Source organism: Hibiscus syriacus, unplaced genomic scaffold, assembly GCF_006381635.1.
Source record: "Hibiscus syriacus cultivar Baekdansim isolate YM2019G1 unplaced genomic scaffold, ASM638163v2 tig00117011_pilon, whole genome shotgun sequence".
Taxonomy (NCBI): domain Eukaryota; kingdom Viridiplantae; phylum Streptophyta; class Magnoliopsida; order Malvales; family Malvaceae; genus Hibiscus; species Hibiscus syriacus.
This window is the reverse complement of record NW_024063523.1, coordinates 366,617-438,705: the sequence shown is the minus strand read 5'-3', so window position 1 is coordinate 438,705 and position 72,089 is coordinate 366,617. Positions and strand designations below refer to the sequence as shown.

Here is a 72,089-nt window from a genome sequence, read left to right as displayed (position 1 = left end):
TAACATTGATGCATCGATGCACTATGAATGTGCATCGATGCACTCTGCCCAGAACCTCTTTTGAACCCGAAAATCATCAACTCTTCACTCAAATGATTCATATTTCATCCTCTTTCATATTCCTAACTTTCATATACATGTTTAAACTCGTTTATAATCAATTATCTCTTATTTAACCTTAATATCCTCTCATCTTTATTAACTTCAAGAATCATACCAGATTTTTAACATGTTTTAAATCTAATTCTAACACTCCATATTTCTTAATTAGATTGATGACAAGTCAAATTCCTTTTCAAAATTCACTTACTAACTCTTTTTCCAGAATTTCCTTTAGAAACTCATTTTCTTTAATCTTTCATAACTTCTTTATCTTTTGATTTTAGGACAACTTAAGCTTTCCATAAGCTTAAGTATTACCTAATGATCAAAACCCACTCTTAAAATTAACAAATAATCAGCTAACAAGGAATCTTACCTTTGCAAGCTTGGCTCTTTCTTTCTCTCGTACATGAAGAAGAAGAAGAAGAAGATGAAGAGAATATCTCTTCATCCTTATCCCCTCTAACATATATATCCTTATCATATCTATTTTTAATTCATTTATTAGTCAAATGACCATTTTGTCCTCTACTTCATTTGATAATTACTAACAACTTTTAGGATTTATTTCCAGATAAATCATTGAACTAATCCATTCTTCTACTTTAATCACCAAATTCTGAAACTTTACAATTTGGTCACTAACCCATAGTTTGGGATGTTACAAATCTCCCCTCCTTTTAAGAAAATTCGTCCTCGAATTTTCACTACATATCTTGATAAGAACATATCTTCTAATGTTCTTATGTTACTTCCCTGACTTATTCTTTCTTGTCATCATCGAACACTTACTTTTCAATCCTTTAGTTTTCCAACTATCTTTTTCGTTTATACGTTTATCTTTTGTTGCTTATCATATAAACAATAACCAATAATATCACTCAATTGTTGTCTTTTCTCTCATTCGATTATGCATTTTTTCCTTTGACATTTCTAAAATTCATATAATATTACTTATCCTGTAGACAGTAACATCAATTCTTATCACTCAAAATCAAAAATCAATCAATTGATTTCTTTCCTCATTTTCTAATTAATTCACCACAATCCAAACTTTTACTCATTCTTTCATCCTTGTCTGTATTACGATACACATAATCTCTTCATATAACCTTACATAATTTTCTTACTTCTAATCAAACTTATAATCTGTACATCCTTATAATCCTTTATCATATTTAATCCTTTCATTATCAAAATTTTCTTATAACATAACTAAACTATATCTTTTCATAACTTTGATAATCAACTTTACTTGTACAGAACCTCATTCTTATCATCTATTGTACTTGTATTTCCTTCAAACATACAAATCTTTATCTTCTTCACCACAACACCTTACTATGATCAAACTATAAAACTGTATCCAAATCCTCTTCATATTTGGTTATCATAACCTGTCAATATATTATAATTCCATTACATTTTCATCACATACTCTTGTTAGCCAATGCTAACTCTTTCCATCTAGAATACAAACTCTTATCATATCCACACTCTTGCTTATACACAGTACTATCCCTTGGTTTCGAATTCATAATTATGATTTCATTCATCTTATAAACGTATCACTAATGCACTTATTCTTAAACTCTTTTACAAACAATAACCACGTCACTTGATCTTTTAACGTTCTTATAGTGACATTGTGCACCATACTCTAGTTTACCCGCATAGTAATGAAACTACTCAATTTAACTTCTCCACTTTGGCGAGATGAAAACCGTTTAACATTTTCTTCATATCCTTTGACCAAATGTCTGTAACAACAGAACATTCCTCAAATTCACCTTTGAACTTAGGTGCTTCTAAATCTTTTAACTATCTCAATATATTCATTCTATGAGTTAACAAAATATAACATTGTAAACACATCAAAATATCATTCAACATCATGAATCATTCTCTAATCTTATACATGCATTCCCTGAGGTTTTCACTCTTCTCCCTGCCTGGCCAGGGCAGGTGAATGCTATTACCTTCAGGTCTATAGCCTTGTGTTTCACTTTGGAAACTCTCATATTTTCATGTGCTCATATCATTTCTTCTATCACATATCACATGTGCATATGCTCATCCAATTCATATTGTATAACATATGTCAATTGCATATGTTCACATATCATCCATCATATCATATAAACATATATATAAATTTCATAAATCATTCTCTGGTATTCACATATCTTATTTAACATAATAATTTAACTATATTAACAAGACAGTACACTTCTTACCCTATCAGATCAGAAAATTTTCTACTTTATGTCGGCATGTATACTTTTTAAAATAATTTTGACTTTGTTTTTAGCCTAGAATCGGCTAAACCGTAGCTCTGATACCATTAAATGTAACACCCCAACCCGTATCCGACCCGGATACGAGTCCGAAGTGTCACATTGACTTTTCAAACATTTATTTGTATAAAATAGTGAGTAATTTTAAAACTTTTATAACATTTAACTTATTCAAAACATTTACAAAACTATTCAGAGCTTATACAATATATTCTTTTGATTACATGCCAACTAGAACTTTATATACAAAAATACATATTATTCACCTCTCTTCTGATCTGACATTCGGTAAGGAGAACTGATATGTCTTGTTCCTCTTTACTTCTCTTTTCGCTTTCCAAACCTACGTGTGAAACAATCACACGCTAAGTCGATGACTTAGTGAGGCATATAAAACATATAATATTTCATATAACATAAAGCATACATAAACATATACCATCATTATCATATTCTCTATCATTATCATTAAGAAATACACATAACATCATATGGTTCATGAAACACATTTCAAACCACTTATAAACCCATCGTATACATATCACGTTCAATATGTTTGTTTAAATCTCTTTATTAGCCCATGTACACTAGTGAGAACTTAAGGTATGTGAGTACATTGAGGTTGTGCACCAATGCTATCACCACAGCTCGTATCAATTCCCTCATGGGCACCGAACCTTAGTTCAGTATTCTTCCCGAAGGACCAGTCCATAGATTCCGAAGAACCTAGGTAAACAGTCCATATGTCCCGAAGGACCTATCCAGAGGTCATAAAGATCCTTGGAAACTGTCCATAGGTTCCGAAGAACCTAGGTAAACTGTCCATATGTCCCGAATGACCTATCCAGAGGTCATAAAGATCCTTGGCAACTGTCCATAGGTTCCGAAGAACCTAGGTAAACTGTCCATATGTTCCTTAGAACATAGGTATACTGTCCATATGTCTCGAAAGACATAGGTAATTATGTCCATATGTTCCGTAGAACATAGGTATACCCTCGACTCTTAGCATGCCAACTATACCACTAGCTCTCATATTACATCACATGGGCATTATCATTATGAATACATTTCTCATCACTTGTTCTTTATCTTCTGTCACATACCACATGTATGTGTAACCATGTATTTCATATCATATATCTTATAATAGATTCTTATATCATCATTTGTTCCCTTCCTACCTATTCACAATCACACTAACATGTAATGCAAGCAAGATGTATTAATACATACATGTAATCACATAACTTATATCATATCATTTCTCTTATAAACACATATATCTTATTTTCTGTCACGTATCACATATACGTGTAATCATTGATCTTATAATCCCATGTTCCTTCTCTTCTATCACATACCCTATGTATGTATAAACATATATCTCATAAACATATATTTATGAATCTCATATCGTATCACATATTCATATAAACATGTAATCATGTACTCATACACACATAAGCATCATATCATTCACAAATCAAATAACATTTTAGGAGTCACTTCTTACCATAGTAACTCCATCACTGGCTCATCACAAGCCAATATTTATTCGATAACATAAGTACAATTAAATTGCACTCACCTTAGCTTTTCTTTGATTCGATTCTAATCCTTCAATTGATTCAGAACGGGATCACGTTCTATAACTACATAATCATATATTGATCTATATTAGTATTATAACTAATATACTCTAATGGTTCACTCTTTAGATTAAGATAAATGTCAATTTCTTCTTTCAATAAGGGTATGCATCGATGCACTACTGATGCATCGGTGCATAAAATACATTCGATGTTGTATTATTATTGGGATGCATCGATGCATGCCTTATGCATCGATGCACTAATTGCATTCGATGTTTCTATTTTAAAAGAGTGCATCGATGCACTACATGTGCATCGATACACCTTCAAACAAATTTCTGGGTTTTAACATTGATGTATCGATGCACTATGAATGTGCATCGATGCACTCTGCCCAGAACCTCTTTTAAACCCGAAAATCATCAACTCTTCACTCAAATGATTCATATTTCATCCCCTTTCATATTCCTAACTTTCATATACATCTTTAAACTCGTTTATAATCAATTATCTCTTATTTAACCTTAATATCCTCTCATCTTTATTAACTTCAAGAATCATACCAGATTTTTAACATGTTTTAAATCTAATTCTAACACTCCATATTTCTTAATTAGATTGATGACAAGTCAAATTCCTTCTCAAAATTCACTTACTAACTCTTTTTCCAGAATTTCCTTTAGAAACTCATTTTCTTTAATCTTTCATAACTTCTTTATCTTTTGATTTTAGGACAACTTAAGCTTTCCATAAGCTTAAGTATTACCTAATGATCAAAACCCACTCTTAAAATTAACAAATAATCAGCTAACAAGGAATCTTACCTTTGCAAGCTTGGCTCTTTCTTTCTCTCGTACATGAAGAAGAAGAAGAAGAAGATGAAGAGAATATCTCTTCATCCTTATCCCCTCTAACATATATATCCTTATCATATCTATTTTTAATTCATTTATTAGTCAAATGACCATTTTGTCCTCTACTTCATTTGATAATTACTAACAACTTTTAGGATTTATTTCCAGATAAATCATTGAACTAATCCATTCTTCTACTTTAATCACCAAATTCTGAAACTTTACAATTTGGTCACTAACCCATAGTTTGGGATGTTACAATAGCTAAGGTAGTGGACGTAGACTTTGATTGAGAAAGTCGAACCACTCTAAATCGCTATGCAATTACTTTCAATTTTCTGCAAAAAGCTTCCACCAAAATTTTAATTGTCAATTCACCCCCCTCTTGGCCGATTCCGTCGATCGATTAACTCAAAAATTGTAGAAATCAACACGGGGAAGACTGTTGTAAGAAGATGGGTACATGTTATTGTTGTGGATTCAGCGAGCACTTTCTAAGGAATTGTCCGCATCCAACCTCTGTCGATCGAACCCCAACTCAGACTCTTACACATTCACAAGCTTTTGTTCAAACTCCCACTAGGAGTCATAGTCAGGATAGGACTTCCAGGTCTATTTCTAGGGTTGACAGTAAAGCTCGATCGTAAAGTAGGGGACCAACTATTTCTGAGGCTCGACAGTCTACTCTTGTCTGCTACTCTACATTCTGGTGATCGAGTTGAGCCTGAGACTTCTGCAGGTATAGTTATTGTTATTTATGTTTCTTGTCATGCATTTATAATAACACGATTTCTATATTCGTGTTTCGTATCTTAAGACCCTCAGATCCCTCTACCATCTAGCCTAGGTCACTGTTGGTGATTATAATAATAGAAATAAATTTTAAGGGTTAGGCCTGGGTTAAAAATACCCAAATCGGAATACCCCAGCGTGAGCCAAACCCCAAGGTCCCCCAATTTTTCCCCAAATACCATCTAGCCTAGGTCACTGTTGGCCTATATCTCGGTATTATGTTCTTGTCAAATAAAGAGCTGAATATTTAACATCTCTCATATGTAGGTATCTGGAAGACTTGAAGAGCTTAAAACTACTATTGATGTTGGACTTGTGCACCAGATCAACTTGTTACAGACAATTGCCTATCACTTTGAGCAGTGGAGCCATTTGGTTTGTTGAAATTGATTTTCTTCCTTCTTTTTTGAGGCATGTTTCTATATTTTAACTTCATATCTACATGATTACTTGTCAGTTTCTGTGGCTGGTTTTAACCTTAAGAGGTCGTGGAATGAAGAAACCAGTCCAAAAAACCAAACTCAAGAAAATATGATCCTGAAATTGCCCGAGCATGAAACCTGAATCTGAACTCTAAAAGCATGATAAAATAGTTACATTTTTCATAAATCTGTCCAAACTTGAAATGACCCAAACTAAAAATGGCCTAACAGAAAACCACTCGAAACTTACAGTTTTCTATTAAGTTCCTTTGAACTCTGTGCTTTCTTAACTCACAGAACATTTTTTTCTAATTTATGTAGGTGAAGAAAGAAAAATCCGGTTATTACACTTTGAACATGCTCAGCATAGATATTACAAGAAAATGTCTTGTTGCAGAAGGTTGGTGCCCTGTTTTTGCAACAAACAAGGTCTGTTTTTTTTAATCTACAATCTTTCTTCTCTGCCGCATTACATTCCTGCTTAGTTCCAGTAACCAAATTGAAAAATGAATCATCTAGCTTGATTTTGCAGATTCAAAATGTGTTACAGCGGGCAACTGTTGACAGCAACTCACAAATTGGGACCATATTTGATGTTCTCCAGACAAAGGAATCACCACCTACCTATTTCCAAACCAACAAATTTACTTCTACTTTTCAAGAAATCGTGGATGCTTATGGGTTAGTCCATTTGATAGTTGCTGCTATTTCATTCAAGGAGATAAACTGGCTATGTTGAAATTCTATTGTCTTGTATCTGGCAATCGTTATGCTGACTGTGGATTCCTCAGTCATAGAAGAGTTCTTAGCTTAGACATTCTACTGCTATGGCCTATTTATGCCACTTCTAAACCAAGTTATCATGGAAAAGAATTGACCTAAGTTAATATTATTGCAGGATTGCAAAATATCAGGAAGCAAATCCTGGAGTATTCACAATCATCACGTTTCCTTTCCTTTTTGCTGTTATGTTTGGCGACTGGGGCCATGGTATATGCCTGCTTTTGGCAACATCATATTTCATAATCAGAGAAAAAAATATTTCTAGCCAGGTAAGTGATGAATAGCTTCTTGGTTATCTTGGCAATGGGCTCCATGTTCTTTGTAATTGTACTGTTTATTGTACTTATTTTTTTTATTTTCTTACCACCCAAAACAGAAACTCGGAGACATCACTGAAATGATTTTTGGGGGTCGCTATGTTATCATGATGATGGCATTATTCTCAATCTACACAGGATTGTTATACAATGAATTTTTTTCGGTCCCGTTTGAACTGTTTGGGTCCTCTGCTTACGGATGCCGCGATCCTTCTTGCCGGTAGGTACTTGTCCGTATGGGAGAACCCAACAAAGTTTCTGTTCTCCCTTCTGAATCACTTACATTCACCTTGTGGCATTGCAGAGATGCTTCTACAGAAGGTTTAGTAAAAGTTCGTACCACTTATCCTTTTGGTGTGGATCCTAAATGGCATGGTACTCGGAGTGAACTACCATTTCTTAACTCAATGAAGATGAAGATGTCAATTTTGCTTGGAGTAGCTCAGATGAATCTTGGTATCATTTTGAGCTACTTCAATGCTAAATTTTATGGAAATGAACTCAACATTCGGTGAGCCACAACGATTCATTTTGTAGAATACTTGATAAAATGTTTATCTCGGTTTAACTGGTAAAGTTTAGCCAAAAGAAAAAAAATGAAACTGAAAAAGAGGGTAACATTGTAATGATTATCACAAAAGTGTCATCAAACCTCACTAATTCTTTTTATAATTACTTTCGAGGAACATACTCGTGGCTTGGTGTGCCCTGGGAAAAACAAGCAGAGTTTGTTTGTTTTGGTTTTCTTTGAAAATGTGCTTTTGTTGATTGCCTTAACAAAAATACAGTGGTTTGGACTAACTTGTTTACGCAATGAAACCATTTAGGCACCAATTTCTTCCCCAAATGATATTTCTGAACAGTCTGTTCGGCTACTTGTCTCTTCTCATAGTTGTGAAATGGTGCACTGGCTCTCAAGCTGATCTTTATCACGTGATGATATATATGTTCTTGAGTCCTACAGATGATCTTGGTGAAAACCAGCTTTTCTTCGGTCAGAAGTTTCTCCAGGTTTAATTCACGTACTCATAACCGTGTGAATGCTTTTTCTTGCGTTATTTGACATCGGATTTTACGGATTTTTTCTTATATTTCTTGACAGATTTTATTACTGCTAGCAGCTCTAGTTTCTGTACCATGGATGTTATTTCCAAAGCCTTTTCTTTTAAAGAAGCAACATGATGAAGTATGTGGACAACACTTTTTCCCTATACCTTTCGTAGTTAGCCCGTGCCTAAAAGTAATTGCTTTTCGGTTTCATCTATCAAATTCTTTACAATATCATTTCTTATTGATGTAGAGGCACCGTGGTCAATCCTATGCACTACTGGACGCTGGCTTTGATGATTCTGATGAAATGGAACTGCATCATGGTTCCAGTAGCCACGAAGAGTTTCAGTTCAGTGAAATCTTTGTTCACCAACTTATACACACAATTGAATTTGTGCTTGGTGCAGTGTCAAATACAGCATCATATCTGCGGTTATGGGCTCTTAGGTAGGTTGTAACAACTTGAAATCTGGATTTCCTTTCCTTGCAAATGAAGGCCTGTTGGCTACGTGCCGAGCAAAAGTCAGTTAAAACCAATTTAACCGCTTGAACAAATGCTATTTGGTTATAAGCAACCCAACTAACTGACTTCAAATTGGTTTGGTTATTTTGGTAATAATCAATGGTTAGATGATTGTCAGTAAAGTAGGTTTTTGATTTTTTTCGAATTGGACCGATTCAGTGTTTTGCCTTACCCTTGAATGCATCTTATTGGTTTGATTTTACATTTCACAGCCTAGCCCATTCAGAGTTGTCAAGTGTATTCTATGACAAGGTTTTACTTTTGGCCTGGGGGTAAGTAGTTTATTCTTCTCTCAAATTAGAAGTACTTTGAATTGAAACAAAAATGCTAATTACTTTAATCTGATTTTCGCAGATTCAACAATATCATCATCCTTATCATCGGTCTATTTGTATTCATATGCGCAACAGTTGGTGTGTTGTTAGTGATGGAAACTCTCAGCGCATTCTTACACGCGTTGAGGCTTCACTGGGTTGAGTTTCAGGGCAAGTTCTATGGAGGAGAAGGTTACAAATTTCAGCCATTTTCGTTCGCATCACTTGACACGGAAGATGAATGAGAAAGAATGTTTCTTCACTGGATTCAAGCTCAGTTGTAATGATGAGATAAGAATGGTAAATAATTACTAAAGAAATCTGCGGAGGACATGGGATCCGAATATCTTCCATCTACCTGTGTTTTCTGTTGCTTTTCCTTCCTCAAATTTTAATGGATGAACAGAAGAGGTCAGTAGAGCTAATCTTCATTTGAAAATTTTAAATTTTTACATATTTTAAATTTTATTTTTTTATACTTTTTATTGATAATTTAATTTAATTTTCTTAAAATTTTATAAACTCATCTTGTAACAACCCGGAAAATCGAGAAAAAAAATAATATATATTTATTGGTGTATTTTGGTGAAATTTAGCGACTAAATTAAAAGTTTTAAAAAATTGATGTCCATTTTAGAAGTTGAAGGAAATTCAAAGACCAAGCCTTGAATTCCTCCAAAGAATATCGGCAACATTGTTTTAAAAACGTTTCTGATTTCAAAAATCAAAAACAAGTTTTTGCTTATATTTCCTTTCTCTCGCCATATACTTTCAACCCTGATTTCGACGCCGTTCGACATCCGATCGTCAAATTGAAACCACCATCGTGTTCATCTTCGATGCGTGAACAAAGCCCAGTAAATCAATTATAGCGAAACGCAGTCAAACGACGTGAATTTCGAGTCAAAGTCTCGATGTTTTTTTAGCACCACCGCCGGAAAAATCTTAAATTCATCTCCGATCGTTGATTGGTTTTCGACACCTCCTGCACCATCATGTTCCTGTTGTCGTTCCGAGTCCGACGGTGTCATCCTTATCTCCGTAAGCGGCGGCGCGTGTGGGAGGTGGAGCGGTCAAAGTTCCGATCGAAGTGAAATCGAGCTCTCCACCGTTCAAAAATTTGAACCGAGGTTGGTAAGTGACTCAAAATCGCTTAAAATAATTTTTAGAATTTTTTTTCAGGAATTTTTGGAGTCTGGAAGACCCTTCATGCGCCCCCACGCGCCGCCATGCGCGTGGGGAGTTCTGAATTGATAAGTGGTGTTATGACCGGTTTGACCGGTCCGACCCGAACCGTTGATCGACCCGACCCGACCCGTTGACCCGACTCGACCCAGTGACATTCTAGGATTTTTTTTGTGAAAAAAGTGACATTCTGGGAAATATTTTGAAAAAGGTGACATTCTGGGAATTATTTTAAAAAATGTGACATTGTGGGAATTTTCAAATGGGATATTGAACCCCTTTGACCATAACTTTGACCGGCTTTAAATGGCCATTTAACGACATTTGATTTTGTTTGAGTATACCTATTTTGACATTTGTCGTCGTGCTGAATCCGTTTCCGAAGTCCGTTTCACCAAATTCGAACTCGAAGGCCTCCAAATCATCAGTCAAACCCGTTGACTTTGATTTTGACCAATAATTTGAATTTTTGAAAAGTCATACTTTATGTTTTTCGACGTCCTGATTCCGATTCCGCAATCCGTTTGGTCAAATTCAGACTCGAAATCCTCCAAATTTATAGTCAAACCCGGAAAATGCTTATATACTTAAGAATTTTAGCTTTGATTAATTAAGTAAGACTTGTGGTTCATAAATTATTATTGTTTGAAGGTACAAGAGACTCTCCGGATCGTTCGACAGCTCGACCCAGCTCTTCTAGATCAGTTAAACCACGTGTGCCAGTATTCACCCGTTCGAAAACAGTAGCAGAGCGTAACAAGACTAGTAATCACTAGATCTACTATTTGATCCTATTGTCGAGGTGTGTTCCATGTGTACTACTTGATTGTTTTATATGTTTTGAAATATGGTAAATTGAAAGCTATGGTTTAATGTTTTATTAATCTACCTATTTACTGGTGATGGTTTATGGAATATGACTGATATATGATTATTTGTTGGTATATGATAATATTGAATATGGATTTATGGAAATTATGCTTACTGCATAAATAGTATTTTTGAAATACTGATTTTGGGTTGTATTGCATTACGGAATAGTATTTTTGAAATACTGATTTTGGGTTGTATTGCATTACGGAGGTACAGCTTTGATCAAGCTGGTAAACTTTATGAACCTAATGTGACTCTTGGTAGGCCCACGGCCTCAAGATGATTCATTAGGTTGGCTTCCTTTGCTGTGTGCTTAGGGTAAGCCTTACGGACTTACGAACTTAAGGATACAGGCGCGAAAGCCTATTCTTAGGTTGGCTACCTTTTTGCTGAGTGCTTAAGGTAAGCCCTATGGACACAGTTCTGGGGAATTGCGGATGGTGTACATGAGAAGGGTTTTAAATTACGAGTTTTAAAAGTTAAACTTCATTATGATTTGATGATGAAATTCTGAACTATTACTCATTTACTGTATCTACTATGATTTTATTGTACTATTGGGACACACTGAACCTAGCTCACTTTTCGAAAATGTTTTCCCCTTTCAGATACTGTTGGTTAGATACACCTGATTGAGCACTTGGATGATCAACATATCTCTTGAAGTATATCGTGTTGTAATGTTTTATCTTTTAAGTTGACTCTATTTTGGTAACATGTGCCTTATTTTGAAGTATTGGATTTTATAAAGATTACTCTTTTGCTACTTATATATGGTTTATCGAAAATATTATTTTTAAGACATGTTTAAATTAATTTGTTTTTCTTCATTATATTTATGATTTGTATTTTTATAGTATAAATTATTATAATTTCATAAACGTCATTTATAATGTGATTTTACCATGATTGAATAATGGTTCCGGAACAATATCTTTAAGAATCATGAATGTGATTCACTAGACTTAGTCGAAACGCATAGACCGGGTCTAGGGGGTTACACATCATGATTTAAAATGTTATGTCATAATTAAAAGAACCCATACAAAGAGAGTATAGAGAGCAATATTCATCTAAAGAATGTGAATTAAGCAAAGGTTTTAAATAATTATTAAAAACCTACAATCCCATCGTCTACCTAAAGATTCCATTGCCATCTTCTCAAATAACATGAGCTATTGAGCAATGTAACTGCTCAAATTGGCCTTCGTGGCCTTTATTTGGCATATTGATTTTGTGGGTGTTTTTTTTTGGGGGCGGGGGGAACTGCCCCCATTAAAGGGGTCCCTTTGACCCATTCTTTTACCTTAGTCCACACTCAAAAAGAAAATGGTAATGGATGTGCATGAATTTGTTATTTCCATGAACGTGGATGCTCAAAGTGGAAAGTGGGAACCCCCAAAAGACACCCACGAAACACATAGCCAGCCGCATTGACAAAAGAACGATCATCCAAAAATGACCCAAAAGAGTGGTTTTTGAATAGAAGATACATTGAAAGTTTCGGCATTACCACCATATCTTCCTAGGGATCAAAACAACACTTTTTCCCCCCGGTGAAATTGTTTAATTATTTCATCTTTTGATTTCGGCTCATGTTCTACCATTTATCAATTTTGTATTTCTGTCAAAAGATGTAGGAAAGTAATATACAAATCTAAGGCCTAACGACTAATGGGATTGATCTTGCTTTATTAATTAGACTATGGCACACGCAATTTGTAAAGTTTATACATGATGATGAACCTATCTAATCGTGTTGGGGGTGGGTACCTTAAACAAAATCGGCTATGATTTCACCAAAATATCTGTCTTGGCTCGTCATGGGCCATCTTTAATACAAGTGTCACAGGTTATTACTCTCTCAAAAAAATATTTAAATAAAATGTCTAATAAGATGTACAACTCCACTACTCTTCGAAATGTGACACATAAAGGTGGAATTACTTTGTACGCTAAAGCTCAAGCAAAAGCTAAGCGCAGATAAAGCTAAGGGGGTCTTTCCAAAGGACCAAGTAGGGGTTTTGTTTGTAAATCTTTGTTATGGTTAGGACTTAGCACATGAATATTGGTGCGGATTCAAACAATGCATGGCTCTTTCTAGTCAATTGAGTGGCCCCGGTTCAGTTAGTAGTGGTGCACCTTCACCTAAAAATAGGCAGCCAAACTAAAGCAAAAGTGGCTTGAGTTACAACCTCTTGAATCTTCGATTTTGTGAATGTAACCAAAAATGCAATAGTAAGATTCGTTGAATAAAGCTCAACTGAATAATTCTCAATATAAAAGTTATCAAAAGGGTTCATCATTAAGTTAATTAGCTTAGTATCTATTTTTTTTTGTATAACCATCGTAATCTGATCTATTAATCGATTAATTCGAATCAGATATTATAGAGGCGAGAGTGATTCTCTCAACCTAGTTTCCTGCATTGGTAAACATCAAGATTCAAACCTCTGACATTGTTTAAAGAATCTAATGTCTCATTCTACTAAATCAACTTGTTATTGGTTAGCTAAATATATATTTTAATGTACCCAAATTGCAATACCTAGATTCCTATTGCAAGATGTAAATTTGCTTAAGCGATCAATGTGATGATCAAAGTGTAGTCTCTTTTTTTTTCTTCTTCTTCTTTTTTATAATTACAAGCAAGAACAAATAAAATTTGATTTAATTAAAAGAAATAATACTTTTGAGAAAACTACTAAAAACTACTCTTAAATTGACTTTCCTCTAAATTATTGAGTTAAGGGTATAATACTTTAGTTACTGTTGATATTCTCTTGTTTCATTTTCATTAGTTACGTCAGCCGCATGACTTGGGAAATTAAGATTTAATCAAGCAAAGGTAATCTACATTGTCTGAAAAGTGCTTGACAGCAAGTTGTATATGTTGTGAAGGTAACTTTCAACTTATTAATCATGAAATTTAACTGAGGTTAAGAGGTAAAGTAATTTTGTAAAGAAGCAATTCTCAGGGTATCAGCCAACAGCATTGTAGCGTAAGTGCTTAGCAAACATTATTATTGATAATTATATGTATTAATTAAGGTTATGCTGCATGCTTGTCTTTAACCATGATTACTTGAGGATGTTTTAGACAAGTTTTATAAACTTTGATTTAGGAACTTTTATCACCTAATTACAACAGTAAAAGTGTCCTAATTATTCTTTTGACATTTATATGAAACAAACTGAATTAGTAAAAAAAAAACAATAACATAAGATTATGTTTTTACTAGCTAGATTAACTTTTATTTTTTATAAAATAAGAGAATTAAATTTTAATAAAATAAAATTTAAATTCACGATTAAACTTAAAACCATCTATGCATGTGAGAATTTTAAATTCATCCTTTAAAATTCAAATTCTCAATTAATTTTAATGATATTTTAAAATATATATATATAATCTCCACTATTAATTTGGAATGGTGGGGTATCCATGTTTCAGCTGTATATTGGGAAAAAGAGACCCTATTTAATTGAATTTTCCTTAAAAATTACTAACTCTTAAAATAATAAACGTATGTCCCATTTGTCGTCAAAACTTCAAAAAGTTATATATGCCTTTTTATTTTCATTTTTTTAAGGAAAAAGAAAGAAGTAAAAGGGCTGGAATTCAGTAAAACGAGTCGACTCGGGCCTCGACCGGAGTCTGGCATTGAAGATTCTCTCGTGCGAACAAAATCTATTGAAGCTGTCAGTCAAGTACTTAAAACGCGATTAACATCACAACTGGGCATGTCAGGTCGATTTCTGACCACTTCATGCAGGCCGAGTCAAACTCAGTTTTCTTTCTTTATTTCTTTCTTGGAAAAATAAACACAGTACAAGTAATTTTTTTATAATTAGATTAGTGAGGATGTGAAATAAAAGCGGAAAAATAATATCCGAAATTGATAACGGAGTTCAGCCAATTTGCTTACGTATCCGGACTGCTGCAGATCTTTTACTAAAGAGAGAAAATTTACAGGTGTTTACAAAACACTCACTACTCACAAGAGAACTCTCTAAACTCTTTAGTATTAGGAGAAATAAATTGATTTTGGGATGATTTTGAAGTTAAATGAGCTAGGGTATTTATAGTTGAAACTTAGTGTAACCCCCCAGACCGATGCGGAGGATCCGATCCGATCTGGGAAGTCACATTAGGCCCACCGGAGCGACCCACTGTAAAAATAGCGAAAAATTTAAAACTTTTATTGAAACATATAACTTATAAAATCAGTTGTCACTATTTAAAAATAAAACAGATTTCCAGACTCGTATATAAATCAAAATACAATTACATGCCCCCTAATCACATGTACCATACACTGCAACGCCGAAATAACTCCCTTACTGAAGTCGATAGTTGCATTGGTACAATTCTTTTAACCTGAAAATGTGAGTAATAGAGTGAGCTTCGAAAAGCTCAGTAATACAGAACTACCAGATGATGTTGATGAACGTGCAGATACAGATAAATATATATTTCCTTATTGTTTCCGAACATTTACAGATTTTTATGCTGAGCAGAGATCCTACTGATATTTCAGGTGGTAACAGACAATGAACTTTCAGTTCAGATGGAAATATTTCGGATGACTGAATTCAAGAGATCAGAATAGGTTTTCTAGTGTGTTACCAAAAAACCATGTAACTTTTCAGATCATTTTAAAACATATATATATATACCCCCATCCCAACACATCATAATGTGTAGGTTCCCCAGAACCATACACTCAACCCAACACATCATATAAGGCACTGATCACAAAGCCGAGGAACCTGCAAAACTTCTTCCTTCAACAATACCCCCCAATTAAAACATTTTCCGTCCATAAACGAATATATCAAAAATCAAAACATAAATTAGGTCAAGTACCAGATCAGAATCCAAGTCAAGTATCAGATTAGAATCCATGTCAGATATCAGATCATAATCCATGTCAAGTATCATATTAGAATTCAAATCGAAAATCAGATAAAATATTCATGTGAGTAGGGAACACACCAGAGTTTATGGATATTATTTAAAGGGACTGGATAATCTTTTAAGGCAGAGAAACACGGATCTTCAGTATGCCGATAGAATGTTGGAATTTCGAATCACCATGGGAAGAGTTCATTAACTGACGAAATCACCAGTTATTCAGAATGTGATTTGGCTGATAAGGAATAAATGAATATTCAGGACATTTACAGTCTATGTCGATTGATTTCCTTATCAAACAACTTCATATGAATATCTCCCAGAATTAATGTTTATCGACTGGTCAATTCATTGTCATTAAAGGGTATTTACGTTTTAATACCACAAATTCTAGTCTATATATAATCTTCAGAATCATCGCTGAATAAATCTTCCAATGTCTTTATTTCATGTTCACGCTTCCACTATATCATGAAATGCTGACATGCTTGATTTGTAGTTCAATATCCATAAGAACATTACATCATGTATGTTCATTAACGTTTCCAGACTCATCCACATCATTTACTTAATCCTTAATCCTCGAGGTTACTTAGTTCATTTAGCATTCAAGTCTATTCCAGTGATTTCGGATTTTTCTAGGGTAATCCAGACGTTTCTAAAATTCGTATACATATTGTACTTCCGTTTAATTCAATTTGGTATTTGTGGTTTATTTGACTAACAAATATCCATTTCTTATTACCGAATGTGATATAGAGTTGAGCTGAGCTGAGTACTTCCAAAATTATCATCAAACCACACTTGAGAAGACGAACACACCTTCAACTGATACCTATGTCGTTCAGGTACTGACATATCATTACGGTTGATCGGCTCGCTTAAGTTATTCCATAACTTCTAAAGGTAGTCTAACACCTATGCTTATTTGGATTCCTTAATTAATCCAAGACATTTAATTAACATAGGCCATAAGGGTATTTTGGTAATTTTGATGTTCAGTTTTATTCCATTCATTTCAGAGCTCGAGGATATTCAATCATTCCTGAGCTTGTGATATTTTTGAGTCATTTACATTACAGGGGTATTTTGGTCATTTTATAGATTCAACGTATTTTAATCATTTCCTTCCGTCTGATCTTACTATTAAATTCAATCTTATCATTTATTTTAGTCCTTTCGAACAATTCTGACAACAGAACACCCCCGACAAATTGTTCTTCAGGTATTTACTCATAACTCGAATATTTCCGGGTCAAGTGCCTTCTCAGATTTTACAAACGGAATATCAGGAATTTTCCTGCACGAAGTCAGGATCTTAACAATTAAATCCGTACTTAATCGAGTTAAGTACGAATCCTCTAAGTATTTTCTCATTCAGAGTCAACTCAGACTATTCTACCTCTTAAGGGCATTTTCGTAATTTCTTAACCAGATAATTTCAATATTAGCTCTTAACGAAAATAATATAATTCAGAGATCCTATAATTAATTGCTTTCTTGAACACTCTCTAATCTTGAAACGGTTCTCTTAACATACTTCTAGTATCCTTCACAAACTCTCATAGGATTAAAACCAGTTATACATAATTTCCAAATAAAACTAACATTTCTTATGCACATCAGTAGTTATATCGGATCAATATGTCTTTTCAGAGTTATTAACCAACTTCTAGGGACAATTCTTGTCATCCTACATCATAAGGGTATTTTCGTAATTTTACCCTAACAGAATATTCTCATAATTTCCCATCCAAGTACCTTTAATGTTTAACCTTTGATGATATAAAATATAATTTACAAATATATGTCTGATTTCTTTATCACTAATCACAATCTTGTAATTTAATTCTAACAATCTTTCAATCTATTATATTAGTCATTTGATCCGTATTCAGTTACAAAATTTCTACCACATTCATATCGAGTGAATAAATTATTCAACTCCACAAAAGTGACCAACATTATCTTATTCATGCATTTACCAATATCAACATGTTCAATAAAGCATAAAGAGATAGTAAAGTATTACCTCGATTTCCATGCAATACTGATCGACTATAAAAATTCCATTCAAACACCTTTGATCTTCAATTCAACTTCCAATAATTCCTCAGATACATATCAACATAAATTATATCAGAAACGGAGCTTAATTGCGATAAACGAGTCGAATCGGATGATAAATCAGATGAAAACATCTTATCGGGTTCGAATTTGGCGAAACGGACTTTGAATTCGGATTCAGGACGTCGAAAGCATAAAATATAACTTTTCAAAAATTTGGAATTTTTGGTCAAAATCAAAGTCAACGGGTTTGATCAGAAATTTCGAGGCCTTCGGGTTTGAATTTCGAAAAACAGACTGCGGAATCGAATTTGGAACGTCGAAAAATGTCAGGATAGGTATACTCGGTCAAAGTCAAAGGTCGTTTAATGCCCGATCAAAGCCAGTCAAAGTTTTGGTCAACAGTGGTCAACGCCGGTCAACGGGTCGAGTCGGATTATGACCGGTCAAACCGGTCAACTATGCACCAAAACCAGTCAAACCGGTCACTTTTGTCTTCCCCGCGAGCAGTGGCAGCGCGAAAGGAACACGATGGTGCGGGAGGTGTCGTAAACGGATGCTCGGATCGTCCTGAATCGATGAAAAACCGACTGAAATTAACGACGAACGGCGACGATTCACGACAAAAGCTTTGTGGGGTTTTGTTCCTCGCTCGACAACGAACACGATGGTGGTTTCGGCTCGTCGATCGGAGGTCGGACGACGAGTAGATCGGAGTTGAAAGTTGGTTGATCGGAGAGGAAAAACTGGAAAATATTCTGCAAAAACCTACGCACATGGGGGTTTTATAATTCATCCTATATAAAAAATGGGTAAACCAAGAGTTTAGTCACTGAACTTCCTGTACTTCTTAAAACAGTCTGCCAACTTTACGATTTTACAATTCAATCCCCAATTTCATCCAAAAATACCAATTAAATTCACCACTTTTAATTTCTTAAATTTAGTCCCTAAATTGGGGTGTTACAATTCTCCCTTCCTTAAAAGAATTTCGTCCTCGAAATTTATTCATGTCACATAATTATATAAATGAAACTTCCATCAACTCTTCCATATCTTCGAGTAGTTTTTATAGAAATACGGATTCTCCACTAATCCTTAACCAGTTCAGTATACATTCTTATCAGAACTTTTCCTTATTTCAATAAAAGAATCCGAACGAAAATGTCCTTGAGTAATCAATTCAATCTTTGTCATAAGAATAGGATCATAGAGCAATAGCATATCCCAATTTCATTTCCGGAGTCAAGTCAGAATTTTTCAGATAAATAACTCTCACATGGTTCGTGAGGTACTTCACAGCGTTTAAACAGATGTTACTGGTATTCCTTTTTGTACAAGTATAGCCTTAACGAATAGAAACTTCGGTTTACTCGTTACAGATAGGGACTCAGCCCTGGAGTTCCGGCTCAGAGAGGTATGATTGCAGTCTAGGGGCATGTATTGATCAGACATATTTTGACACTGGACCGGCCGGTCTATCTTGAAAAATTTTGACTCAAACCATAGCTCTGATACCACTAAATGTAACCCCCAGACTGATGCGGAGGATCCGATCCGATCCGGGAAGTCACATTAGGCCCACCAGAGCGACCCACTGTAAAAATAGCGGAAAATTTAAAACTTTTATTGAAACGTGTAACTTATAAAATCAGTTGTCACTATTTAAAAATAAAACATATTTCTAGACTCGTATATAAATCAAAATACAATTACATGCCCCCTAATCACATGTACCATACTCTGCAACGCCGGAAGAACTCCCTTACTGAAGTCGATAGCTGCACTGGTACAATTCTTTTAACCTGAAAATGTGAGTAATAGAGTGAGCTTCGAAAAGGTCAGTAATACAGAACTACCAGATGATGCTGATGAACGTGCAGATACAGATAAATATATATTTCATTATTGTTTCCAAACATTTACAGATTTTTATGCTGAGCATAGATCCTACTGATATTTCAGGTGGTAACAGACAATGAACTTTCAGTTCAGATGGAAATATTTCGGATGACTGAATTCAGGAGATCAAATAGGTTTTCTAGTGTGTTCCCAAAAAACTGCGTAACTTTTCAGATCTTTTTAAAACATATATATATACCTCCATCCCAACACATCATAATGTGTAGGTTCCCCAGAACCATACACCCAACCCAACACATCATATAAGGCCCTGAGCACAAAGCCGAGGAACATGCGAAACTTCTTCCTTCAACAATACCCCCCAATTAAAACATTTTCCTTCCGTAAACGGATATATAAAAAATCAAAACATAAATCAGGTCAAGTACCATATCAGAAATTAGGTCAAGTATCAGATCAGAATCCAAGTCAAGTATCAAATTAGAATCTATGTCAGATATCAGATCAGAATCCATGTCAAGTATCAGATCAGAATTCAAATCGAAAATCAGATAAAATATTCATGTGAGTAGGGAACACACCAGAGTTTATGGATATTATTTAGAGGGACTGGATAATCTTATAAGGCAGAGAAACACGGATCTTCAGTATGCCGATAGAATGTTGGAATTTCGAATCACCATGGGAAGAGTTCATTAACTGACGAAATCACCAGTTATTCAGAATGTGACTTGACTGATAAGGAATAAATGAAGATTCAGGACATTTACAGTCTATGTCGATTGATTTCATTATCAAACAACTTCAGATGAATATCTCCCAGAATTAATGCTTATCGACTGGTCAATTCATTGTCATTAAAGGGTATTTACGTTTTAATACCACAAATTCTAGTCTATATATAATCTTCAGAATCATCGCTGAATAAATCTTACAATGTCTTTATTTCATGTTCACGCTTCCACTATATCATGAAATGCTGACATGCTTGATTTGTAGTTCAATATCCATAAGAACATTACATCATGTATGTTCATTAACGTTTCCAGACTCATCCACATCATTTACTTAATCCTTAATCCTTGAGGTTACTTAATTCATTTAGCATTCAAGTCCATTCCAGTGATTTCGGATTTTTCTAGGGTAATCCAGACATTTCTGAAATTCGTATACATATTATACTTTCGTTTAATTCAATTTGGTCTTCGTGGTTTATTTGACTAACGAATATCCATTTCTTATTACCGAATGTGATCTAGAGTTGAGCTGAGCTGAGTACTTCCAAAATTATCATCAAACCACACTTGAGAAGACGAACACACCTTCAACTGATACCTATGTCGTTCATGTACTGACATATCATTACGGTTGATCGGCTCGCTTAAGTTATTCCATAACTTCTAAAGGTAGTCTAACACCTATGCTTATTTGGATTCCTTAATTAATCCAATACATTTACTTAACATAGGTCATAAGGGTATTTTGGTAATTTTGATGTTCAGTTTTATTCCATTCATTTCAGAGCTCGAGGATATTCAATCATTCCGGAGCTTGTGATATTCTTGAGTCATTTACATTACAGGGGTCTTTTGGTCATTTTACAGATTCAACGTATTTTAATCATTTCCTTTCGTCTGATCTTACTATTAAATTCAATATTATCATTTATTTCAGTCATTTCGAACAATTCTGACAACAGAACACCCCCGACAAATTGTTCTTCAGGTATTTACTCATAACTCGGATATTTCCGGGTCAAGTGCCTTCTCAGATTTTACAAACGGAATATCAGGAATTTTCCTGCACGAAGTCAGGATCTTAACAATTAAATCCGTACTTAATCGAGTTAAGTACGAATCCTTTAAGTATTTTCTCATTCAGAGTCAACTCAGACTATTCTACCTCTTAAGGGCATTTCCGTAATTTCTTAACCAGATAATTTCAATATTAGCTCTTAACGAAAATAATATAATTCAGAGATCTTATAATTAATTGCTTTCTTGAACACTCTCTGATCTTGAAACGGTTCTCTTAACATACTTCTAGTATCCTTCACAAACTCTCCTAGGATTAAAACTAGTTATCCATAATTTCCAAATAAAACTAACAGTTCTTATGCACATCAGTAGTTATATCGGATCAATATGTCTTTTCAGAGTTATTAACCAACTTCTAGGGACAATTCTTGTCATCCTACAATATAAGGGTATTTTCATAATTTTACCCTACCTGAATATTCTCATAATTTCCCATCCAAGTACCTTTAACGTTTAACCTTTGATGATATAAAATATAATTTACAAATCCATGTCTGATTTCTTTATCACTAATCACAATCTTGTAATTTAATTCTAACAATCTTTCAATCTATTATATTAGTCATTTGATCCGTATTCAGTTACAAAATTTCTACCACATTCATATCGAGTGAATAAGTTATTCAACTCCACAAAAGTGACCAACATTATCTTATTCATACATTTACCAATATCAACATGTTCCATAAAGCATAAAGAGGTAGTAAAGTATTACCTTTATTTCCGTGCAACACTGATCGACTATAAAATTTCCATTCGAACACCTTTGATCTTTAATTCAACTTCCAATAATTCCTCAAATACATATCAACATAAATTATATCAGAAACGGAGCTTAATTGCGATAAACAGATCGAATCGGATGATAAATCAGATGAAAACAACTTATCGGGTTCGAATTTGGCGAAACGGAATTTGGATTCGGATTCAGGACGTCGAAAGCATAAATATGACTTTTCAGAAATTTGGAATTTTCGGTCAAAATCAAAGTCAACGGGTTTGACCGGCAATTTCGAGGCCTTCGGGTTCGAATTTCGAAAAATAGACTGCGGAATCCGATTTGGAACGTCGAAAAATGTCAGAATAGGTATACTCGGTCAAAGTCAAAGGTCGTTTAATGCCCAATCAAAGCCAGTCAAAGTTTTGGTCAACCGTGGTCAACGCCGGTCAACGGGTCGGGTCAACGTGTCGGGTCGGGTCGGTTATGACCGGTCAAACCGGTCAACTATGCACCAAAACCGGTCAAACCGTTCACTTTTGTCTTCCCCACGCGTAGTGACGGCGCGTGAACAGTGCCCTGATATCGGAAAATTCCCGAAAAAAATCCTAAAAATTATTTAAAGCGATTTCGAGATACTTACAAAGCTCAGTTCAAATTTTTGAACGGCGGAGAGCTCGATTTCAAATAATCGAAAACTTTGACCGCTTCACCTCCTCACGCGCCGCCGTCTTCAAATACCAAGGATGACACCGGCGGACTCGGAACGAAGAAAGGAACACGATGGTGCGGGAGGTGTCGTAAACGGATGCCCGGATCGTCGTGAATCGATGAAAAACCAACTGAATTTTGGTTATTACCGACGATACTTCCGACTGAAATTAACGACGAACGGCGACGTTTCACGACAAAAGCTTTGTGGGATTTTGTTCCTTGTTGGACAACGAACACGATGGTGGTTTCGGCTCGTCGATCGGAGGTTGGACGACGAGTATATCGGAGTTGAAAGTTGGTTGATCGGAGAGGGAAAACTGGAAAATATTCTGCAAAAACCTGCGCACAGGGTGTTTTTATAATTCATCCTATATAAAAAATGGGTAAACCAAGAGTTTAGTCACTGAACTTCCTGTACTTCTTAAAACGGTCTACCAACTTTACGATTTTACAATTTAATCCCTAATTTCATCCAAAAATACCAATTAAATTCACCACTTTATAATTTCTTAAATTTAGCCCCTAAATTAGAGTGTTACACTTAGGGACTAATCTTTGTAAATACCCTAAAGTCCAATGACTAAAAATAATTTTCCCATGCCTAAAAATGAACAAAATTTAGCAGCCCCTTTTTTAATTCATTTAACAGCCGCCGACTGCTTTTAATTTTAAACAATCTCCCACTTGAAGACTGATTTTAATCTGTCTTCACACCTCGATCAATGCAACAACATTTCTGGTCTTGTTATCCTAGCTTGCCAACTGAAGTTGAATACAACTTCAGTTTGTCCATGGTCACCGTCTTTGTCAACATGTCTGCCGGATTTTGAGCTCCATTAATCTTTTCAAGTTTCAAAATCCCATCTTCCATAAGAGACCGGATAAAATGATATCTCAATTGTATGTGTTTCATCCTGGAATGAAAATACGGATTCTTTGCTAGATGAATAACACTTTGATTGTCGCAGTACAAGACATTGTTTTCTTCTTTCTTGCCTAACTCTTCCAAGAAACTTTGGAGCCACACCATCTCCTTGCTGGCTTTCGTAACAGCGACATATTCTGCTTCAGTTGTAGAGAGAGCAATTATCTTCTGTAGTTGAGAAACCCAACTTACTCTGGTTCCTCCTAGAGTATAGACATACCCTGTAGTGCTCCTTCTGATGTCGACATTTCCGGCTAAATCAGCATCTACATAGCCTGTCAGTAACATATCTCCACCTTTGAAATAAAGTTCTTTGTTTGTAGTACCCCCGCAGATATCTAAGGATCCATTTGACTGTTTCCCATTGTACCTTCCCCGGATTATTCATGTACCTGCTAACAACTCCCACTGCATGAGCAATATCTGGTCTGGTACAAACCATGGCATACATTAGACTTCTAATTGCTGAGGCATACGGTACCTTTACCACGTGTTCACGTTCTTCCTCCGTCTTTGGTGATTGTTCTTTGGAGAGTCTAAAATGAACACCTAAAGGTGTACTTACTGGTTTAGCATCTTGCATGTTGAACCTGGAGAGTACTTTGTTGATGTACTCAGCCTGTGATAACATCAAAGTCCCCGACTTTGTGTCTCTTTTGATCCTCATCCCAAGAATCTGCTTTGCAGCGCCCAGATTTTTCATACCAAACTGCTTCGACAATTTTTGCTTCAAGTTTATAATCTCTTGCATGTCTGAGCCTGCAACGAGCATGTCATCAACATACAATAATAAAATAATGAAGCTGTTGTCGAACCTCTTGATGTAGCAACAATGATCTGTTTGACATCTTGTAAAACCACTGCTACTCATGAAGCTATCGAACTTCTTGTACCACTGTCTAGGAGCTTGTTTTAAACCATACAAGCTCTTCTTCAACCTGCATACCAGGTTTTTCTTGCCTACTTCTATGAAACCTTCTGGTTGCCTCATATAGATTTCTTCCTCCAAATCACCATGAAGGAAAGCTGTCTTTACATCTAACTGCTCAAGATGTAAATTCTCTGCAGCTACAATTTTCAACACCAGTCTGATTGTAGACAGTTTTACGACTGTAGAGAAAATTTCATTGTAGTCAATACATTCTTTTTGCTGAAAGACTTTGACAACTAATCTTGCTTTGTAGCGTTTGCTCCCATCGTGCTCTTCTTTGATCCTGTAAATCCACTTGTTGTGGAGCACTTTCTTGCCTGGTGGTAATTCAGCTAATTCCCATGTCTGATTTGACATAAGCGAGTCAATCTCATCTTTCATGGAAGACTCCCACTTGACTGAATCCTCCACTTGCATTGCTTCATCATAGCACTCTGGTTCACCATTGTCAGTCAGCAACAAGTAGTGCAAATAAGGAGAATACCGTTAGGTTGGTTTAGGAATTCTGGAGGAGCGTCTCAGTTATGGTGTTCTTGGTTCTTCTTGAACTACTTCTGGACTGATCTGAACATCATTTCCAGAAATCTCCTCGAACTCAACAAATTCCTTTGTTTCAGCTTCGGTGTTGGAGCTACTTGATTCCATGGTTGACCTGTCTTTATACATCACATTTTCATTGAAAATGACATCTCTACTTCTGATGATCTTCCGATTTTCATAGTCCCAAAACCGATAACCGAACTCATCACTGCCATAACCAACAAAGACACATTTATTGGACTTAGCATCAAGTTTACTTCTTTTATCAGAGTCTATGTATACATAAGAAATACAATCAAACACTCTTAAGCGTGAAAGGTTTATTTCTTTCTTGCTCCAAACTTTCTCTGGTATTCTGCCATCCAAAGGAACTGAGGACCTACGATTGATCATGTAAGCTATAGTATTGATAGCTTCAGCCCATAGAAATTTGGGCAATCCAGCATGTATCCTCATACTTCTGGCACGTTCATTCAGAGTTATGTTCATGCGTTCTGCTACGTCATTCTACTACAGTGTCATGGGAACTGTTGTCTCCATCTTGATCCCATTGTTTGCGCAGAAATCTCTAAATCTTCTATTTCTGTACTCTCCTCCATTGTCAGACCTCAGCCGCTTGACTTTCAGACCAGTCTCGTTTTCCACCATGGCCTTCCATTTTCTGAAGGTATCAAAGACTTCTGATTTCTTCTTTAGAAAATAAACCCACACCTTCCTTGTAGAATCATCGATGAAGGTGACATAATATAATGAGCCTGCAAGAGATAAAACTGGAGATGGTCCCCATACATTAGTATGAACCAACTCTAACTTTTCAGCCTTGGGTGTCTTACCAATCTTTGCAAAGCTGACTTTCTTTTGTTTTCCAAATATGCAATCCTTGCATAGTCCGACATCTACATTCTTTAGAACCGGCAACTTCCCTTTTGAGAAAAGTGTCTTCATCCCTTTCTCGCTCATATGACCAAGCCTTTGGTGCCATAGGTTTGATTTTCCATCAGCAATTGCTGCAGCAATGATATTCTCTAAATTTGAGGTTATATAGAGAGTACCAGTCTTCTTACCACGAGCAATGACGAGTGCTCCTTTGGTAATATTCCATTCACAGCCTGAAAAGGTTGTACTATAACCTTCTCCATCAAGTTGTCCTACATAAATCAGATTTCTTTTGAGGCCAGGAATATGTCTGACTCTTGCCAGCTTCCAGGTGGTCTGGTTTGGCAGCTTTAGTCGGATGTCTCCTTTTCCGACGATCTTCAATGTTTCATCATCAGCTAGATGAATCTTCCCAAAATCACCACTGACATAGTTCTCCATGATTTCTTGGCATGGGGTTGAGTGGAAAGATGCCCCTGAATCCAAGATCCATGATTCAATCAGACTATTGACGCTTAGAATCATGGCATCACCTATCTCCTCTGTCATGTTTTTAGATTTTTGTGCGCCGATATCTTTCTTCAGTGCTCGGCAATCCCTTTTAAAGTGACCATTCTTGCCACAATTATAACAGGTAAAATCTTTCTTTCCTGTTCTTGATTTTCCCCGTATGGATTTCGATCTGCCACGATTTGAATTTCTTTCTGAAGTTCTCCCTCTGGACTCCGTGTGCAAGACTGAGGAGGTTGATGCTTCACCCGATTCTCTTCGTCGAATTTCTTCGCTCAGTACCAGATCTCGAATATCGTCGAATTTCAATTTACTATTTCCTAACGAGCTGCTAACTGCTGTAACAGTAGCATTCCAACTATCTGGTAGAGATGATAAGAGAATTAAAGCTCGAACTTCATCATCGAATTCAATTTCCACGGAACTCAACTGGGTTGTGATTGTGTTGAGTTCATTCAGGTGTTGAGCCACTGATGCCCCTTCCGTCATCTGCAAATTGAATAATCGCCTCATCAAGTGAACTTTGTTTGAGGTCGATGGCTTCTCATACATACTGGAGAGAGTCAACATAAGACTCGCCGTGGTCTTTTCCTTTGCTATGTTGAAAGCAACATTGTGGGATAACGTCAGTCGGATAACTCTGAGGGCTTGTCTGTCGAGAAGGGCCCAGTCTTCATTCTTCATGCCCTCTGGTTGTTTTCCTGAGAGAGGTTGATATAGATTTTTCTGGTACAAAAAATCTTCAATCTGCATCTTCCAAAAGCCAAAGTGTGCATCATCGAACTTTTCAATTTTCACCTTCCCTTCGTCTGCAGCCATCGCTCCCACTCGAATCTAGCTTCTTTGGACCGTTCTTGACAATTTGTGCAAACCACCGTGTATTCTAACACCTCCGTTGACAAACTTGTATCGCCGACAAAAATTTTACTATTCACAAAATTCACTATTCACGTGAATAATAATGAATAGTAACCTCGCAAAAAATTGACAAAATTCACAACCAAAAGCTCTGATTACCAGTTGTTGGGAAAATAAACCCAGTACAAGTAATTTTCCTATAACCAGATTAGTGAGAATGTGAAATAAAAGCGGAAAAATAATACCCGAAATTGATAACGGAGTTCAACCAATTTGCTTACGTCTCCGGACTACTGTAGACTTTTACTAAAGAGAGAAAATTTACAGGTGTTTACAAAACACTCACTACTCACAAGAAAACTCTCTAAACTCTTTAGTATTGGGAGAAAGAAATTGATTTTGGGATGATTTTGAAGCTAAATGAGCTAGGGTGTTTATAGTTGAAACTTAGGGACTAATCTTTGTAAATACCCTAAAGTCCAATGATTAAAAATAATTTTCCCATGCCTAAAAATCAACAAAATTCAGCAGCCCCTTTTTTAATTCATTTAATAGCCGCCGGCTGCTTTTAATTTTCAACATTCCAATGCTTGGTCTTGCACTTCCTAGACTCACCAGACACCAATCTTGGTAAAGTCTGTATTTAATATTAATATACAACTAAGAAAAGATCTAATTAATTTTGATATTATTTTTTAACAAAATCGGTAAAAAATTATAAAAAATATTTTTATTTCTACCAGTTTTGTTATTATAGGGTATTTTATCGGTTTTGTTATTTTTTCTACCGGTTTTGTTATTATTAAACACTTTACCGGAATTGTTAAAAAACATTAATATTTTAGGTATAAATAATAATTTTTTAGGTAATTGTTTACCGATTTTGTTAAAAATATAATAACAAAATCGATAATATCTTTTTTTTAACAGTATATTAAGGTTGTCGCACGCTAAAACTTCCCCCAATCTTTGTTAAAAATATACGCAAAGATTAAAGCATTTTTCTGTCAGATGCAAACATAGTTTAAAGATGAAAAAGGCTAAACATATTCCTTTCTTGTTTCCCACGGGCAAGTTTTTTTTTTTGTATTTTAGAATGGTAGTGAATTTTATCATGAGGGTTGGATATAAAAATGCATCATTGAATTTATTATAATTACTTTTTTTTCAGGGTTTATAAATAATCAAATAATATATTTTATACTTATGTATAATATATGTTAGGAAAAATAGCTAAAACGATATCAACGAAAAATAGAACATGCGTAAAAGATAATATTTAACTTTATTCAGTCTTCTCTATCTCCATAGATGAGAAGAATAACAATCCACGAGATTACGAAGAGTACAAATACATGATATCTTATGTCTCATAAAATTTTATATCAATATCGAAACTTGAAGTATCCCAAACCACTCTTTAAATATTCCTACAAAACTCATTTCTTCACAAAAATAATTATATATTTTTTATTTATAGAGTTAAATACCTTATCACCAAGGATTTCTATTCAGGATTCTTAACTAAATAAACTTTAATCACCAAATAAAATTCAACAAATAGAATTATAACAAAATCGAATTTAATTAATTTCTCATTAGAATTTTGGTTCAACCATTGAGTTTCAATCTATTGATTAATTAATCCACAAATTAAGTACGACGGAGGTGTGAGCGACCCGCCCAACTCAATTTTTTCTATTAACAACGTTAAGATTCAAACTTTTAACATTTCTTAAAAGAAATAGTGCTTCATCCAATTAGACCAACTGATTGTTAATAATTTATAATTAAAATTTGAATCAATATCTAACATGATATATACGAATATGATTCTATAATAAAATTGATAGAGTGAGAAATATATATATATATAAACTTATGGTATCGGTTGATGGAAGGTTGAGATGATCATTAACTACCAAAAGATAAAATCATCCCTTTAATGGAATTTGATTAAGGTAATCCGGTACATTAAAACATCTATTTTATGAAATGTTAAAAATTGTTTATAAAGATGGATTCCTGTTGCTGGCCAGCTACTTTTGAAATACCATAGAAAAAGAGAATATATTTAGCCAGTTTTCCCTCATTATTTTTCTGAAATATGGTGGACCCTGATCTCGTTTAAAGCAAGATATGTGATATAATCATCTTAAACTGTTGATAATCGGATTGTTCCTGTTAGGGTTGTAAAATCGAGTAATCGTTTAGGTTTCAGTCGGATTCTGGCAGGTCTAGTAAAATCGGATACATGTCAAGTCAGATAAATTTGACACCAGATCCATATCGGGTTCAGGTCAGGTCTAATCAGTTCGGTTTATTTTCAGGTTGATTTGACACCAGATCCAGATCGGGTTCAGGTCAGGTCATTTTCAGTTCGGATCGTTGCCCGTTCAGGTCAAAACAGTTCAGGTCTGAAGCAGTTAAAAAGCAGGTTAATTCAGGTTCGGATAGACTTTAGGCGGATCTCGTTCAGATCGTGTCACATCATTGGCAGATAAAATTAAGGTCGGATCTCTATCAGATACGGATTGAGTTCAAATCGGGTTATTTTTTATTTATGGATTAATTATTTTCGTCTTTCGCGAACGTTGAATTGTAATTTGTAATTGTATATGATTTAGAGTAAATTACTAAAAATAGAAATAATCATGGTTCAATTTTATGAAAAATACAAATTTATTAATTAAATTGAACAAATATGAAATTAAAAATAAAAATTTAAATAAATTAAACAACACACATTGATGAGGGATCAAATCGAAACAATTTTAAATTGTAAGGTTGAAATTAATACAAAAAGTACTAAATTATACACATTTAAAAAGTTATGGGCCAATTAAAAAAATAGAATTAAGTAATAAGTCTGGATCAATTTCATATGCAAATAAAATTTGGAGGACTAAATTGAAAAAATATGAAATTATAAATAAAAATTTAAATAAATTAAACAACACACATTGATGAGGGATCAAATCGAAATAATTTTAAATTGTGATGTTGAAATTAATACAAAAAAGTACTAAATTATAACCATTTAAAAAGTTATGAGTCAATTTAAAATATAAATAAGTAATAAGTATGGGTCAATTTCATATGCAAATAAAATTTGGAGGACTAAATTGAACAAATATGAAATTACAAATAAAAATTTAAATATATTAAACAACGCAAAAGGGATCAAATCAAAATAATTTTAAATTTTGAGGTTGAAATTAATACAAAAAAGTACTAAATTATACCCATTTAAAAAGTTATGGGCCAATTTAAAAATAGAAATAAGTAATAAGTATGAGTCAATTTCAGGTGCAAATAAAAGTTGGAGAACTAAATTGAACAAATATGAAATTACAAATAAAAATTTAAATATATTAAACAACATAAAAGGGATCAAATCGAAATAATTTTAAATTTTGAGGTTAAAATTAATACAAAAATGTACTAAATTATACTCATTTAAAAACTTATGGACCAATTAATAAATAGAAATAAGTAATAAGTTGAGAAAAAAATTAAAACAACTAATATAGATATATATATATATATATATATATATATATATACCATGTATAAACTATATATACCATATATAAACTAGAATACTATATAAACTATATATACCATGTATAAAATATAAACTATATATACCATTTATAAACTATAATACAATATAGTTTATATATGAACTATTGAACTATATATAAACTACATAGTTTATATATAAATTATATATAAACTATACAATTTATATTTATATATTATGAGTAATTATAAATAATATATATTGTATAAATTATATAGTTTATTAATATAAACTATATAGTTTATATATATATATTATGCTTTAGGATTTAGGGTTTATATTTATATTTATATAAACTACATACTATAATTTATATTTATATACTATATTTTATACTATTTATATAAACTATAGTTTATATTTATATACTATATATATGAACTATAGTATATATATAAACTATAGTTTACATATGAACTATATATATAAATATGTATATACTAAGGTTGATATTTATATATGAACTATAGTTTACATATAAACTATATAGTTTATATACTAACTATAGTTTGCATATAAACTATAGTTAATATTTGCATATGAACTATAGTTTACATATGAACAATATATATAAACTATATAGTTTACATATGACCTATATATATATATACTATAGTTGACATTTATATACTATATAGTTTACATATGACCTATATATATACTATAGTTTATATTCATATACTATATATTATATATATAAACTATATATGCTATATAGTATAATTTACATATGAACTATATATAAAAATACTAAACCCTAAACTATACAATATATAGTTTATTAGCATATATAAACTATATAACATATATAGACTATATCGTATATATAAACTATACATTATATATAGTTCATTAGTATATATAAACTATATATTATATAGTTCATTAGTATATATAAACTATATATTATATAGTTCATTAGTACATATAACCTATATAGTATATGGTATATACAAACTATAAATTATATAGTTCATTAGTATATATAAACTATATAGTATGTATAAACTATATATTAATATATTAATATATTAATATAAACATATATATTAATTGAAAGAATTGGAAAATATATAAGGATCAAATTGAACAAATTTTAAATATGAAGCTTAAATTAATAAAAAGTAACATTAAATTTGGATTAAATTAAAAAAATTTGAAATATGAAGCTTAAATTAATATATTACATCATTAAATTTGTACTAAATCGAATAAATTTAAAAGTAAGAGACAACACTACAATATCAAATGAAGTTAAAAAATTCGCGGGTTTTCTCCCTCCCAACTGTGGCACCAAAATTAACGTCTTTCCCGCCAAATAATTGTTGTTTCCGGCCAAATGCATCCAAAATCTCTCCCTTTTCATTTTATTTTTTTTTTAATTTTGAAATCATTGTTTTCTGTTCTTATCTGTGTACAAAGGGTTCAAAATTTATTCCCAAAATGAAAAGACCAAAAATGAAGCATCTACCATGTAAGTTTTGCTTTTGCTTAATTACGGCATATCTGATTGTTTTCTTTTTAAATAAAGAATAGTTTGATTGTTCTATTTTTTTTTTCTCTTAATTTTTTTCCTGGACGAAATCAATTGTGGGTAGCAAAGAAGCCTTTCTAACTACTGCAAATGATTCAAAGGTTTCTACCATTTTTATTGTTTTTCCTTAATAAAGAATGTAATATTTAGAGCGCTTGCTTTTATTTGTTTTTCATGTTTAACTTCCAAATGTAATTTGAAGGGGTCTTTGAAGAATATGACCAAGATTAAAGGCAAACGCGATAGTTCTGGTAAGCTTCATCTGCATCTGCAACAAAATTGTCATAATTATTATCTCAATTCTATGCCATGGGAACTTTGTTTACAGCTCTTTGCATGTCCATTTTTCAGAAAATAAAGTTGTCCAAAGAAAAGCGCTGTCAGATCTTAACAATCTTACTTCTTTCGCTTCTTCCACGAAAGTTTATGATGACTCTAAATCAACGTGAGTGACTTTTTCTTTTAATAATACTTTTGAATTGCTATCTCTTCCTGCAATTGACTTTACTCGTTTTTGTAACGCAGGAAGAATCAGAGAGGTGCCTTGATGGAGCGGTATGAACCCTCATTCATTTAGTCCATTATGGAAATTATTTTAACTGTCTTTCCCTTTTTTCCAATGGTATACGGATATGTTTCAACTTTTCTCAACTAGTATTCCTTTTGGCTGCAGTGTGTGATTTTGTTTCCCTCTATGAAGGGTTTAATTAGTTGCATTTTAATGACATACATTTGCTTCGCCTTTCCTACACTCTGATGTCTGCATTGTTATTGAATGAGGAAAAAAGTTCCATTTATCCAAAATGAATATGATTAAAATTCAATTGAAGATGATATAGCTCTATATGGATATTTGTACGTTAGTTTGATTACTGTTTATTAGACTATAGTTTACCCATGTGAAGTAATTTATTTGTAGGGTTTCAGTGGCTTCGGCTGCTAAAACTGTTAACGTCTCATCTGGGAGATCTTTCAAGGTACGAAGGCAAAATTAAAAGTTCAAATCTCTTTTTAAATTTTTCCCATATATGAAGTCATTTAAGTGTGAAAACTAATAACTAAAATCTGTGTAAACCAGTTCTGGAACTATTGCAATTGCTAGTCTTAGTGGCATGTGTACTGTTGATATCATAATTATCACCCCTAGCCAAGGAAGTAGGTTAATAAATCACTCAAAGGGTAGAAGAGATCCCTGATTGTAATGAACAATAAATCATGAGAAATTGTTGACAAGAAAGTATAACCAATGAAAAGTGATATGATGTAACATTTATCTTTGCTGTTGTGTTAATTGTTCTTGGACGAGGTTTAAGAATTTCAAACTGCTAAATCTAATAAAGTTATTTGAGTGTTTTATTTCATATTTATGACATCTTATTCCACTTGATATAATCCAGACTAAATTAGTGAAATAAAATTTATGTGGTAGTTTAGACATATTCATTTGATTATCCACTACAAGCACGAGGCAACATTTATGTGGTAGTTGTCTCAAAGTAATGCTTTTAGTGTATCAACTTTTGTGACTTTTTTATGTTGATTCCATGCAATTCAAATTGATCTCATTGTTTCTCTTTCTAATTCAACAATGGAGAACTTGGAACAGTAATGAGGTGGAAACTCAAGGACTGTATTGCAGTCCATAAGCTCTTAGACAATGTTCTTACTGATCAAGATGCTAATTTGAGTGAGTATATTTCTAATTCTCCACATAAATTGGGGTTTACTAAAATTTGGGCTAACACTATTAACTTATTATAAAATTAATTGCTCTGTTATTTTCTAAAGTGTTTTTTAACAAGAATCTTAATGATATTGAAATTTTGGTATACTTTTATTTTATACTGTAGGAATAGTTGTTTCAATATAATGCATTAAAATATTTTTTCCCCTTTATATAGATATGGTTTCAACATCATTTAGTGCTTTTTATATGGTTTCAAAGTCATTTCTTTGATTAAACCCTATTCATAGGTGTCTTATTAGACAAATGCCAGACTTCTGTAGACAATTTGTAGTAGTAGTCTCTTAGTCTGTTCTTAGGTTTTGATATTTCTTGTTTCTGCTCTCACGTGCTGGCTCATATTTTAGTGTGCACCCTTTTACTCATTCTCATTAGAAGAGTTGTCAGACCTTGAGTATATGGCAAACTGTCCTACAGATGGTGGAAATTTGCATATATGGTGCTATTTATAATGCCTTCTGTTGTTTAGTAATTTTAGTGGTTCTTATTTGTTGAATCTCAATGCAGGCTTTATGTTTGAATTGTAAGGGTTTGGTAAAGTTAGAAATGTTTGGCATTGTTGGCCATTGAATTCCCTTTGACTTTACCACTGATTGTATGCTTTCTTAATGTAGGATGCTTGCTGAATTGATGTAATGATGCTTGCTGAATTGGTACATTGATGCTTGCCAGTTGCTGCTATTTATTACTCATTGATGCCTTGTAAATTATTGTTGTTGGTTTGACTTAAATCAATTTTTGAACCTTATAAATTCTTATCTAAATAGTTACTCATGTAGAATTATGTTGGTGGCATTTTAGCTTTTAAAGCTTGAAATTTGCCCACAATTAAATATGTTGGCATCATTTAGGTATAAAGGCTTGATGATGATATTTTTGATAGTATAGTTAGACTTTTAGCCTTGTAAAACCTTAGTTATAAGATTTGAGAGCATTTATTCTAACATAAATTTATTTTGTTTAGTTGATTTTATTGTAATTTTAGTGTTTTCAAGTGTAATAAAATTAACTTCATTTATAAATTTTTTGTTTTAGTATTTGTATTATTCAAGTTTTAAATCTTTAATAAGTTCATCTTTTCAACTAATATATTTTTATTTTAAAATTTCAAGTTAAGTTATACTTAAATTATTAATCAATTTTCACATTAAAAGTAGATTAGATTTATGAATATTTTAACTCAATTTATATAATTTAATAAAATCATGTTCAATAAGATAATATTTAAATTTAATTTAGTGATTATAAAAAAAAATTATAATATAAGAATTATAAATAATATAAAGAATTAGAATTAATATAAAAATCAAATTTATAATATACAAATTATAATTAATATAAAAATTAAATTTCAAAAAGTAATCATATTAATTTAATTATCATAAGTTTATTATAAATTTAAAATAACATAATTATATTAATTGTAACTTATTACTTATAAGTCAGGACAATATCATATCACTTTAACATGTCAGATCATTTATAGGTTGAGTTAATTACAGGTCAGGTTCATAACAGGTCAAGTTGAAAACAGGTCGGGTAATACCAGTTATTTACCAGGTCAATCTCGGGTTCATATCAGTCGGATGCAGTTCGGGTTCGGGTATCATATTTTCGGTTTAATTTGGGTTCAGGTCGTTCTTAGGTCGGATGCAGGTCGGGTTCAGATCCACAATTTCCAAGTCTAACTCGGGTTCAGGTCAACACCAATTCCGACTCGAGTCGATTTCGGATCACCACAGCGCAAGTCAAAAACAATTTTAACTCAAATCGATTTCAGCGAGTCAACTTTTTACACCCCTGATTCCTGTGATAATCAGGCGGGGGAATCTTCCCGACATATATATACTGCTTATACATAAAGTATGCAAATGCTTTAGTACTGTGTATTAAAATAATGAAGAAAAATACAAGAAAATGTAAAGCATAGTAGTAAATGTGAGGTGGGGAGCCTTTCCACCCCTCGTGCGAGCTACCGACCATTGCGTTTCATTACCTCTGATCATAATCATTAATGGCATGGAGCCAAAACAGAAGCTGTTAAATAAATATAATCTTCTCCTTCTCTTTTTCCATCACTTTCTGTTCATGTTGTTGCGTTTGAAGTTGTCTCTTCAGTTGGAGTGAAAAAGACTGGGAGACAACCAACAATCTTACAAAGGACTATGAACAGTTTTGACATGTCATCTTTTGTGGGTCCAATCCAAAACCTTCCAAATTTTAACTATATTTATACCCACCATTTCCGTTCATTCATATCACCCACTCTCCTTTGTGAACTTGATCACTGTGTTTCAATGGCAGATGCTGGTGGTTCAGTCCGTGCCAAGGGGATGTTGTGTTCGGTCCCCGAAAGGCTGCAGCTTCACATGGCGATGCTGGCCTTGCAGTTCGGTTATGCAGGGTTCCATGTGGTTTCAAGGGCCGCCCTTAATATGGGCGTTAGCAAACTTGTGTTCCCAGTTTATAGGAACATCATTGCTTTGCTTCTTCTCTTACCCTTTGCTTATTTTCTTGAAAAGTAATTCATTCAACCCTACGTTTCTTCTAAAAACAGCTTTAAAAACTAAACCCTAACTTGTTTTTTTCAAACGTTTCTTCTTCTTTTTTTCCAGGAAGGAGAGACCAACCATTACTCTAAATTTTCTTCTGCAGTTCTTCCTCCTAGCTCTCGTAGGGTAATACAAGACCATGTTCTTAAATAAAACTCTTACCAATAAAAGCAAAATTAATCGTCTGTTTTCTTAAACATGACAGAATCACAGCCAATCAGGGTTTCTACTTCTTGGGCTTAGACAACACATCGCCAACCTTTGCATCGGCAATCCAGAATTCTGTCCCTGCCATTACCTTTCTCATGGCAGCCATACTAAGGTGTATATATGTGTGTGTGTGTGTAGACATGACATGACATGTAATAATGTGTGTGATTGTTGTTGATATCAGGATAGAGAAAGTGAGACTAGATAGAAAAGATGGGATATCCAAGGTTATTGGAACAATCTTATGTGTGGCCGGAGCATCGGTTATAACACTATACAAAGGTCCAACCATATACACCCCGGTTCCACCTCTAAACAAACCCACAGCGATGCTTGTTTCACTAGGGGACGCGAATGGAAAGAACTGGACACTCGGTTGTCTCTATCTAATAGGCCATTGCCTGTCCTGGTCCGCTTGGCTGGTGTTGCAGGCACCCGTGTTGAAGAAGTATCCGGCTCGACTCTCTGTCACATCCTACACATGTTTCTTCGGTCTCATCCAGTTCCTCGTCATCGCATTAGTTTTCGAGAGAGACTCTCAAGCTTGGATGTTCCACTCCGGCGGAGAACTCTTCACTATCCTCTACGCGGTCAGTGCATTCTACCCTTTTCGATCTATCCAACGAACAATATAATATTAAATTCGTGCATGAAACATGCAGGGAGTGGTGGCATCGGGGATTGCATTCGCCGTGCAGATATGGTGCATCGACAGAGGCGGCCCTGTTTTCGTTGCTGTTTATCAACCTGTTCAGACTTTTGTTGTCGCCATCATGGCATCCATTGCTTTAGGGGAAGAGTTCTATTTGGGAGGGTAAGTGCTTGGAATCGTATTTAAACTGTTATTAATATCCATTTTGACACGTTTTTTGCTTACAGATTCATCGGAGCAGTGTTGATTATAGTCGGGCTGTACTTAGTGCTATGGGGAAAAAGCGAAGAGAGGAAGTTGGCAGCAAAAGAAAAGGGAGCCCTTGAATCTACGGCGGAGCAGGGTAACACCAGCAGAACACCGAGCCTCACTCAGCCATTGCTCCTCCACTCGACGGAAAACGTTTAACTCCAAAAGCCACTTAACGTTTTTAACCATGGCGGAAACAACAATACAATCCCATTATATCAGAAAGTTTGTGTGCATTTTTCTTCTTTTTTTATTAGTTAGTGGCTTTCTCTAAATAGCAGAGAGGGCTGAGGGGGAAGCCTTTTTTCTTTTTTGAAGTGTTTGATGATTGTGCTCCTATATGCTTTTTGCATGTTGATTTGATGGTTTGATTTTAAGATAAAAGACATGGGAAAAAATTATGGAGTTAATGGTGGAAATCATTATGATGTATGGTGCAGAAGCCATGCCGGTTTTCTTAATCATATACCATCATGTCAAAAGAAACTTACTAGCTATGCTAAAAGACATTACCGCTAAATATGATATATTCATTATCAACATGTATTTTTTTTCTTTCTCAGATACAAATTGAATTAAAATCAAAATAAAAATTCAAAAAGGCCAACTATAAAAGGCCCCATTGCAAAATCAAGGCTTCAACAGTCAATCATGAAAAGAGGCAATCAGGCAAACTTCAGAAAGTGCATGAACATTTAGATGTACCCAAAGGGCCATTGTCAAAGCCTTTACAGAGGCGCGGGCAACGACTATACTCTCAACCATGATGAGACCTTATAGCTAAACCACATTCGCCAACAAAGATATAAGTACTCTTAATGGCTTTCTGCAGAAACTCTTCAAATTTTCTGCTCTTCAGCTTTTCAGAAAGGCCTTCAAAGAAAACGGTGGTGGCCCATCCTACAAAACCGAATCAAGTTTAATGTCACATTCAGACCATGTATTCATTACACAGAAACCGCTACGGATTACCTTTCCATGCTCTTGATTTAAGCATTGTCTAACTATTGTTGTTTGTTGTATCAGCCGTTCCATTGCCGTGTAGGTTGGATGGTTTGCATGAGCTGACAATATTCATGACGCAGAATAATAGTGACATTAATTAGCAGATAGCCATAAGATGAATCTATACAGCATTCAAAAAGGTAAATGTTGCAATAAGTAGTTGTAAGAACTAATCGTACCAAGAATTGCTCGATTTAAACTATCTGCAACATGCTGTCGGTACTCCAAGCTAAGCAGGTGAAACATCGGAGATTTCTCTGGTTCCTCGTATGCAAGCAAAGCCATGAAATCCTGCAGTAACAGCATGTCTTTTCAATACCCAACACATAGATTAGAAATGTGCAAAATTTGCCAAGTTAACATACTTCAAGCTTTTCAACATATTTTTGCTCCTTCCCAAAAGGGGTCAACTTCATCTGTGCAAATTCCAGAGCTTCTGTGCTGTAATAGAAGTGAATTTTTTTTCAACTATAGAATATCTGCTATTTATAATTCAAGAGATATCTTATTCTCTTCTCACCATTTCCTAGAGCATACGAGCTCGACAAAATGAAGGCTTAGAAGATCAAAATACAGGTCCTTATTTTTCTCTAGTAAATTTGTTGCCAGCTGTTCAGTTAATTCAATTGCCTTAAGTGCATTACCCTCTATAGCAAATTGATAAATTCCTGCACAAAATTACAACAAAATTGTCAGCATTTTGAGACTGTAAAAGAAAGGTGACAGAAAACTACTACACAGAAGATATGACTCATGGTAGTAAGATCGCTGCTAAGTACACAACTCCGTAGGCAAGATTGATCCTTTCTTTTCTCTTTTGTAGTTCCATGGAGATATTTCAAAAGAATTGTATCAGCATCAAGCATCAAGCATGCAGAAGTAAGCTCTCGGTTTTTGCAGAACTTAGTAAGCTAGGCTACAAAACCATCTGCTAGACATATTTCAGCTTTGATGTCAAATACTTCAAAGCCCTTTAGCTTTTCTAGACACATACCCACGTGCATGCAAGTAATGTTGATCCAACTCATCACATTATACAACACACTTCTGGCACATATACAAACATGGGTATGAGAATATGACCCTCCAAATACATGGAAAAATTAAGACAAAGTTGAACAGTGTTGGACACATTGGCATATCCAACACACTTTTGTCTGAGTAACATAGCATGCTAGTTCACTTTTGAAACTTCCAGTAAATAAGCAGAAGTTAGAACCTGTCATTAGAAAACCTGCATCTTTCAAAATTAATAGATTTCATGGTTGCATAATGGGCTCCAGCATAGTAATCCTAGGTTATCTATATCGTATGTATAAAATTTATCGAGTGAGAAAAAAATTCCCCTACTTTTTCTATTTTCCATGTCCTGAAGATGATCAGAAGGCTGCTTCATCCCAGTACAAGCAATAAAAGATTCAACGGTTTCTTTAAAGCAAATGTGCACAAGATACGACAAAACGATGTTGTGGATGTCATTATCATTGACTGCCTGTAAAAAAACAGATGGAAATGGAAATCCAAATATAAGAAGCTAAGTCTACTGGAGGGACATAAGTATAGCATAGATTAATCAATAATGCCATTCTGGGGTGTCATTATCCAAATTGGACGATTCAAAAAAAAACTGAATGAAGAAAACTATTTTAGATTGTGAGTTATGACACACAAACTGAAAATGAAGAAAACTATTTTAGATTGTGAGTTATGACACACAAACTATAGGCTACGACATGAATGCGTAACCTTACATAAAGTGTATACGTTATTGCTATAGGAAACAACTGAAACAATTCCATTTTGCATCCAAAACCATGAAACAAGATTAAGACTTAGATGCACACCAGACCGAACAATCCCGAAACAACCATGAAGCTTGTGGAGTAGCACTAACCTTCCAAGTGAAGGGTTTATCCGAAGGGTAAAGGTTTCACTTCCTATCGGTACTATTGCAAAACCAAGCTAATGCATATGTAACATAACCCACAATTATCTCAGAATCCATCAATACAAAATTGTTATTGGAATTAGTTTCGACCTAAATAGAGTTGAAATTTTGAAACCCTAACGAATCCAAATAGTTAACAAAAATCCATACGAACCCATTAAACTACACCAAACTGATTAAACAGCATAATTGCAGAATACCCTAATTTCTTATAATTCAATAATGAAAGAAAATACATAAGGCTTGGGATTATTCTAGGAAAAAAATAAAATTTCTGCAACAATACAATTAACCAATCATATTGAACGCATAAAACTATATTAACACTTGGCGAAAAGAACCCAAATTTTAGAAATGAAAACAGAATGGGGGAAAAAGATTAAAAAACTTACAATTTGTTCGTATAGACGAGGATCAACATCCATGATCGGGAAGATCAAAATAAACCGAAGCTTTGGGGTTTTGGTGTTTGACAATAAATAGATAATTAAAGAAGTGGATGTGCGTTTTCGTGGAATATATCACTCCCCAGAGTGACAGAGATCGTCGCAGCGTGGAACTCTTTGTTTTACTGTTTCCCCCCTATTACACTGGTATTGAATTCTGTATATAACCAAGACTTCCGTCACCATTTTCACTTATCTTATAAATTAAATTTAGGATAAACTACAAGTTTAACTACCTAAATCATCAAGTTTAATTTGTTTTAGTACTTTAATTTTAATTTTTTTTAAAATCATACGTAATGTTTAGTTTTTATTTCAATTTAATATTTTGTTAGAAACTTAATGCGTTTAGTATAAACTTAATGCGTTTAGTATAAACTAACCGTTTTGATCCGTTTTAATACTTAAATTTTTAATTTTTTTTTCAAAACTTAACGTCTTCTTTTGTACGATCCTGTCACATTGACATCGAAATCTCAAAAACAAGAAAACGTTAGTGTTCCTTTGTGTTTTCAAAGAAGAAAGGTGTGAAGGACAATCGTCTCATGAATTCTTTATGGCTACAGAACATCAAATTTTCAACAGAATTAGCTTCAATTTACTAAACTCACTATCCTGAAAAGAAAATTTTATTCAACAAACACAAACTTGCATAATTTATTAGTACGAAATCTTTTAAGTTTTTACCTTGCAGCTCTTAGGGAAGTTTAACTCACTTTAAACTCAAAACTCTTATAATATACAAGTAGTATCTCTTAAATTTTTAGAGCATACATTATTTTTATAAATCCTGGGTCAAAGATTACAATTTTTCTTTCTAGCATCAAAACATGCACATCCTAAGATAATATGTGATGCATTATTGAGTACTGAATAAACTTAAGATGATCAAAGTTTTATTTGTTGTTTTTCAAAATAATTGAATAAGATTATCTTTACAGAGAAATTGAGTCAACGAAGTAGATATTATAAAAAACTCCTTTATCAATTTCTCTTGAAATCGACCAGACTTAATAAAAAGAATAAAATCGATAAGTTAATAAAAATGATTTAAGAGTATGATAGAGGGATGTCGTCAATACTCAATAAAAACGATATTATATAATAATGTATTATTTTTAATTTGATTTAATGAATTTAATTTTCAACATTTAAATTTAATTCTTTTATTGTATTTATATAAAAAAAATATTTTTAAATAAAATAAATTTATTTTAAGAAAAATATTGACGGGCAAGTTGCTAATCTAGGTTTAAATTTAAAATTTGGTGAAAAATTAAATAATTAATGAATCCTTTAAATAAGAAAAATGTTTTTCAGAAAGTGGGAACCTGAATTGAAGAGGCTGGAATTTAGCTTGGATCGTTTCCCTCTCTAGGTTCATCTGATGAATATACCTTTGGAATTTTATACTAAAAAAGGTCTGAGCTATGTTGCTAGCGCGCTTGGTGTGCCACTCTACATGAACAGTATAACGTCGTCGAGGCAGCTCTGTTTACTAATCCCATTTTATTGATGTGGTATTGCAAAATGAATCGATTGCTTCTGTCGAGGTGTTTGTTCCTTGGTATCCAATGAGTAGTGGTGTGCAAAACTATCGATCCGGTTGACTTGACTCGTCGATCCAGATCTAAAAAAATCGGATAATTTTTTAAAAAAATAGTACCCGACCGGGTCGGGTATCCGGCCCGATATTTCCCAGGTCGGACCCGGGTCACAAAATCTAGTTTTTTCGGGTACCCGAGTACCCGGTTATTTTATATATATATATATATATATATATATATATAATGAATTATTTATATTATGGATTATTAGATTTTATATTTCGAACTTTTAAATTTTATGTTTGGATATTAGAGTATGTAATTCGAAGTTACGAACATTTAAATTTGTGTATATATATTTTTAAATTAATAATTTGAAAATAAAAAATAAAAAAACCGGGTATTGGGTACCCGCAAAATCCGGGTACCTAATTACCGGGTACCCGTAACATTCGGGTCGGGACACGAGCTGAGAAATCACCGACCCGGAAGTTCCGGGTACCCGGATTTGCATACCCTATCGATGAGGTGTAGTGCTTGTGGTACGTTTTCTCATTCTGAGAAAGCTTGCGAGAACAAAAGCAAAGATGATAGTAAACAGATTTGGCGGCCTGTGTAGAAAGGGGCTGTTATTGCTGTTATTATTGTTGGTTCAGGGGATGCAAATTATGTTGAGCAAGTTAGGGTACAGAATGTGGTTGTTACCTCTATTATTACTGTTGGTTTAGGGGTGTAGAAGATGGTTGTTCATTATGTTGTTTCTCTTTCTACTGAAAATATGAAACCTGTTTTGCAGGTGCAGAAAGTTAGTGTTGTAGTTGTTGAAGATAATAACATACATGGTTCCTTGAATGGAGTTGCTATTAATGGTTCTGCTCCTATGATTATTGTTGACTCTATGCTAGTGGATGGTGGGGAACAAGAGGAGCTCCCATTTCAAATTCCTCAGTCGAGATCGAAAGTAAAACAAAAAGGAACTCTAAGTGTAAGTTTAAGGTACTAAATAAGTTTGAGGTGCTAAATGGTGTTGATCAGGATACTTTTGCGCCAGAGGTTAGGAAAACTAGAGTTGCTTCTCTTGGTGTGGCAAATTTATTGCATGAAATTAAAGCTAAAAAAAGGGAGCAAGAGAATAGAGTTAAGAAAGGTAGTGAGGTGGTTTCTTCTTCACTAGTTGTTATATGATTGTTGCATTTTGGAATATTAGAGGGTTTAATGCCCCTCATAAGCAACATATTATTATAAATAGGCTTAATAAACTACAAATGGATGTAATTGGTCTTTTTTAGACACATGTAAAGGAGGACAAAGCTTTTGACAATTTTGTTAAGCATTTTGGTGATTGAAAGATTTCCACAAATTATAATTGTGTTAGGAATGGTCGTATTTGGGTTATTTGGAGGCATTCTTTACAGTTTTCACTTTGTCATGTTAGGGATCAATTGATTTCTATTCAAGGATGTTATAAGGGGAAGGGGTTTGTTGTTACTGCGGTTTATGGAAGTAATGATGGTGTTGTGTGGATGGCTCTTTGGTAGCAACTATAGGAGGTATCTGATTCAATTGGTGAGGCTCCTTGGGTGATAGGTGGTGACTTTAATATTTCATTGTGTCTGTATGAGAGTTCTGGTATAGTTGCTGGTGGTTTTCTTTCTTCGGTATGAGGGACTTGAGGGATTGTTTGAAAAGTTTGGCTTTGGTGGATCACCCTTTCTGTGGTTCCTTGTTCACTTGGTCGACCCACCAAGATGAAGGTTACCTTGCTAGGAAACTTGATCAGGTCTTGATGAATGCTACTTGGACTTGTGATTTTCCAGAATATCATGTGGAGTTCTTAGCTCATGGCGTTTTTAACCAATGTCTCTCGTTGATTTGGCTTTATAAAGAAGTGCCTGCATCTAAGCCAAAACCTTTTTAGTTTTTTAATTTTTTGACTCTCCACCCTGATTTTTTGAAAGTTGTGGAGGAGTCCTGGGTGGAGACTGTTATGGGTAATCCTATGCAAGTTCTCTTTTTTAAATTGAAGCGATTGAAGCATATCTTGAGGGTATTTAATCAGCAATACTATGATAATATTTCAACTAAGGTTTGTGAATTGAAGCAGAGGTTGGAGCAGCAACAACTCTTAAATCTTTCTGTTGCTAAGTGCACTGAAAGTGTCTGCTGTAAAGCTCGATTGAAAGGTGAGCTAGTTGAGCCGGAGAAGGCTGAGACTTTATTTTATAAACAAAAGTCTAAGGTCACTTGGTAAAGGAGGGTGACTTAGGTACACAATTATTTCATTCCACTGTGGCTTTTAAGAAGAAAAATGATACCATTGGGGTTCTTCATAATGATCGTGGGGAGAGGTTGAATTCCTTTGAGACGATGTCGACTGAAGTTGTAAAGTTCTTTAAGAGTTTGATTAGTACAAAAGATGAAAGGGTAGAGGGATGTAGTGTTAGTTTGTTACGTGAGATGGTGCAATATGTTATCCCTGAGGGTGATGCTGAGGGTCTGGTTTATGAAGTCTCGATTGAGGAGATTTAGGCATCCATTTTTAATCAGGGTAATGAAAAGGCCTCAGGCTCGGATGATTTTACAGATTTATTTTTTAAGGAGGCTTGGCCCATTGTAGGTGCTGATTTTGTATCGGCTGTCAGGTTTTTCTTTGATATATCTTTTCTCTTTCTCGCTTTCAATTATACATCTCTGGTGTTAGTGACGAATACTTTGAATCCTGATGTGATGAAAGACTTTAGGCCAAATTCGTGTTTCTCAGTAGTGTATAGGGCAATCACTAGAATACTTGTTGATAGACTGGCTACCTATTTTACTAGCATGGCGTCTCCTAATCACTAGAATCACTAGAATACTTGTTAAGGGAAAAGTATTGTGGATAATGTCTTGTTAGCCCAGGAGGTGGTTAAGGGTTATGCTCATAAATCTTTATCTTCTAGGTACGCGTTGAAAGTGGATTTGCAGAAGGCTTTTGATAGCCTGGACTGGGTGTTCATCTTGGTTATTTTGGAGGCCATGGGACTGCCTGAAAATTTAAAGGCTAGATTCGATGTTGCTTGACCACAACCTTTTTTCTATTGCTTTTAATAGAAGCCTTATGGGTTATTTTCTTGTCTCCTTACTTGTTTATCATGGTAATGAATATTTTGTCAAGGATGTTGGACGTTGTGTAACACCCCCAACCTGTATCTAACCCAGATACAAATTTGAGGTGTCACATCGACTTTTCAAATCATTTACTTTTACAAGATAGTTGAAAATTTAAACTATCATTAAAATAAAAATGAATAATTTATATAAATATAATGAAAAAGGTTTACTAAATTGATAAGTTCATATACAATTCAAACCTTTAATTACATGCCAACAATATTTAATATAACAAAAAGAACCTACAGTTTAAATTACTTCTGATCTGATCTCTGACGAAGATATGTTGTCCCGACTGCCTATCCTTGCTCTTCTGATTTCTTTGTTCCTACGTATGAAACACTCACATGCTAAGTCACAGACTTAGTGAATCATATAAAATGTATAATAAAACCTCTCATCACTTAATCATATTCTAAACATTTCATATAATCATTTAAAGAAACTATAAAACACATCAAGTAACAAAAGCATAAGTACACACACACACACACATATATATATCCTCATTAGTATCAGCATTATCAAAATCACTGTTCAAAATCATTAAACCATTTAAAGCATATAATCTTGTACTTAATATTTGTAAAACATCATATAATACATTTCACAAAGCAAAACACATGACATCACATACTATTTATTTATGTTATTTCTTTTAATAGCCCATGGTACACTTCTGAGAACTTAAGATATGTGAGTGCATTGAGGTTGTGCACAAATCTTGTCACCACAGCTCGTATAAATTGCACCGAAGTGCCACATAGAATGTCCATAAGGACCACATAATATTATCCCGAAAGACCGCGTAGAAATGTCCCGAAGGACCACGTAGAATTATCCTGAAGGACCGCGTAGAACCCTCGACTCTTGGCATACCAATTATACCCTTAGCTCTCATATCACATACTTATGGGCTTTACCATTTATATCATTTATTATATCTTATTTCACATAGTCAAGTAATCACGTCGGTCATCTCACGTAGCTTATATAATCTGTTCATGTAAACATGTAGATCATATCACATAGCTTATATCTTTTTCTCATTTATCCACATAGTTCATGTAACACATAGGCTAACATATAACACATAACTCATGAATAACATTGCAGGTGACATATAGAAATATGTATGTACTTAAGTACACATAGAAACCATATTAACAACATTTTAGTATTCATGTAATCATGAAATCAAAACATTGGAAATAGACTCGTCGCAAGTCTTATTTCCCATATCACCATATATTATAGTAGTATGCACTCACATTGACCTCACTAGTCCAATCAAAACACCTATGACTCTGGAACACTCTTATAGCTTGAATCATCTTGAACTTGCCTTCGATCGATATCTACACAAATATGTGACTTATATGAATATCGAATTTTGAATCACTAATAATCAATCATCCAAACTTAAGCTCAAAGAAACACTTGATTCTCAAATTCCATATGAATAGTATCAATACCATGGTACAGTACTGATACTTCCTTTATTGAGGTATCGATACTATACTTCAGTATCGATACCCTTTTTACATACTAGAATTCATCTTTGAAAATGATACTGATACATTTACTCTAGTATCGATACCTTTTGGTATCGATGCTACTCCTTTAGTATCGATACTACACTACTGATTCATACAATTTCACTATATGGTATCGATATTGTTCTTCCAGTATCGATACCCAAACCCAAATATCATATATTTTTTTTATGAAGTATCGGTATTGTTCATCCAGTACCGACACTCTTTGCCCATAACTCACTTATTTTAACCCGAAAATTAACTAACTTACTTAAATCTTCCTCTTTAACCTCTTTTCAAGCTTTTAAACTTAACTACACATTTAAAAACCAACTTATATCACTAAAACACACTTAAACATCCAAAAATCCTCATAAAACACTTGGAAACAAAAATCACACCAAATAACCAACATACCCCAAATCCATTTCTAACACTTTTGATTTTTTATTCCAGCTTATGACAAGTCAAATTTCACTTCAAAATTCATTTACTAACCCTTTCTCAACAATTCACTCAAAAACTCTTTTTAATTAATCTCCCGTAACTTGTAAATCATTTTAGTTTATGCTTCTCTTTAAGCTTCCTTAAGTTTTCCTAACCCCAATAATCAAAATCAACTTAAAAATTTAAGATATAATAAACTTAAAATTCTCTTACCTTATCTAAGCACTCACATAGAAAGGAAGAAGAAAGGATGAAGAAATGATTCTAGATTTCTCTGAAATTTTCCTTTCCTTCCACGTGTATATAATACACCACAAACCAATATTAAATCCATTAATTGCCAAAAGACCAAAATAACCATTCATCTTCTAATATTTTCTAAACAATCATTCACAAAAATCTTTCAAATAAATACCTTTCAATTTATCTAAATTGACCACAAGGTTTTAAAATCTTACACTTTGGTCACTAACCCGATATTTGGGATGTTACACGTTGCTGTTGGAAATGGTATATTTTAATTTCATCTGAAATGTAAGAGGGTTAATCTCACTCATCTTTGCTTTGCTGATAACCTTCTTATTTTTTCCAAGGGGACCATTGACTCAATTATTGGTATACAACGTGTCTTGGATAGATTTTATATTATGTCTGGTTTGCGGTTAAATGCTGAGAAGAGTGAATTATTTTCATCGGGTATCCCTCTAGTGGACTTAGAGGTTATTAAGCGGGCTTCAGGGTTTAATATTGGTTCCCTTCTTATGAGATATTTGGGGTACCTTTGATTACTAGGAAATTGGCAAAAAAATATTGTCATTGTCATTTGGCCAAGGTGAGCAGAAAATTGGGGCATTGGGCTAATAAGAATTTGAGTTTTGCTGGTAGGCTGGAGTTAATTCGTTCGGTCCTGTTCAACATTACAAATTACTGGTGCATACACTTTATTCTTTCCAAAGCTGTGACGAAAAGACCTGATCAGATTTGTATGCATTTTTTTGAAGGGTTTGGATATCCCTACTGTGGGTGCTAAGGTGGATGACATCTTGTTTGTTCTCTTAAAGTTGAAGGTGGTCTTGGTTTGAAGGAACTGGGAAGCTGTAATAAAGCTTGTCATTTCTAGTTGATCAAAAAGATCCTAAAGAATAAGGGCTCTTTGTGGGTTGTATTTTGAAGGGCCAGGACTTCTGGTGTATGGTGCCTAAGGGATATATGAGTTGGTGTTTGCGGAAGCTATTCTCTTTGCGTGATGAGACTCGTCCTCTTTTTCTTTCTTCTGCTAAACCGAATATTTTGATCACTAGGAGATTCTGGATGAATATTAGATTCAAGAGGTATAGAATTTTCTGGCACAAACTGGTTTTCCATTCCATGTGTCGAAGCATGCTATCATTGTTTGGTTGGCCATTTTAGGGAGGCTTACCACAAGGGATCGCCTCATTCGCTTTGGCATGATGGTTGATGAGATGTGCGTGTTTTGTGGTGTTGTTGCTGAGAGAAGGGGTCACATTTTCTTTGGTTGTTCCTTTTCTAGCTCGATCTGGGGGAGGGTCTTAGATACTTGTGGCCTGCAAAGACCTATTGAAAATTGAGATTTTGAGTTGCGATGGGCTGTTAAGAATTTAAAAGGTAAGTCCATGATTACCTTCATTTTAAAGATTGTTTGGAATGCTCTTATTTACTTTGTTTGGCTTGAAAGAAATGGCAGAATCTTTGGTCATTGTGCGAGTAGTGAGGATACTATTTTTGAGTCTATTAGACAAATTGTTAGAATTAAGACCAAGGGTAAATGTATATATAGAGCAGATGGGATAAATTCTTTACTTTGTATAGCTTGGGGTATTCTTGAGTGAGCTCCTTGTTTTTGTTTGGTGTTTAGTTTGATGTAGCAGCTTTGCTGCATTCTTTGGGTGAGCTCTTTTGTTTTTGATTGGTGTTCGGGTTTGATGTAGAAGCTTTGCTGTATTCTTTGGATATAATGAATTTAACTTATCTAAAAAAAAGGAAAAATGTTTTAAATTTAAATTTACTTTAAAAATAATCTTATAAAAATAAATTGATAAAACTATTAAACTCAAAAATAATTTATTGACATTCAGGAATATATATTTTTTCTGAACGAAATTCATTTCCCTTTTACCTATGACTTTGAATCCGATTCTAGGTTCCCAAAAAAAATGAATCCGCTTCTCCGTTAAAATTAATATAAGCCCCCACCCATCATGTTCTTGTCCAGATTCAAAGAGTGCCGTTCACACGGAAACGTTAACGTGGAACTAGAGCCGACCACAATATTTTTTGTCTTTGACATAAGATATTGCGTCACATGACCGGTGGTATTTTCGTAATAATACCTAAGTTCCACGATATAAATTGATTTGTGCACCAAATAAACCATCAGATAAGCAAAGGGGGAAAAAAGGAAAAGGAATCCGCTTCGCAGATTTTTATTAGCCTTGAGATTGAAAGGAATCGGAAATAATGGCGGCAGAGGGACAAGTAATCGCCATCCACACTGTTGAGGCCTGGAATCAGCAGTTTGAGTCGTCTAAAACCTCCGACAGACTGGTAAAAATCTCCTTTTTATCTTGATTTTTTTTTGGAAATATGGGTTTTGTGAACTTATCTGCTTTGTATCTTCTGTTTGTTTGAAATTCATAGTGTTGTTGGATTTGTGGGTAGGTGGTGGTGGATTTCACAGCTTCGTGGTGCGGGCCATGCCGTTTTATGGCACCAATCCTGTCTGATCTTGCTAAGAAGATGCCCCAAGTCTTATTCTTGAAGGTGGACGTTGATGAATTGCCGGTAGGATCTCAGCTCTTAAGCAATTTCTTACTGAAAAAGCATGTGGTTTTTATGTTAAAATTTTCAATTCATGCTTGTGTTTTTTGCAGACCGTGGCTGAGGAATGGGGAGTTGAGGCCATGCCAACTTTTATCTTCCTCAAGGAAGGCAAAAAAATTGACGCCGTTGTGGGTGCAAATAGAGATGACTTGCAGCAGAAGGTATCCTTGCATTCTTCTTCCTCGGTGCAGACTGCTTGAATCATTTGAAATATTTTCTTATAAATATCCTTCTCTCCAACAGAAGGAGGTATTAAATAATTTGTGATTGTATTTGTATTTGGCTACTCTGCTTTTCTCCTTGTTTGAACCCTAATTTACGTTGTATGTTGTTGTTGGAGTCAACTATAAGTTATGAACATAAATTATAAAATAAACATGGATTGTACCAAGAGCAGAATTAATACATGGTTTCTGTCTTTTAGTGCCCATGCTTTATACCAGTGTTTGATTCGTAGTTAAATATTCTACGTATATAAATACAGATACTTTATCTTTAGCCTGCGGCTTAATCCATGTTAATATATATAAATAATGGAAAGATCATTCAAACTTAAGTATGGTGCTCTCATTTTATCAAAAAGAAAAGTATGATACTCTCCTAATAGTCCGCTTTAGCCGCAACCTGATTTTTTTCATCAACAATTGATCAACAATTGGTGTAGTGGGGAAGAAGGGGTCTCTAACATCGAAAAGGCACTATGTTGACCTTATCGGATGATAGTCAATGAAACATTCATTGTCTTTAAGCAACTCATCCCGTCTATGTTGTCTCAAATTTAACCATTTTTGAATAACAAGTACTTGAAACTCTTACGGTCGATGTATTTGTAGCACTTACCTCCAAAGAGATAATGCCTCTGAATCTTAAAGACGAGGATCACTGAAAGAAGCTTCAAATCATAGGTAGAGTAATTATGTTCAATATGAATTGAGCTACCTAAATGCTTAAATGACCACTTTCTCCTATCGCATAAGGACACATTGAGATTGTTTTATAACGGATCATTAAACAACATATACTTTTTTTTTAAACTATGATCGTGTTAAATAGTGATGGCTTATTCAAAATTGCCTTAAGTCGATCGAAACCATGCTGTCTATGACCATTCCATTCAAATAGGAACTTTCTGCAACATTATGGTTAAGTGTGTTGCAACCATCGAGAACCTCTTAGTAAATTGCCTCTAATATTCGGTAAGACCAAGGAAGTAACGAACATAAAAAACATACAAGAACAAGATGAAAACTTTCAATTTTCAAAATGAAGTCGAAGCCGTGTCTATCCCTTAAAACTTATTCGTCTCATCTCGCGCGTATACGAATATCTGGATATTTTGGTGCCTGCATTCAACTACCATGGTGGGAGTGTCAGCTGTCTCATTTTCATGAATGGTTCCATTTACAAATTTGCAATAAAAACCAAAGTTAATGCACAATGCCTTTTAGACATAAGCATAATTATATTCCTAAAGGAAAAGAAGCATAATTCCACGAACTCACGGCCAAAAATAATCGATCTGATCAACAGCTCAAGCGATTAAACTTTCTGTAATATAGTATGCTAAGACATTTATAATCTCTCAGCAGAGTTGGAAACCAATTAGAAATGAATTGGTTAGAATCAGCTAAGCCTTAATTAGACATGTATAAATATAAGTTTGATCAAATTTAAGACTTATTTATTTTTCCAATAACTTCAGATTTATTTCTGAAAAATCAGTGAGTTTGATAATTAGATTCTGGAACCTTGTATTTTTTTCTCTAAATGATTAAATATAATATTTTAAATGTGCATTCATTCAGTGATAAAAGCGAAGGTCCATACATACATGTATACCATCGCTCAATTCTAAACAAATTTTCTATCATCTAAGTAAAGAATTCTAAAAAAAATTTCTATTATCTAAGTAAAAAATTCTATACAAATTTTATTTTGCGTCTTCTGAAAGGTGTGACTGACGTGATATATCTTTATCCATACGTCAGAATAGATATTATTTTTCTTAAATAGTTTTATAAGTATTGTTTTATTAAATAATTAAGAATATTATTCAAACAATTTACCACTTGAGTTGGTCCAAAGTGGTTTATAAGAAAAAAAACGATTTAATAAATATATATGGTATAATTTATACGATTTAATAAAACCGATTGGGCTTTTATGAAGCCTGATTCCAATCCAACAGCAAACAAATAAACTTTGGGCTTTAGCATGAGCCATCATAATCAATCACGTTCTCGTGGGAACTGTCACCATTTCATTTACATTTTGCTTATTACATTGAAAAATTATACTAAAGACTTTTTGGATGCCCGTTTTGCTAGATTTGACATTTCCTGCTTAATTATCACAATTGTTAGTGATTACTTGGCGAATGTTGTTGGTTTTCTGGGTAGGTGGTGGTGGATTTCACAGCTTCATGGTGCTGGCCATGCCTTTTATAGCACCAGTCCTGGCTGATCTTGCTAAGAAGCTGCCCCAAGTCTTATTCTTGAAGGCGGATGTTGATGAATTGAAGGTAGGGTCTGATCTCATAAGCAATTTCTAAATAAAAAGCGTGTGATTTTAGCTTTTGATGGTGCTAAAATTGTTCATGGTGTTTGTGTTTTTGCAGAGTGTGGCTCAGGATTGGGCGATTGAAGCAATGCCGACCTTTATCTTCCTGAAAGGAGGCAGCATAGTTGACAAGGTTATGGGTGCAAGGAAAGATGAATTGCAGCAGAAGATTGAGTTGCATTTGTGTGCAACCGGGCAGAATATATGAATTCAGCGTTTAATTGCAGCAGAAACCAGGATCTTATCAAATTTGGGGTATTAAAAACAAAGTGATATAAATCGAACAATATGTAAAAGTATACATTCTTGTTATGAAATGTAAATTGAGTTCCTTATGAAATGTTTTCTATGAGATGAATAAGAAAATATTTTATAATGCTTTATTATACTCGTACTTGCCTCACTAAGTCAACGACTAAGCGTGTGATTGTTCCACATGCAGGTTCAAAGAAATCTGAGGGCTAAAGCTAGGAGAGGACATCATACTACCGAAGAGGATCAGATCAGAACAATTTGAATGTAGGTTTCTTATTTTGTGATTTTGTTGGCATGTATTATAAAGTTTTAAATTGTAATGTTCTGATCCGTTTTGTAATCATACACATTTATATTTACGTAAATTATTGAATGTCTATTTTCATTATGAATTTTTAATAGAAATTTTGTTATAAGGGTTTCACCACTCAAAAACAATCAATAGTTTGAATTTTACATGAACTTTTAAAGTGTAAAAGTTTTGAAAGGTTAATGTGACACCTCGGATTTGTATCTGGGTCGGGTACGGGTTGGAGATGTTACAAATATCACCTCGTTTATATTTGTTTCCTCTGTAATACCCATATCCTTAGAGTCGGAAACAAACTCTTCCCCTGAGTCTCCAACTAAGGAGGCACGACTCTCCACTCAGCTCTCTTGACTATGGGCGGGATCGTTTGCCATAACTTACAAATTTCCAAGGAAAAGAAGAGTGAACATCATCATTTTCTAAACATTTAAGTACGTTTGACACCCTAGAGGCATGTACTTCATTGACACCTAATGATTCTAACCCACAGGTCCTAAGAACGACTAAACCTGACACTATGATACCACTAAATATAACACATTAATTTGACCTAACCCAAAGCCCGGATGATTAGAATACCACACAGAACCACTTGAGTGACTAACAATTTTTTTTAAAACATTTGACTAATTCAACGTTCAAACATGATATAAGATACCTGAAATATAATATATTTACAAAATATAAATATTTAGAAATACGGGGAACTCCCAACAATAGTCTTCAAAATACATATGTACAAAAATATATTTTATGACTCAAATAATAATAAAGGTCTATGACAGTACATGCTCACTAAATACTTGAGACGTACTATGATGGATGGTCAATTCTGGAAATCTAAGATTCGACAACGAGCTCATCGACTGGCACCTACGAACTTGCGTAAGAAAACACATTTCATACACTGAGCTCACAAGCTCAGTTCCATACAAATAACCCTACTATACTACATGCATCCAACATATAAGCATGCTACAAGTATGGTCATGAACATATGTATACATCAATACAACAACCAAAGTAAACATCATGGTGTAGCTCGGGGTCACTTAACATCACATAACTCACACCCCTATTTGTTTACTGAAGAACCTTAGGCGAGAGCTAGGTCACACAACATCAGCATCTTCCTGAATCTCGAGCTGAGTATGGATCACATAGCATCAAAACTTACTCAGCTAGTTTACTCATCTAGAGTACTTGGGATATGGTCGGGTCACTTATCATCGGCACCTCATCCAGGTGCACTGGTTTGATATATCCAAACAATCCTCAATCTACCACACAATCATCATACAAGTAACTCGTGTGACCTTGTTGTTTCCCAAGCATCATACAAAGGCATAAGTCTTATTGAATCTTACCTCATTAAGATGTTATGTTTTCACACAATTTATCAGGGTGTTCCACTTGTAAGCTTATTAGAAGGTTTCCCTCATTGAACCCCTTGGTTCCCCTTTCAAAACTGAGCTAGGAGTATAGCCTAAACATTCACGATGGTATTGATACTCCTCTTTGGGTATCAGTACTCCCCTCCTGTGATATTGATAATTTCCTGAATATCGGTATGAAATTTACATTCGAAGTTTTAGAAAATCTCTCAACATCAATACTTTCCCGGGAGTATCAATATTCTACTCTTCTGAGTAGTGAGAGTACCGATACCAAAATTTCCTTCGATGTTTTGAAAAATACCTCGGTATCGATACTCCCTGTGGGAAGTATCGATACTCTACCCTCGGTATCGATACTCCTGTGAGTACCAATACCAAAATTACTTTCTATGTTTCTGATAAATACCATGAGTATCGATACTAGGTCTCAAGTTTCGATACCACCCGAGCAATCTCGATACTCCTAGATGGGGTATCGATACTCTACTTATAAACCCTTTGAAATTTTACCTTTAAATGATGACAATATCAGTACTTTTCTTACAGTACTGGTACCCTCTACCTAGAAAACCCTGTTTCACTCATTTAAAATTCCCCATTTTGTTCCCTGAGTGTCCCTAAGACTCCCAATGGGTGTTTAAAGATTATTTAGTACTTAAGAAACATGAAATGCTTCTACTTTACACAAGAATATAAAAGATACTCGTTTTTATACTTAAACCCCAAAGTGTACACAAATGGCTCATACACCCAAATATACGTCCAAACTACACATGATTATCTACAAGCATTATAGAAAGTTTAAAAATATATTACATTACACCTAGGGGTTGATAGAACAACTCAAGGCTCACCTAAGCACTTCTTTCTCTTTACCATTCACCTTTGAGGATTCTCCTATTTCTCGCACTAAAATCCATGGAAATTAGTTATTAACTTATCTAGGAGCTTAAGAAAGATAAGAACGTGATTTATAAACGTTTAGACATGTTAGAATCACTTTAAAACTCTCAAAATCCAAAACCCCCATTAAACCTCTTTCATGACTCCTCTACTAAATATGAAAATAGAGGGTTTAAATAAAGCTCTAAGAGAGGGATTACCCAACTTACCTTCTTGGATCCAAAAAAGGAAGTCCTTTCATACAAAGTTAACACCTTGGCTTATGATGAAGAAAAGAAGATAAGGGAAGAGAATGAGTTTGAAGATAGGAAGAAGACAAAGATGAAGGGGACATATTCCAACATCTGACATAATCCCATTTAATGGGATTCAGCCTTTACAAAGCTTTTAGGGAAAATAACAACTTTGTTTTTTCCTATAATAAACCCAATTCAAAATACTCCTATTTTTTTTCCATAATGGGCTCAACCCAAGCCCAACTTAACAATTATTAAACACATGCTTTTCACAAGCTTATTGGGTTTGATAAATTTTATCTAAGTGTAACTAGGACTCCTAACTAGGGAATCAAGGTGTTACAATCAATACATGTAACATCCCAAATTATGGGTTAGTGACTAAATTATAAAATTTCAGAATTTGGTGATTACAGTGGAAAAGTTAAAAAGTTCAATGATTTATGTGGAGATAATCCCTGGAAGTTTTTAGTAATTAGCCAAAATAGTAAAGGGCAAAATGGTCATTTGACAATAAAAATATTTTTTATCCCCTTTAATAGGAGATTGAAACGTGGAAGATGAAAACATTTCATCTCTTCTTCCTTTCTTCTTTCTCCTCCCGTAAGAGCTCAAGGGCAAAGGTAAGTTTCTTCATTAGTTGATTATTTGTTCAACTAAAGGTTATGTTTTGATCATTGGATGGTAATTAAGCTTAAGGAAAGCTTAATTGGTTCTAAAACAACAAGATGAAAGGTATATGAGAGATTAAAGAGTTTGAGTTTTTAAATGAAATCTTGAAATAAAGTTGATAAGTTAAATTTTAAGTTGAATTTGACTTGTCAATAGTTGAATTAAGAGATTTGGAGTGATAGAAAGGAATTTAGAACATTTTGAAAATTGAGTATAATTCTTGAATTTCATTAAGATGAGAGGATTTTGAGAATTAAGATGGATTAAATGAGTACAAATGGGCTTAAGTATGTGTGTTTGAGTTTAGTATATAGAAGAGGTTGAAATATGAAGTGTTTAAGATGAAATGAAGTAAACTTCGTGCTGAAAATATGATTTCTGGGCAAGGAGAATTGATATCGATTCAAGGGAATCGGTACCCATTCAAGGGATTCAGTACCCATTCAATGGGGAATCAATACCCCTCAAGCGAACCAGAAATTCCAGAATCTCATAGGGGAACCGATTCCCCCACAGGAAGGAATCGATTCCCCCTAAAGGAAAAATGTGAATATTGGTTTAATAAGTTCGTTTAAGTTGCTAGTACCCAATTACAAGGTGTAGGTATCTAATGATTGCCTCAAAATGTACATTTATGTAGATTCTGCGCCTAAAGCAATTCCGGAACATTTGGCAAGTAAGATCGATCAAGGGAAAGATAAGAGATTGGAATTGACTAGTGAGGCCAAGGTGAGTGCATACTAGTGATATGTAGTGTTTAATGGAAATAAGACTTGCGATGAGTCTATTTCCTAGAGTAATATGCATGAAGTCATGGACATGATTATGTGTTTTTATAATTATATGTGACTATCTGTATTACATTGATTGTATGTATGCATGACTAAAGATAATGATATGCTTTGTATATGCTATATGATTTATGTAAAACTTTATTATGTAATAATGGAAAAACATGGGATAAGTTATATGATAGAATCATAAGAAATGAAATGAACACGAGAGAATAAGATAATCAAGTATAAGTCATATGATATGGTATAAGTGATTATACGAGAAATGTTAGGAGACTCTAAGAGAATAGTATAAATTCGAGGGCATAAATAAGGATACATAAGTTATCTAGGGAAGATTGATAAATTAAAGGAAACTATGGTTTATGTATTAAAGTGAAGAGCTACAAAGTTTTATTAAAGAGTATTGTGGAAGTCATGAGAAATTGAACTAAATAAATAGATGGTTTATGTGAGTGGAAAAGGAAAATGATATAAAATAAGTGGAAATTATTTATAAGATAGAATGAGACTAATTGAACTTGTAATATAAACTTTATAAAGGAGTACTTGGGTAAAATCATTATATGATACAATTATAGAGTATTACTATACAAATTATATTAAAATATGATATATGAGAATATGAGTAAGTTTATAGGTTATTGATAGGACATATAAGAATATATAAATGTATGATGATATGAAAAAGGGAACTAAGTTTAATGATGTTGAACCCTATGAGTAGAAGTTATGAGATTATAAGTAACATGATTATATGATCACAAGATATGATACATGATATGAGATATATGAAAGAGAAAATATATGATATATGAAATATTATATGACTATGCGATTATATGGAAATGTTCTACGCATAAGTGAACCATGTGTTTATATGTATATGGGATATGTGATTTATATGACGATGAGCTATGTGAAAGAACTACATGACTATGTGTATATGTGAATCTATGTTAACATAAATATTAATGCCCATGTTATGTGTCATGAGAGCTAGGGGTATAGTTGGCATGCCAAGAGTCGAGGGTCTACGCAGTCATTCGAGACATATATGTATTCTTTGGAACATGTGTAAAGTCTGGTGAGACACATACTTGATCATTGGCATATGTATATGATTCTTAAGGAATGATATGTGGTCCTTCGGGACATATATGTATTCTTTGGAACATGTGTGAAGTCTGGTGAGACACATACTTGATCCCTAGTATATGTATATAATTATTAAGGAATGATATATGGTCCTTATGGACATTATTATATGGCACTACGGTGCAATTCTATGCGGCACTCCGGTGCAATTCTACGTGGCACTTCGGTGCAATTATACGAGCTGTGGTGATAGCATAGTGCACAACCTCTATAGACTCATATATCTATAGTTCTCACATGTGTACATGGGCTTTGAAAAGAGAATATAATTTGATATAATGATATGTGTATTTCTCGTGACATGGTAGAAGTGCATATATGTCATGGTGATATGAGATACTATGAGTTTATGTATTATATGATTATAGAAATTAGTAATGTATTGTGGCATATTAAAATATATATAATATGTTTATATTCATTATATGCTCATATGACAAAATTGAAGTAATGACAAGGGAATTAGTAAGGATAAACAGGTTGGTGATATGAGAACAATGTATGTGATATATGTATATGATGTGTGATATGAATTGCATGATATGATATATGTGTGATAGGGGTTATGGTATCTGTTACATAATATACATGAATATATGTTGATGTATATGTAATTGAGTTGTATAATTTGATAGCATAAAATAGTCATGTATGATTAGTGGGTATGAATTCCATTAGATATGTTTTCTTTATGTCTCACTAAGTCATCGACTTAGCGTGTGAGTGTTTCACACGCAGGTTACAGAAAGTGAATATAGAAGCTGTGAGGAGAAATACAGGTCAGCATCTCCCTTACAAAATTTTAGATCAGAAAATAGAGGATTTAAATGTTTTTGGTTATTTTGAGTATAGTTGGCATGTACTAATTGGTTGAATTAAGTATGCTCTGATTGATTTTGGTTATTGTGGTCAGTTTATGTAACTAAACCGCTTTTACTTTAATGAAATATTTAAATTTTCTTTGAATTTTGTCAAGAGTCAATGTTTGAAAAGTCAATGTGACACCTCATACTCGTATCCAGGTTGGATACGGGTTGGAGGTGTTACATTTAATGGTATCAGAGCTGAGGTTTAGCCGATTCTCGACATAAATCGAAGTCCAAAGTGTCATAAAATGTGTATATGCCAACTAAGGTGAAAAATTCTGATATGATAGTGTAAGGAGTGTGTTGTCTTGCTAATAGAATTAGATTGATAAGTTATAATAGAAGTATGATTATATTAATTTCAAAGTGAAGTAAGAGGCGATATTCCTGATTGTGATAGCAATTCACCTGCCCTGGCCAGGCAGGGGGATGAGCGGACACTTCAGAAAGTGCCTCATAAGATCAAAGACTGATTTCAGAAAGTTGAAATCATATTAGAATAGTGTTAGAAAGTTTTCACATGTCTGAATCGGAAAAGTGATATGAAGTATTCTTATTATTTCATGGATACGATCGAATATGGTGAACAAGTGTCACCATAAGAAAGTTAAAAGATCTAAAGATGTGGCTAGAATTGTAGAAGAGTTCAAGAATAAGTGAATCAGTGACCAGTTTATAAGATAAATGCAATTAGTGTGATGAATTTGAAACAAAGAGATAGTACTGGGTATAAGCAAAATGTGGATATTATAAGGGTTTGCATTCTAGATGAAAAGAGTTAGCGTTGGCTAACCAGTTTATGTGACGAAAAGTGTATTGAAATTAAAGGATTTGAATATATTATTAGGATAAGTTAACCGAATATGAAATGACTATGGATATAGTTGTGTATCTCGATCATGTAAATGTGATGTAGTGAAGGAGATAAGGATTCATATGGTTAAGGAAAGTTATAAAGTAATAGAAAAGTTTAAGAATCAATATATCAACAATCAGTTTATAAGATAGAGAAAGTTAGAATGCTTGATTTTGAAAACAGGGGAATCGTAACGTGTAGGGATATGAATATAGTTTGATAAGTTGAAGAAATTGTTGTTAAGTTATTTGAAGGAAAAATGATGTATGTAAGTGAGGTATGGAGGGTTTGTGCCTAGACGAAAAGAAAATTATTGATGTTAAAAAAATTATTCTTTTCAAGAAGTGAAGAATTGTATTAAAGATCTAGAGAGATCTCAGAATAATTAAGAGAATTCGTATCTCATAAAAATCGACATTATCGAAGAGAGACATAGATTATGATTGTCAATTATAGACTCGATTTGAATTAGTTGTATTATATAGCAAAGGATCAAAACTTGATGAAAGACATATACACTTGAATAGTAGAGTCTGGTACTGGAAGATTAAATAAGGAGTTAAGAATGAATATGAAGTTAAGTTAGAAGGGAAAGTAATGGATTGGATTAAAAGTTCTGCTAGAAAATAGGTAAAGCAAAATTATTTTAAAAGGATCAAGTGATATAGGTACTGTTTTGCAAGGGTTTAAGAATAGGTGCATTGATGATTGATTTATAAGATAAAGGAAATTGTAATGCCTGAGTTTGAACCCAGGAAAATTGCTTTGTGAATGAGTAAGAATGGGAGTTGAATGAGTCAAATAAATTAATGCTGAGTTAGTTTCGACCGAAAAGAGCAAAGGATTAATATGTTTGAAGGAAGTCAAGTATATGTGTATTATGATTTGAATAAGGACTTTACGAAGAATAAGGTATGTGCAAGGAGTGTTGATTATCAAAGTGATGAAGAGATGATAAAGATTAGTAATCAGAGATGAGCACAAGTGAGAGGCAAAGAGTATGTGAGCATGAAAGAAAATATATGATTTATGTATAAGGAGATTTTGATTTTGAATAAAAAAAGGTTATATTTCTTGGTCAAGCATATTTAGTCAGAGGAATAAAGAATAATTTATATGTATTAAGGAAGTTTAAGAAGTAATTAAGCGATGATGGAATAAATGTTGGTTATTACTGCAAGGTAATTAAAGATTGATAAGGAATTTGATTGATTAATGATTTTGAGTGATAAGAACTGATGCTATTGGTTATATGATAAGTGACATGATAAGGATGTAAAAAAAAAAGAGGGTAGTTGAAGAACTAAGGGAAAGAAAGATTAAGTAAAGAAAACAACATGAGAACATTAACAGACATATTCTTATCAAGGTGTGCAGTGAAAATTCGAGGAAGAATTTTCTTTAAAGGAGGGAGATTTGTAACATCCCAAATTATGGGTTAGTGACTAAATTGTAAAATTTCAGAATTTGGTGATTACAGTGAAAAAGTTGAAAAGTTCAATGATTTATGTGGAGATAATCCCTGGAAGTTTTTAGTAATTATCCAAAGTAGTAAAGGGCAAAATGGTCATTTGACAATAAAGATATTTTTTATCCCCTTTAATAGGAGATTGAAACGTGGAAGATGAAAACATTTCATCTCTTCTTCCTTTCTTCTTTCTCCTCCCGTAAGAGCTCAAGGGCAAAGGTAAGTTTCTTCATTAGTTGATTATTTGTTCAACTAAAGGTTGGGTTTTGATCATTGGATGGTAATTAAGCTTAAGGAAAGCTTAATTGGTTCTAAAACAACAAGATGAAAGGTATAGGAGAGATTAAAGGTTTTGAGTTTTTGAATGAAATCGTGAAATAAAGTTGATAAGTTGAATTTTAAGTTGAATTTGACTTGTCAATAGTTGAATTAAGAGATTTGGAGTGATAGAAAGGAATTTAGAACATGTTGAAAATTGAGTATAATTCTTGAATTTCATTAAGTGGAGAGGATTTTGAGAATTAAGATGGATTAAATGAGTACTGTTAACTTCCTAAAAAGGCTACTTTTAAAGCCTTTTTCACTTAAGTTATTGTTTGTTTAAAAGCTCATTTTAGTCATTTTAGGATCATGTAGTTGCATATAGTTGAATTTTTGGTGGTTGTGCTATTTTATTTCTTAATGGTGCTGTTTGAGGGAAAGGTGCAGTTTGTCTATGGTGTGCAGGGAATAGCAAGGAAAAGGATTCTTTGGGAAGTAATGCCGCGGCATCACACGTTGCTAAAGCAGATTGAAATGCCTTGGCATTTCTGGCGCAGAAAAAGACAAAAAGATATTTCTGCATAAGGACAGCTGGAACTGGACATCTGTCTCTGCACGTGAAGGACTGTTGTAACCGCTTGCCAGAGCTGCCAATGGACCACCGCCACTTGGAGGATAAGGATCATGCACACCATGTGATTCTAGGGGTATGAGGGGTATTTTGCACCCAATAAACTCATCATTACCCCCTAGATATTTTATTTATTATATATGACACCTCATGGGAGAGAGATATACGGAGAGAGAGCACACGCAAGCAGAAAAAAATCACATTTTTTATTTTCTTTTCCTTTCTTCTTCCTTGGGATATTCCTCCATTGATAAAGCTCCAAGGAGTGGCAAGCTAGGTGCCAAAAACTTGTTCGCGTGTTGTGAGTACTATAAAATATACGCAAATAATGTGCAAGTATACACAATCGCTCAAGTAATATAATTCTTGAATTTCATTAAGATGAGAGGATTTTGAGAATTAAGATGGATTAAATGAGTACAAATGGGCTTAAGTATGTGTGTTTGAGTTTAGTATATAGAAGAGGTTGAAATATGAAGTGTTTAAGATGAAATGAAGTAAATTTCGTGCTGAAAATATGATTTATGGGCAAGGGGAATCGGTACCGATTCAAGGGAATCGGTACCCATTCAAGGGAATCGATACCCATTCAATGGGGAATCGATACCCCTCAAGCAAACCAGAAATTCCAGAATCTCATAGGGGAACCGATTCCCCCACAGGAGGGAATCGATTCCCCCTAAAGGAAAAATGTGAATATTGGTTTAATAAGTTCGTTTAAGTTGCTAGTACCCAATTACAAGGTGTAGGTATCTAATGATTGCCTCAAAATGTACATTTATGTAGATTCTGCGCGTAAAGCAATTCCAGAACATTTGGCAAGTAAGATCGATCAAGGGAAAGATAAGAGATTGGAATTGACTAGTGAGGCCAAGGTGAGTGCATACTAGTGATATGTAGTGTTTAATGGAAATAAGACTTGCGATGAGTCTATTTCCTAGAGTAATATGCATTAAGTCATGGACATGATTATGTGTTATTATCTGTATTACATTGATTGTATGTATGCATGACTAAAGATAATGATATGCTTTGTATATGCTATATGATTTATGTAAAACTTTATTATGTAATAATGGAAAAACATGGGATAAGTTATATGATAGAATCATAAGAAATGAAATGAACACGAGAGAATAAGATAATCAAGTATAAGTCATATGATATGGTATAAGTGATTATACGAGAAATGTTAGGAGACTCTAAGAGAATAGTATAAATTCGAGGGCATAAATAAGGATACATAAGTTATATAGGGAAGATTGATAAATTAAAGGAAACTATGGTTTATGTATTAAAGTGAAGAGCTACAAAGTTTTATTAAAGAGTATTGTGGAAGTCATGAGAAATTGAACTAAATAAATAGATAGTTTATGTGAGTGGAAAAGGAAAATGATATAAAATAAGTGGAAATTATTTATAAGATAGAATGAGACTAATTGAACCTGTAATATAAACTTTATAAAGGAGTACTTGGGTAAAATCATTATATGATACAATTATAGAGTATTACTATACAAATTATATTAAAATATGATATATGAGAATATGAGTAAGTTTATAGGTTATTGATAGGACATATAAGAATATATAAATGTATGATGATATGAAAAAGGGAACTAAGTTTAATGATGTTGAACCCTATGAGTAGAAGTTATGTGATTATAAGTAACATGATTATATGATCACAAGATATGATACATGATATGAGATATATGAAAGAGAAAATATATGATATATGAAATATTATATGACTATGCGATTATATGGAAATGTTCTACGCGTAAGTGAACCATGTGTTTATATGTATATGGGATATGTGATTTATATGACGATGAGCTATGTGAAAGAACTACATGACTATGTGTATATGTGAATCTATGTTAACATAAATATTAATGCCCATGTTATGTGTCATGAGAGCTAGGGGTATAGTTGGCATGCCAAGAGTCGAGGGTCTACGCAGTCATTCGGGACATATATGTATTTTTTGGAACATGTGTGAAGTCTGGTGAGACACATACTTGATCCTTGGCATATGTATATGATTCTTAAGGAATGATATGTGGTCCTTTGGGACATATATATATTCTTTGGAACATGTGTGAAGTCTGGTGAGACACATACTTGATCCCTAGTATATGTATATGATTCTTAAGGAATGATATGTGTTCCTTATGGACATTATTATATGGCACTACAGTGCAATTCTACGCGGTACTCCGGTGCAATTCTACGTGGCACTTCGGTGCAATTATACGAGCTGTGGTGACAACATAGTGCACAACCTCTATAGACTCACATATCTATAGTTCTCACATGTGTACATGGGCTTTGAAAAGAGAATATAATTTGATATAATGATATGTGTATTTCTCGTGACATGGTAGAAGTGCATATATGTCATGGTGATATGAGATGCTATGCGTTTATGTATTATATGATTATAGAAATTAGTAATGTATTGTGGCATATTAAAAAATATATAATATGTTTATATTCATTATATGCTCATATGACGAAATTGAAGTAATGAAAAGGGAATTAGTAAGGATAAACAGGTTGGTGATATGAGAACAATGTATGTGATATATGTATATGATGTGTGATATGAATTGCATGATATGATATATGTGTGATAGGGGTTATGGTATCTGTTACATAATATACATGAATATATGTTGATGTATATGTAATTGAGTTGTATAATTTGATAGCATAAAACAGTCATGCATGATTAGTGGGTATGAATTCCATTAGATGTGTTTTCTTTATGTCTCACTAAGTCATCGACTTAGCGTGTGAGTGTTTCACACGCAGGTTACAGAAAGTGAATATAGAAGCTGTGAGGAGCAATACAGGTCAGCATCTCCCTTACAAAATTTCAGATCAGAAAATAGAGGATTTAAATGTTTTTGGTTATTTTGAGTATAGTTGGCATGTACTAATTGGTTGAATTAAGTATGCTCTGATTGATTTTGGTTATTGTGGTCAGTTTATGTAACTAAACCGCTTTTACTTTAATGAAATGTTTAAATTTTCTTTGAATTTTGTCAAGAGTCAAAGTTTGAAAAGTCAATGTGACACCTCATACTCGTATCCGGGTCGGATACGGATTGGGGGTGTTACAATACACTTGAGAAGACCAAGAATGCAAGCCTTATTTCAACACCTCATATTTTTAACTCCCAAACCTATTCAGAATTAGGGTAGAAAGCACTCTCCCAATTAACCCTAACACCTTTAGAAGAAACATCTCTGCCCTTCTAGAAGAATCTGGAACACAATTGATCATTTCTCTTAACCACAACACAAGGAATCATTAGCTTTTTGCACCAAAAGTTCACCATAACAAACAAAACATCACCAATTAGCTACAATCTTCCAATATAGCTTAATCAACAATTTGTCCAACTCTCAATCTTAGCCTTAACCTTCTCCACCGGGACTAAACATCCATTCTCAGTCAGTTTACAATGACATGGGGCACCCCTAAATACCTTATAGGCAACTCACCCAACTTAAAACCAGTAGCCTCTTACATGAGCATCTTTGTAATACCCCTGACCTGTACCCGATCCAGATACGAATCCGAGGTGTCATAATGACTTTTCAAATCATAGAAAATTAACAAATACGAACAATTTAAAATTTTTCCTTATAAATAAAAGGTAAAAAACTTAATTTAAAATAAACTAATAAAATTCACATTAATATATTTTCATCAAAGCTTTAATAATTTACACAAGTACAAAAGTAGAAGTTTACAAAATATAGATTAGAGCATTTCCATATTAAACGCATAATACATGCCAACAATTTACAATATTACAAAACACCTACATTTAATTTGTTCTGATCTGATCTGATCTTTAAGGGTGTAAGCTATCCAGGCCAACTTTACTCTTCTGATTTCTTCAAACCTACGTGTGAAACAATCATACGCTAAGTCGATGACTTAGTGACATATACGAGATAAAACCAACATTTATAGACAAAATCTTTATTTATGTCATAAAACATTTCTTAAAGATTTCAATTGAATTACCATAAAAAAAATGTATGATGGTATACATTATTCATTTTATCACTTTGTTTCCAAAAGCCCAACGTATACTACTGATAACTCTAGGCATTTGATTACATTGAGGTTATGTACTAATGTTGTCACCACAACTCGTAATTTACACCAAAATGCCACATAATTATCCCGTATGACCACATAATTGTCTCTAAGAACCACATAGAACCCTCGACTCTTAGCATGCCAACTATACCTCTAATCCTTATACATATACCTTGGGTTATTCACCATATAATTATTTTCAATCATTATTCAAAGTGTCTCTTATTCACATAGTTACTTTCACATAAAGTATTTTCAGATACACTTGTTCAAAGGTCATGTTTCTATAATCATATAATCATAAAACATAGCTTACATAATATAAATTGAATAAAACATTGCAATAAATATAAAAGAAATGGTAAGGTTTCTGATCGAAAACACTGAGGTTGGCTTATCGCAAGCCTTCCTCAATTTTAATATAAAATTGAGAAGTTACACTCACCTTTGCCTCACTGAGTCCTAAGTTAAACCTTAACGCTTTTGGGTTGATACTTATAACGTCGAGTTGCCCGGAAGCTGATTATGTTCAACAATTAGACAAAACAATCAAAAATCAATATCGCACTTTGAGTCACGTATATCCAATCATAATAACTGAATCTGAAAGAAACACTTAATTTCCCATTTCATGCTTAGTTGTATCAGTCATACCACTACTGTACCGATATTTCCCTTTTTTGGTATCGATACCCCTCTATGGTACCGATACCATTATGACGTTCTGGAAATTTAACTTGGAAATGGTATCGATTCTATACCCTTGGTATCGATAATCTCAACTCAGTATCGATACTCTCTTCAACCAGTACCGATATTACCATTCAAAATTCACTAATTTGCCTTGAAGTATCGATATTGTTCTTCCAGTACCGATACTCCATGCCCAAAATTGCTATTTCTATTTCGAAAATCAACCAAAAACTTTATAAATCTCTTACTTCTATCCCTCATTAAGCCTTTAAACTCAACCTTATGCAATCAAACCAACTTGTCTTCATTTTCTACTCTTAAGCATACAAAATCTCACTAAAACTTTTACACCTAAAAATCATATCATGTTTTCAACCAAGCTCTTAATCATTTCTATTACTCCTAACCCTTTAGTTTTATCATTGATAAGTCAAATTTATCCATACAACTCCAAAAACTACTCCATATCAAAAATTCATTTCAACACCCATTTTACAAATTCATTTCTAATTTGCTCATCTTGTTGTTTTGCTCCTATACAAGCTTTCTTTAAGCTTATATAACACTCAAGCTTTCAACACCCAACCAAAAATTGAAGGAAACAACAAATTTACAAAACTCACATTTGATGGAGCTAGCTGGAAGAGGAAGAAAGAGAGAAAATATAAAGCTTCCAGATAACTCTTCTTATCCAAACACTTATGTTAAATATCTCTCCTTAAATGATTTTTTTTAATTCATTTCCGCCAAAAGACTTCTTTTCCCTTCAAATCTCCCATCTTTGCTAAAAAGCACTGAATATAATCTCCAAAATTAATCCTTGAACTTTTCAACTTAATCCAATTTAACTACAAACTTCAATTTCTTACCTTTTTGGTCACCGACCCGATTTTTGGGATGTTACAATCTTTTGATCCTCAAGAATTCTATAAGTGAACAATTCAGATTTCAAAGTATTGAGCATTAAACCAGACTACTCATAAAACACCTCCAACACACTCTTCATCCCTAAAATAGAATCCAAAGTACTCTAGCAAAAGATGAACAAGTTATCAGTAAACTATAAATGTGTGATTTGCACTCTTCTGCATTTGGGATGGAACTGAAAAACCTTCTGAGACATAGCTACATCCAACAAGCAGTTGAGGACATTCATTGCTAAAATAAACAAATATGGAGATAATGGATCCTCTTGCCTAACACCCATTTGCCCTCTAAAACCCCCTATTACCTAACACATAGAATCTATCCCCAAAGATACACGTCTGAACTCAATTTCTAAACTGTACAAGAATACCCACAGCTTCCAAAATGTTCAGAATAAAGCCCCAATTAAGAGAAACAAAGGCTATACGGAGGTCTACTTTGATAGCACATCTAAGTGACAAAGTCCTCCTACTATAACCTCTAATAACTTTCTGTGCAAGAAGAGTATTATTAACAATACTTATTCATTTCACAAAAGCAGCCTGATTAGGAACAACCAAACAAGGAATATGTTGAGCCAATCTAGCAACCATAATCCTAGTTATAACCTTACACTCAACATAACAACAAGTAATAAGCCTATAATCCCTAGCCATGCATGGATTTGCCACCTTAGGGACAAGGGTAATAACAGTGGCATTGGAAGCTGACAAAAGAGATAAGAAAGATAAGAAATACTTTACTGCAACAATGAAATCATCCCTACAATATCCCAAGCAGCCTTGAAAAATCCAGCTGAGTTGTCATCAGGCCCAGTGGCCTTATCCTTACTATGCCTATAAATGGCATCCCTTATTTCCTCAATTGAAATCTCCATGATTAAGCCACTACTTTCCTCAAGAGATAAATAAAACTTAAGCAACTCCCTCAGGTCCCCCACATTACAACCCTTAACATTATGATCAACTGAGTCAACCTGGCTAGTAAAGAACCTAACCATTTCAGTTGACATACCATCAAAAGTCTCCCATATGTGTCACTCATCATTTTGAAGAACCCTAAAAATATTTTTTCCCTTTTCACAATAACCTTAGAATGGAAAAATCTAGTTCACTGGTCTCCTTCTAGGAGCCAATCAATATTTGCTTTTTGCTTATAAAAAATCTTCAACCTTTTTCATCTCCAAAAGCTCCATTTGAAATCTCTTCTTAACCTCCATACCTCTAAATCAAAAGAAGATAAATTAATCACTTGTTGTTTTCCAAGTTGGTATCTTTTTTCAGTCACCTTACCAGAAATGCCATCAAAATGCCTTTTAATAAGTTCCCTTAACTGAGGCTTGAGCCTTTTTAACTTGCAGAACAAAATATACATGGGTCTCCATGAGCAAGCTCCCTCCAAGAGTCCTCAACAACATCTTTAAACTCAGGGTGTAAGACCCAGAAACTAAAGAATGTGAAAGGTTTAGTCCTAGAGGCCAAATTCTCCCAATCAACCCAAATAGAGTTAAATAGTGATCAGAAATACCTATGGCTAAAAAATCCACATGAGAATTAGGAAACTCAGAATACCAAGATATATTAACCACAATCCTATCAAATTTCCTTGCAAGGAAATTAGCTTCTTGTTTGTTAGACCATGTGAAAAAAAGTCCAATGTAAGGATTATCAACAAGGCCCATCTCAGCCATACAACTGGACAGATCTTCCATGTCAGGAGTACAACAAGAGCCATGCTCCTCCCAATTAGAACTCTCAGCAACCCTAGCAGTGACATTAAAGATCACCCTCCATCAGTCAAGGCTTGTTATCAACTAGATCCTCAATCCCACGCAATTGCTACCAAAGAGACTTTCTATAAACACCATCATTAAACCCATAAACAACAGAAATAACTAGATCATTGCCTCTCAGTCTACCTTGGATAGTAATAGACTGATCAGTAATAAACTAGAGTTTGCTTGACTCAGCTCTTTAAGATCTCGGGTCGAGCTCGAGTTTGAGTCGGATCAATCCGAGTCGAGCTTTTATCGAATTTTGACATATTCAATTCATCGTTTAATTGATTCAAATAAAATTATTAAAAAAATACACTCTTTAAAATCTATGAATTTGCAACCTTCATATAATCCCAGTGACGTTTCTTAAAAAAAAATCTACCCTTTTTCTTCCAAAACTCAAAACCCACCACTTTCAGAAAAATAATCTAAAAAAAAAGAGAGAGGAATCTGGATCTGTGCATGTTAGATGTTTACGTAGTAAATCTTTAAAGTGTTATCTGGGCTAACGTTAACGTTGCCATCAAAGATTTTGTTCCTTTTTGAGTTTTTTCACATTACTCTCCTCATCTAATTCCAAACCTTGTTTTCTGCACTTTTTTTCCTTCTTTATTATATCTTCAAAGAAACCAGTTATTGCTAGGGGAAGAAGAAGAAGAACACTTTGCTTCTTTTGACATGGAAAATGAGCTTCTTTTAACCTTAGTTATTTGTAGGTTGATAATCCTTATTCCTGGATTGCCTATCGACCCCATGGATCTTCTTGGTGTCGACGGGAAACTAAGCGTCGACCCGAACAACGTCGAACCGGCTTCTCTTGATTTCGGTTTGCTCACTCGAAGCCAGCCTCTAGCCGTCTTCCACCCCAATTCGGCTCAGGACGTTGCTCAACTGGTTAAAGCAGCCT

The 72,089-nt window shown here is 33.9% G+C and overlaps 5 protein-coding genes and 1 long non-coding RNA gene across 8 annotated transcripts in view; 5 read left to right on the top strand and 1 right to left on the bottom strand.

The window, feature by feature from the left end:
* The first annotated feature begins 5,887 nt into the window (after positions 1–5,887).
* LOC120195287 (V-type proton ATPase subunit a2-like) lies at positions 5,888–9,425 on the top strand. The gene is made up of 11 exons (XM_039197357.1): positions 5,888–6,015; positions 6,384–6,491; positions 6,595–6,743; positions 6,961–7,114; positions 7,222–7,382; positions 7,467–7,673; positions 7,990–8,173; positions 8,265–8,348; positions 8,463–8,659; positions 8,948–9,007; positions 9,090–9,425. Exons 2-11 carry the CDS (start codon positions 6,420–6,422, stop codon positions 9,292–9,294), a joined length of 1,473 nt encoding a protein of 490 aa, XP_039053288.1. The 5' UTR covers positions 5,888–6,015; positions 6,384–6,419; the 3' UTR covers positions 9,295–9,425.
* A 23,582-nt stretch (positions 9,426–33,007) lies between these two features.
* On the top strand, positions 33,008–33,942 carry LOC120195297. The gene is made up of 5 exons (XR_005523038.1): positions 33,008–33,065; positions 33,167–33,215; positions 33,316–33,409; positions 33,490–33,519; positions 33,884–33,942. It is a non-coding gene; the product is annotated as an uncharacterized LOC120195297 (long non-coding RNA).
* Positions 33,943–36,972: 3,030 nt separating this feature from the next.
* On the top strand, positions 36,973–38,700 carry LOC120195296 (protein WALLS ARE THIN 1-like). The gene is made up of 6 exons (XM_039197364.1): positions 36,973–37,229; positions 37,324–37,386; positions 37,466–37,582; positions 37,655–38,060; positions 38,133–38,284; positions 38,350–38,700. Exons 1-6 carry the CDS (start codon positions 37,006–37,008, stop codon positions 38,528–38,530), a joined length of 1,143 nt encoding a protein of 380 aa, XP_039053295.1. The 5' UTR covers positions 36,973–37,005; the 3' UTR covers positions 38,531–38,700.
* A 283-nt stretch (positions 38,701–38,983) lies between these two features.
* LOC120195256 (glucose-induced degradation protein 8 homolog) lies at positions 38,984–41,895 on the bottom strand. Its single transcript, XM_039197330.1, has 7 exons — positions 41,717–41,895; positions 40,727–40,868; positions 39,897–40,044; positions 39,742–39,817; positions 39,556–39,667; positions 39,344–39,435; positions 38,984–39,271 (listed from the first exon to the last, which is right to left on the bottom strand). The coding sequence occupies exons 1-7, from the start codon at positions 41,747–41,749 to the stop codon at positions 39,227–39,229; spliced, it is 648 nt and encodes a 215-aa protein (XP_039053261.1). The 5' UTR covers positions 41,750–41,895; the 3' UTR covers positions 38,984–39,226.
* An 8,948-nt stretch (positions 41,896–50,843) lies between these two features.
* Positions 50,844–54,098, top strand: LOC120195257 (thioredoxin H1-like). 3 transcript variants are annotated; one of them, XM_039197332.1, is made up of 3 exons: positions 50,844–51,017; positions 51,132–51,254; positions 53,911–54,098. In XM_039197332.1, exons 1-3 carry the CDS (start codon positions 50,931–50,933, stop codon positions 54,058–54,060), a joined length of 360 nt encoding a protein of 119 aa, XP_039053263.1. In that variant the 5' UTR covers positions 50,844–50,930; the 3' UTR covers positions 54,061–54,098. The 3 variants fall into 3 exon arrangements, with proteins under 3 accessions (XP_039053263.1, XP_039053262.1, XP_039053264.1); XM_039197331.1 differs by lacking the exon at positions 53,911–54,098 and adding an exon at positions 51,344–51,637 and having other exon boundaries at positions 50,846–51,017; XM_039197333.1 differs by lacking the exons at positions 50,844–51,017; positions 51,132–51,254 and adding an exon at positions 53,581–53,814.
* A 17,762-nt stretch (positions 54,099–71,860) lies between these two features.
* The window catches only part of LOC120195285 (cytokinin dehydrogenase 5-like), a 3,192-nt gene continuing 2,963 nt past the window's right edge, over positions 71,861–72,089 (top strand). Inside the window, exon 1 of the mRNA XM_039197355.1 lies at positions 71,861–72,089. This exon is cut by the window's right edge and continues 497 nt beyond it. Within this exon, the coding sequence (XP_039053286.1) occupies positions 71,861–72,089 (229 nt within the window).

What these genes read in the sequence shown, in the direction of transcription:
- LOC120195257 (XM_039197332.1), top strand. Translation starts at nt 50,931, where the DNA reads ATGGCGGCAGAGGGACAAGTAATCGCCATCCACACTGTTGAGGCCTGG. An exon ending in CTAAAACCTCCGACAGACTG is followed by an intron (nt 51,018 to 51,131) that starts GTAAAAATCTCC and finishes ATTTGTGGGTAG; the next exon opens with GTGGTGGTGGATTTCACAGC. An exon ending in TGGACGTTGATGAATTGCCG is followed by an intron (nt 51,255 to 53,910) that starts GTAGGATCTCAG and finishes GTGTTTTTGCAG; the next exon opens with AGTGTGGCTCAGGATTGGGC.
- LOC120195296 (XM_039197364.1), top strand. Translation starts at nt 37,006, where the DNA reads ATGGCAGATGCTGGTGGTTCAGTCCGTGCCAAGGGGATGTTGTGTTCG. An exon ending in TCTTCACTATCCTCTACGCG is followed by an intron (nt 38,061 to 38,132) that starts GTCAGTGCATTC and finishes TGAAACATGCAG; the next exon opens with GGAGTGGTGGCATCGGGGAT. An exon ending in GAAGAGTTCTATTTGGGAGG is followed by an intron (nt 38,285 to 38,349) that starts GTAAGTGCTTGG and finishes TTTTGCTTACAG; the next exon opens with ATTCATCGGAGCAGTGTTGA.
- LOC120195256 (XM_039197330.1), bottom strand. Translation starts at nt 41,749, where the DNA reads ATGGATGTTGATCCTCGTCTATACGAACAAATT. An exon ending in CTCGTCTATACGAACAAATT is followed by an intron (nt 40,869 to 41,716) that starts GTAAGTTTTTTA and finishes GTTTTTTTACAG; the next exon opens with GCAGTCAATGATAATGACAT. An exon ending in AATATGTTGAAAAGCTTGAA is followed by an intron (nt 39,668 to 39,741) that starts GTATGTTAACTT and finishes CTGTTACTGCAG; the next exon opens with GATTTCATGGCTTTGCTTGC.
- LOC120195287 (XM_039197357.1), top strand. Translation starts at nt 6,420, where the DNA reads ATGCTCAGCATAGATATTACAAGAAAATGTCTTGTTGCAGAAGGTTGG. An exon ending in GAAATCGTGGATGCTTATGG is followed by an intron (nt 6,744 to 6,960) that starts GTTAGTCCATTT and finishes ATATTATTGCAG; the next exon opens with GATTGCAAAATATCAGGAAG. An exon ending in GGAAATGAACTCAACATTCG is followed by an intron (nt 7,674 to 7,989) that starts GTGAGCCACAAC and finishes GAAACCATTTAG; the next exon opens with GCACCAATTTCTTCCCCAAA.